The 58513-nt window shown below is 42.9% G+C and overlaps 1 long non-coding RNA gene and 2 gene segments (V, D, J or C), besides 3 other annotated features; all 3 read right to left on the bottom strand.

Moving 5' to 3' along the window:
• Positions 1 to 19403: 19403 nt before the first annotated feature.
• LOC308114190 lies at positions 19404 to 26876 on the bottom strand. The gene is made up of 3 exons (XR_013935599.1): positions 25591 to 26876; positions 25077 to 25428; positions 19404 to 20456 (listed from the first exon to the last, which is right to left on the bottom strand). It is a non-coding gene; the product is annotated as an uncharacterized lncRNA (long non-coding RNA).
• A 1704-nt stretch (positions 26877 to 28580) lies between these two features.
• Positions 28581 to 28668: a sequence feature (RNA overlapping with rRNA (AC0HYP_008103) was converted to a misc_feature.).
• Positions 28669 to 28786: 118 nt separating this feature from the next.
• Positions 28787 to 28915: a sequence feature (RNA overlapping with rRNA (AC0HYP_008103) was converted to a misc_feature.).
• Positions 28916 to 32853: 3938 nt separating this feature from the next.
• Positions 32854 to 35465: a sequence feature (RNA overlapping with rRNA (AC0HYP_008103) was converted to a misc_feature.).
• Positions 35466 to 42019: 6554 nt separating this feature from the next.
• On the bottom strand, positions 42020 to 43661 carry LOC308115087 (Ig kappa-b4 chain C region-like). The segment is given in 2 exons: positions 43649 to 43661; positions 42020 to 43371 (listed from the first exon to the last, which is right to left on the bottom strand).
• Positions 43662 to 51758: 8097 nt separating this feature from the next.
• Positions 51759 to 53431, bottom strand: LOC308114021 (Ig kappa-b4 chain C region-like). The segment is given in 2 exons: positions 53299 to 53431; positions 51759 to 52263 (listed from the first exon to the last, which is right to left on the bottom strand).
• Between the last annotated feature and the right edge of the window lie 5082 nt (positions 53432 to 58513).

Genomic DNA, 58513 nt, shown 5'->3' on the forward strand with positions numbered 1-58513 from the left:
ATGAGCAGGTTATGAGCAGGTTATGAGCAGGCCATGAACAGGTTATGAGCGGTTATGAGCAGGACATGAGCAGGTTATGAGCAGGTTATGAGCAGGACATGAGCGTGTTATGAGCAGGTCATGAGCAGGACATGAGCAGGTTATGAGCAGGACATGAGCAGGTTATGAGCAGGTTATGAGCAGGACATGAGCAGACCATGAGCAGGTTATGAGCAGGCCATGAACAGGTTTAGAGCAGGTTATGAGCAGGACATGAGCAGGTTATGAGCAGGTCATGAGCAGGACATGAGCAGGTTATGAGCAGGACTTGAGCAGACCATGAGCAGGTTATGAGTAGGTTATGAGCAGGTTATGAGCAGGCCATGAGCAGGTTATGAGCAGGTTATGAGCAGGACATGAGCAGGCCATGAGCAGGTTATGAGCAGGACACGAGCAGACCATGAGCAAGTTATGAGCATGTCATGAGCAGGTTATGAGCAGGTTATGAGCAGGTTATGAGCAGGCCATGAGCAGGTTACGAGCAGGTTATGAGCAGGACATGAGCAGGACATGAGCAGGTTATGAGCAGGTTATGAGCAGGTTATGAGCAGGCCATGAACAGGCCATGAGCAGACCATGAGCAGGCCATGAGCAGGTTATGATCAAGTTATGAGCAGGTTATGAGCAGGTCATGAGCAGGTCATGAGCAGGTTATGAGCAGGTTATGAGCAGGTCATGAGCAGATCATGAGCAGGTTATGAGCATGTCATGAGCAGGTTATGAGCAGGTCATGAGCAGGTTATGAGCAGGCCATGAGCAGGTTATGAGCAGGTTATGAGCAGGTCATGAGCAGATCATGAGCAGGTTATGAGCAAGTTATGAGCAGGTTATGAGCAGGTCATGAGCAGGTCATGAGCAGGTTATGAGCAGGTTATGAGCAGGCCACGAACAGGCCATGAGCAGACCATGAGCAGGCCATGAGCAGGTTATGAGCAAGTTATGAGCAAGTTATGAGCAGGTTATGAGCAGGTTATGAGCAGGTTATGAGCAGGTTATGAGCAGGTTATGAGCAGGTTATGAGCAGGTCATGAGCAGGCCCGGCCATCAAGGTGAAGAAAGGGACACTGAGACCTGAGATCTGATTTTTGACATTTCACTGTATTTTGCACCAGAAGGTTTAATTAAAATTGGCTTTATGGTGAGAATGTTGCCATTTCCAGAAATAATTGTGTAATTGCTGTAATTTCTTCAGTTGGACCTGAAAGAATTTCTGCACTTTAGTTCAGTTTGTTTGCACATCATCAACATGACTCACTGGTTCTAGCTCAGATAAGTGTCGACAATAGTCTGAGCTCAGCTTTGAGTTTGCTTTTATATTCTTATGCATTGTATAACTACATGGGCTCCTGTTCTGGTAAAAATGCTTTTATAAAGTTAACACAAGAGTCTGAATCACCCACAGCCCACTGATTCAGAATTATTCAGTTAATTTACATTCTGTAAAGCTGTACTTTCATTATTCCTGCAACCAGAAAAGATCATTACAAAGCATTCCATGTTTTAGTTATTGTGAAAATGTTCTCAGACTAATTTAATTCTGATTTAATGTTTGTCCGTATTAAGTAATGCATCAGGAGCAAAGGTAACGGTATCGGTCATGTTTTGTTCTAAAAATATCGGTTGCATCCTGACTAAATACCAGTAGGAAACCTTATGATCTAATGTATTTTACCTCATCAACAGTAGTTTGAAGCATGTTTACGACAGTAAATGGTGACCTTCTCCTGGTGTGACCTCATTAGCCAATCAGCATTGAGCTGGTGGTGTGTGCTCGCCATTCGGCCGTGACGGTCACATCCAAACCTTCAAAGCGCTCACAGTGAAATAAACTAATCATACGTTATCAATCCCCTGGAGAACATTTGTTGTTTTCCACTCCACTGCCCCTAAACTGCTGCACATTGCTCCTCTCCAGCTTCGTGTTAATGTGGAGGAAAGGAGGCAGTTTTTTTTCTTAGGGTACAAACCTTCCCGTGAAGGTCTCTCTCTCTTTTTAGAAACGGAAAACACACCCGGAACAGAAGGACCAGGTCAGAAGCTGCATGATGCGGTCATCTGCACCTAACGGTGGGTGGATACAAAAACAAACACGGGACACAGAATGAACAAACAAACAAACAACAACGACCAACAAGTCAGTTTGGGGTCAATCAGCGAAGCACGGGCAGAGATCTGCTGGATTTGTTCCTATTTTGTATGGATATTGGCAATTTAAACAACAGCTTGTGTGCAATCTGCCTGAAATATCATAAAGATCAGCTCATAAATGTCCAAGTTAAATCCTGACATGAACTGATTTCAGAGAATTGATTGTCCTGAGCTTTTGGTCTTAATTATGTGTTTCTTGTTTCATTAGTTTGGACTCTTTTTTTTTCTATTTTTGAGAGGACTTCGTGGAAGCACAAAACTAACACCACCTGATGAGTAACGCTGGAAAATGGAGTGAACTCCGACAAAGGCGAGACGTCCAATATTCATCCAACTGGATTCTGTTCTTCTTTATCCGGTCCGGAGAGACTTCAGCGAATCCCCGCCTGTGATGGCTGACGTCACGAGACGATCACAGTCACACCGGACAGCTCAGGGGAAACATACGGGAAAAGGTTGTGTCTTGAGTGTTTGTTTATACGACTACACTGCTCAGAGCCACTGAAAAAGCAGCGTTTTGAAAACAGCTCACGCTCCGACTCCGTCTCCATGGGAACGGAAAAGTGCAGGATTTTCAAAATGGTCTGTCTCTGTGAAATCGGGGCAAAATGCAAATTTTCGAAAGTGCTGCTACGTGTACTCCCCATTAGTAATGTTTATACTGTATTGACTCTGTGCACGTGTGTGTGTGGCTTCATTCCAAAAACAAACACCAACTCGTGGCCCAACATGGTAACTACATTGTTGTCTGTGTTTTTGCCGTTTCCATGGAAACAGACATCATTTTCAAAACATTGCCATGTAAACGGAAATCTTTATGAAACAAAAAATGCAAAAACGACACGTTGTCACTTGAACACTGTTGTGTAAACAACCTAAAGCAGCCAAGTCCCGCCCCGACGTCATTTTGTCCGGCAGGACCTCACACTGCCCAACTTTCTTCTTGCCCTCATGGAGCATGACTTGGGCTTTACTCGCCGATGCCTCAAGTCTTGTTCGGACTATTTTATTCTGTAGTGCTTTTTATTTTGCACTTCCAACTGCAAAACAACATCTGTCTGTTCAAGGATAATGAATATCTATTCTTAAGTATCTAACAAGGTAAGAGCACAACCAATCAATGGGGAAAGGTTTTCTTACAGCTCGTATTTATTTTTACATCCGAACCATCTGAATCCGCGGAACACTCCAAAATACTCCGTCAACGTGGAAATGGTTTGTCCTCTCAGCTTGAACAGATTGTGTCCCACATGCTCATGAATATACAATCAATTCCAAAACTGTTGGAACAGTAAGTAAAATGTAAACAACAGCAGAAGAAAATGGGTTAAACGCTCACAAACAGAGATTCCGTTCACAGTAAAACACAGACAGCTGAGGCGAGGTTGAAAGTGAGACTCACTGAGGAGAGGAACTGAAGATGACCACCATCAGATTCTGGCGAGGGACGGGGTTTTGCCATGAGAGCCGGGGCTTGTGGGTGACGATGTTAAGCCGTTTATTGGTGGAGGGGAAACAATCTGCCTGGATAAATCCTCACTGCTTAATGTTTTTTGTTTGGGTGTATGTTCTTCTTTTTGAACATGTAACACACATATTTTAAAGTTGGAGTGTGTGTCACGTGAACTCTGTACGACTCATTTGGATGATTGTCTCTTTTTTGTTTGTCGTGTATCTTTTTCCTTTTATTACATGTTTGGAAATAAAAGAAAAAAACTAAATACATAAACCTGACGATCCTCTCCCCAGGACGGAAGCTAATATCATCAAATCAACCTCAAATTGTGCAGTCGACCTTTTCTAAACCTTCGATTTGTTTCATCCGCAGTTCTCTGGTGTACAGGAGTTAGTTAATATTCATAATTAGGTACTTTTTATGGCTAGGTTTAAGAACTTTCTATTTAATAAAGCTTACAGTTAGGCATGGTTCGGGCCACTCTGGACCATGTTCCAGTGAAGCTGCTGGAGGTTTAGACTGCGGCAGGACCTACACTCAGCTTCTTTCCTTTGTTACTCTCCATGTTTCATTATTACATTTCACTGACGTTCTCTCTGTGTCTGTTCCTTCCTGCAGGATCTCTGACAGTAGAACTAGAACTTCCTGATATGAGCTTCCTACCTCCATCACATCGGCTGCGAGTGGATTGGAATGGGAAGTCTCCTCGTCTGAGTCGGGTTCTGCAGATTGTCTCCACCTCTTGGGCTCTGTCACGAAGCCAAAACCATCTTTTTTCTCCCCGTCGTTGTTAAGAATATAACTGTCCACACGTCAGATGAACGAAAATGATGTAGTACATAAGCCTGGCCCTTAGGTGATGCTGTAACTCTGCCACATAAATACACCAGAAACAGAGAAGAAGACACAGAAAATACTCCTGCTCCTCCTCATATTCCAGAAATCCAACATATCACCTTAATGAACCGACCAGCATGAGGAGCTTCTGCAGCTCCACCTGCAGCTCCACCTGGAGCATGTCGTTGTTGTTAGGCGACGTCGTGGGGTCACAGGTCGAGAGGCGGGGCAGTGACATCATCGTTTTCAGCTCATGTGTGTGTTGCCCATCCACACGTCAAAGCCAAGGGAGTGTTCGAAACTTTCTCCACTCTGGAAGCCTTTGAATAAATAAATAAATAAATAAATAAATAAATAAATAAATAAATAAATAAATAAATAAATAAATAAATAAACAAACCCGCATTCTGGCTCCTAAAGCTCCGCGCCGTGTGGATGATCTTTAACGATGCAGTTACATAAAATGGCGTTCTCGTGAGGACAAGGCCGGAGTCTGTTTCTACAGAAATTGTCCTCCTCTGAGCCTGGTTCTTCAGAAATTCTCGTTTCCACTGTTGCTCATGTTTGCTCATGTAAAACCATCGGGTTTTGTTTTTTTTCCGGTAAAATTGCCTTGAAATGACTGTGTTGTGTTTGTCGCTATAGAAATCGAATTAGTTGAATTGAATTATTAAATGTCACGATCAATAACTGAAACAGACAACAGCTATGTTTACTTCCAGCTCGCCACAGGAGTTCAGAAAGAGTTCAGAAATAAATTGGTGAAATGTACGTTTCTAAACGAGCCTATAATTAAAATTACACACGTTGCTGTATAGATTTCACATACTCTTCCCTGCTACCCTCACATCCTCCTTTCTTCTCAAAGCGTCACACTGTCACTCCTCCAGTCACAAGTTGGCTTCTTTAACCTCTCCTGCGGCAAACAGGAAACTATAAGTTATTCACAGAGGAAACCATAAAGAAAAACTGACACACATCTTTGCATCACGAGGCGTTTAGAAGCTTTTAGAGGCTTGATGGGCGTCGCACGGCCAACCCGCCACAAGTTCAACGCATTACGGAGGTTACAATCGACCCCGATTGTGTGAGTGCACAATATTCTGCAGGACGTACGGCTGGCAGGCTGAAGCAAAGTGCAACGCAAGTACAATATCTTGTTTGAGGCTGGGAAAATCAAAGTGGCAGGTGCATCAATACTGGAAGGTGGCAAAGCACATTAAGCATGCTCGGTGAGCAGTGCACGACGGGCGCGGCGCCGCAACCAGAACGAGTGACGTGATCTGGCAAAGCAACGACTTGATGGGCGACTCGGCTCCTCGTGTTCCATGTTTGTGTATGTGGATCGGTTGAAATGTCCTATATGAGTAAAGTCTGTCTGCCGTCGAAGCGGGACTCTTGCGGCTGTAAGTCAAAGAGGAAGCCAGTGGCCTGGCATGTTCCAGGACACTTCACACTGGAGGCCATACCAATGAGGCATGTACCATACGTCCACGCTCGGAGTGTGACCTGGCATACATCCTGTGGGAAAATCATGACGTACATACGGAGCGCTGAATGAGCTACTTGTCAGCCACTTGTTGAATGAACACTATGTGTAGACTTCGCCAGACTTGGCCTCACAAAAGGTTTTCATGGACATGCGAAAATAGTCGGCCTGAAGCTTCTTCTTTTTTTTTGTTGAACAATTGAGGATTTCATCAGCAGCAATCATTACTTCTCTGTGTATGAGGTCCTTGGAAGCAATGAATGACTTCCAAATATACTTTTTTTTAAATGCTGCAATGATGTTCGAGGCTGGAGAAATTAGAATAGCAGATGCATCAATACGAGAAGGTATCAAACCTAGAAGGTGCTGAACCTTGATGTAGGGTTCAGTATGTCCACAAATCCGTCATCCACTAAAAATCACATCTCATTTTTCTGTTAATTTGGTGTTGTGTTTGTTTTTATATATTCCTTTTAAGCAGAATGTACATTTGTGGACGGAAGGAGAACACAGCTGAAGCGAGGTACGGGTCTGGATGAGTACTGGACACTGTGAATTCTGGATAATAACAAAGGACCTATGAAAAGAGGAAGGAAAGATGGTTTTTACCTTGCTGAAGTGTTTCTCAGAGTGTCATGTGACGTGTGATGATGACGTGATGATCGTTTTATTTATCTGTCTTTACTCTTTTCTCCCTTATAAAGCAACACAATCCTAGAGGAGCAATGTGTTCAATCGTAAATCACGGCTTTCAACCAGTGCCTTCAATCACGTATCCTGCTGGAGCATGTCAGCGGCTTCAAGCGCCGCATTAGCCTCTACATTACTGCACACTGGCACGTGATATAGTTTCAGGTTTCCTTTATCGCACTAAACACAATTCCAGATTTCACTCGTCAAAAAAAACTATAGTTAAGTATAAGAATCAAAGATAAAAGATGATAAAACATTTAATTGAATAGTGGTTGAATGTAGTCGCTCTAAAAACCTCAAAATTCAATAATATAGTCAATTTAATTGCTATTTCATTAATATATGAATAGTTTCCTCACAATATACAAAGATTGTTTCAGAAAGAGGAAAAGTGGACATGATTAAAGTGTTATTTGTGTATTTATAACACAGTGAAAGAGTATATCTGTGTATGAATAGAATAGAATACAATAGAATAGAATAGAATAGAATAGAATAGAACTACTGAATCAATCAATGAGGGAAATCTTTCAAATCTGTGGAAGAATAAGCGAAACTCTAGAAACACGTCAAACATCAAAGTTCAAACTGATTTATAGAAATAACAGCTGAGACGGATAAACTGGAATAACTGCATTAGTCTCAGTGTTTCCGTTTAATTTAACACTGCGATTGCTGCACATGTATGTAAATGTGTGCGTGTACTGGATATTATATATACAGTATATATAATATATTTTAATGTATTCATATAGCGCTAAAAACAACACACGTCTGCACAATAGTGACATGAGTGTGAGGAATATATTTAACATGTTTGTATAAAATCATATCATGTACTAAATAATAGTTGTAATTATATTTACATTTAACATAGTTACATTTAGATAGGTATTTTGTATTAATTTGTTTCTTAAACTGACATTTAAAAAGCAATTTCAATATTCCTGTTTGTTCAACTCTAACTTTCAGCATTTCACTTTTGTCTGGACTTTTTTTTTTTTTAAATAGTTGTAAGAAAACTCTTGAGACTCCTTTAATAAAATAAACTGCACAGAGCGGCTTTTTTCATCAGTCTCATCGGCACTTCTGAAAACTCAGTTTCATTTTCTTTCTTTATGTTTACATTTGTGCTATTTTCTCAGCTGAAAATGAAGAAAACATTGCATCCCAGTACGTGCATCAATTTAATCAAAATGTGCAATATGCATATCTCATAGTACTGACTGAACTTGGATGAATTGTACCTCCCTGCACTGTTCACACACGCTCTGCAAATTCAAAACCACATCATTTAAATGTGAAAGGAAGGCGTTATAAATGGTGATTCATTTGTAAAAATTTGGTGATTAAAACATTTTAATGAATTGGCAGCACTAATTGTTTTGTACACGGCTGCCAGATAAGTCAATTGCTAATTATATTGTTGTCACACTACTCCACAGTATTATTGCATATTTCAAGTTGATTCTCGTTTGCATCCAATACAATCTTATTTCTTAAATGCATATTTACAGTGAGTGTTTAAAAGTTACGGCTCGTTTACACGACAATGTTTTTCAAGTGAAAACAGAAAACTTTCAGTGTGAAACGTGATACCGGATCCCAAAGGATGACCTGTAAACAGGGATAAATGCAACTTTTGTGAAATGCTGCTTCTGCGCATGCGCACCACCGCATGTAAATAGTTCTTCTGCACATGCTCAGTAGGTAGAGGATATTAATATTTCCTCCAGAGTGTCATGACTCCCAGTCCATAATCTCCTTGGTAGTTTTATAGTGAAGAGTCACCGGAATAACAATCCAACCTGGTCGTCTCTCCAAACCAGCGGTCGGCAACTTTCAACACACAAAGAGCCATTTGGACCCGTTTCCCACTGAACAGAAACTCTGGGAGCCAGAAAACCCTCTGGACATGAAAATGAAGAGAACACTGCGTATATTGACTTTAACCTCTGTGCCTCATAAAAATATGGAGAAATGGCGGATCAATAATAAAAAAGAATAAACTAAACCGTGTATTTAAAATGAACAGAACATATCTAAATAAATTAATGTGCCGACAGGGACGAAAACCCAGGTCTCCCTACACGGCAGGTAAGAGTCACAACGGCTGCTCTACGGTGGCTGCACAGGTGAAGCAAGCTTCATTCAAAGATTTAAACCCCGCGTCGCTCACTTCAATCTTTCGAATAAAGTTTTGTGCACCGATTAAATTTTTCCCTTTACAAAAAACACAACATAAGTGAAGAGGGAGAGCGAGAGAAGCAGCGGCGGCGGCGGCGGCGGCTCGTTTCCAACCCAGGAGATTGTGACCCACCAGGAATAGACCAGCAGCCTCTCTGTTACCAGTTGACCACCACAATACTATTATTCATGCAGTGCCTATATGTGGGAGTTCCTGAGTTTGAGAACCATGAGTGTGAGCGGTGTGACTGACAATCTTTATAACCTTTATTTAACCAGGAAAATAAAACCCATTGAGATCAAGATCTCTTTTACAAGGGTGACCTGGCCAAGAGGGCCGCAGCACACATCACGTCATTAGATTTAAAACATAAACTGATCTAACAGAATACAATAGTTAAAGTGACATAATGCAGATTTCCAAAGACAACATTTTAAAGATAAAATGCAGATTTAAAGGCAAATTACAATAAAGTGCAATAATCATTTTAAGACGTATTCATTAACAGTAAAAACTTTTAAAACACTGATCCTCGCTCTTTGAGGACTAATAAAGAACTGAAATGATTTCAGGACACCTCTTTGGACATTTTAGTTTCTGTCTGAAGGTCGCTCCGGGCAGAGGGGGCAGACAAACCAAAAGCTCGCTTTCCCAGCTCAGTCCGAAGACGGGCAAAATGTAGATGTCATTAAGTTGTTGTGTAGATTATTTAACTTTAAGTGAATGATGATCAGTGTCTGCGGCAGTCAGGTGAAGAAGTGAAGGACCTTCATCATCGTCGTTCCTCCACACAGCTCAGGGAGCGGCGGCAGAGCGACCAGACAGTCACATGCAGCTCTGGAGCTGCAGGTTGTCGACCCCTGGGCCATACGAATATCTGTGTTCTACTATTGTCAATGTTTATATAGAATTGTTCTCATTTGTTTCATTACAAAAACAACCAACAGCGCCACCCCGTGGTCGGGCATGCTCACTACATAGTTTCGGACATCGTTTTCAAAAGGTTGCCATGTAAACGCGAAGCCTCTCCGAAACATAACCCCAAAAACGATGCGTTTCCACTTGAAACATCATGTGAATGGAGCCTTGATGAAATGTGAACAAGTTCTTTTCAAGTGTTTTCACTGGAAATGTAAATCTCACCGAGAGACAGGAGAGTTTCTCTACGGCGCTGAGTTGCTCTGCCGTTTCCAGCTCGCAATGCCCACAGCACTTCAAAGGCCACGGACATGGCGAGAGCAAAGAAAACAGTGCTGACGAAGCAGCACTGGGCTCGAGCAATAGGTGTGCAGCTTATACGTGTGAATGCCATCCTTCCAGGGAGTGACACAGATGAAGAGCGGAGCCTTTTCCCCTGGAGTAGATTTTCTTTCAAGGCGCATGACGAAAACCTGGTTCAGAAGAAAAATATGGCGAAATACCCAGAACATTCTCCACCTCAAATACACACAATACACACTTTCGCTCAACCTCACTGCTTCCTATTCCACGAAGAGCGTCTTTACATAAAGGACGCAGCGGAGGCGAGGCCAACACAAGGTGCCATAACAAAGTAGATTGTCGTCACTGTTACAGTCCCTCGGTCACCTGGAAGACAGACTCAGACAGAGAAAAACTATGATACTCTAAAAGCTGAAATCACAGTGGAGTATTCTCCAGCGTCTCGGTAATCACCTCCTTTTGTGTGCCTTTTCTTTTCAGTTTCCGCCCTCACATGCCATCTTCATTGTCCAGCCGTCCTTTCTCTGGTTTTACCACCAACCAGCCTCTTTCTGTGCTTTCTAATCATCCCACTCCTCTGGCAGTCTGGCTGCTTTCCAGCGTAACTTCCTTGTGTTAGTCTATATATTTCTTCATTTGGCTTTGTCCTCTAGACTTTTGGGTTTCTGCCCACTTTCTGGGCCTGTTCCAGACTGATGCCCTTGTGGAAAAGCCTTGCTTTCCAGGTAAGAATGGCATTTTGAATTTCACCCATCGCCCCGACTGTCTAATCGTCCAGCAACCTTCTGCTTTCATTTAACCACCGAGATGCTCTCCGAGGAGAAACAGATCCTAAATGATGCAATCGTAATTAAGATGGCATGTATGACGACAGACACAGCAAGACGTGAGATCATCAGCATATAACGGGGCTGCAGCATCATGTCTGAGTTAACAGCGCCGTGGAGGAAGCACATAATGATTCCCACGTCGGATTACATTGTGGTAACGGTCTCCACATGTCTGCTTGTGAGTATTGGAGTGTGTAAGCAGGAGGATGGGGCCTCTCGTTTTTAGGAACTGCAATTAGGAAATGAAATTAAGACTAATATTAAAAACGATGAGACATCAAGGAAGCCAGTTCGATTCTTCATAAGATAACTTCTCTTTTTAAATGCGCTGCATATTTAATAGGAGTCACTGAGTGCATGTCATTTGTTGTGAAGTGCTTGGAGCTGTATTTAATGTATGAAAGTGAGATATAAATAAAGCTTGTTATGATCATTATCCGTTGGTGTAACCCAGGGTGTGACAAACACTTTTTTATTTCAGGGGCCACATTCATTCATATACATTTATTCAGACCAATTTCATCCTGAGTGGGCTGGGCTGGTAAAATAATGACAATAATAACCTTTGAATTTGAACTTTAAAGTTTTTCTTTGCTGTGGTGCAGAGTATACATGGTGAAGGGGTCTATATTTTCACCAAACCAATCAGTTATGATGGAAAAGTACAACAATCTCAACATAAAGCCAATTTTAATGAAACCTTCTGACGCAATATACAGTGAAATGTTAAAAAAACCCAAAAAAAACTCCTGTGTTGCATTATGGGTGTTTCATGGCATAATCACTGATATCTCAGCTCGTCTCAGTGTAGTGTTGTGTCCGCTACTCTTAGGAAATCTGTTAAGAAAATCTACATTTCCTGATAAAATGTAAAAGGTATGTAAAAAAAAAACAGTAAATGATTTAAATGTTATTGGGTTCAAAAGAAACACCATAAAATACAATTGACGAATGACTTTTAAAAAGGTCGATTTTTAGTTTTTGTTTAAACACATCTGCAGGGAGCGAATGCTGTCACGCTGTAGAACACATCAACACACATCACAGCTAATCCACACGCTCAGTTACAAACTTCACCAATACAGATGATTCTTGATCTTCTTGGAACATTTATTGGAGCCAAAAAGATGTTCCAGGAATATCAGGAATGTCAGGCTCATTTGAGAACTATCTTCAGATGCATTAGGTCACATTAAGAATGTCAGGAATGTGGCAGGAATGAAAGGAAGGAAAACGATATTGGGAACTAATCATGCTGATGTGTAACCGCACCTTAAAGCAGGTTTCGCTGTCGGTTAATACTGCGACAAGAAGAGAGGAGGATTTAGCGGAGGAGTGTTCTTCACCTCTGATCGGTGACTTAAAGAGACAGAATCCAGAAACAGACTTTGTGATTCACATCTTGGCCTCAGGATTGAGACGACAGGATACATCAGAGGGATTTCCTCATCCCATCACTTTTCTCACTGATTGGTCAGTGAATTCATTCGTTTTTGTTTATTTGGCCTCAAACTGCGGTATTATAACAACGATTACCACAACAATAGTACTAATGAGTTCATTTACATAGCAGTTTTTATACTTTTATACAAATACAAGAGACCACAATTAAAAACAACGAATAGATGAAATGAGAACAGAAACAAAAGCAGCATTGAAACAACAATTGTGGTATTTAAAAAGCAACAAACTGTAAATGTCTCGCTGTATTTCTGTCTCTGTCTCTCTCAGTGTGTAAATAACTAGATAGTTGGTTTTGCTCTTCCTGTTTTGGTTTTACACACTGAGTGTTTTTTTTATGTGACCCTCAACACAAGTTCTGAAAATCCCAGGATTAAATTATTACTACAACCACCTTGGCTACTATTACTAAACATAATAAAGATGATAACAACAATGATAATAGTAATAATGGTAACATTAGCTAAAACATCTGCAATTAAAACAACAACAGCATGCCAAACCTGCGGCTGCTCCGGCCCTTGGTTTGGCATGCTGGTCTGGTTTTAGGGGAAATAATTGAGGACCCCCGGTTTAGGGGATGGACGGAGAGACAAGGAAAGGACAGGCAGACACATTGTGGGGAGGGATTCAAACCGTGTTTCTGGTAAGGAGCGAGACGTTTTGTTAAGAATGAGGTGTCATGTGTATCAAAATCAAACAAACTGTTATTATGCGTATGATTAAAATGAACTGATCCAAGGTATAAAATAAAATACTTTTAACTCAATCACACACTTATGTTAAACAAAATGTGAAACGGAGGCAAGAATAAATAAACGGGAGGAAGAGTGGAAATGTCGCCGCTCACAGAAATATAGGGAGTTTGGATGGAAAAAGCTGATAAGATATCTGATTGCATCCTCCCAGAAATGTCACCATGCTGGTTCTCTACCCAGCCTGCTGGACAAACTGGGAATAATAAAGCAAACCATCACTATATTTTCTGGAACTGTCAGGATATTAATCCCTTCTGGAAACAGGAGATGTTTAGATGTCACCTGCCTCTGCACAGCTCAAGCCTTTCAGACAAATGTTTGTTGAACATTTTGTTGGTCGGAGTCTCTGGGAGCTTTCGCGGGGGAGCTGTACTGTAAACACTTGGAAGAACATTACACCAACATGTTTGAGATGGAGGAGATAGAGCAAATGTCAACTGGAAAGAAGGATTTGTTTGCATCGTGCTGTGGGAGATGAATCAATTATTTAATGCCACACAAGCCTGGGATAAACGCTGCGGTGCGTGTGCACATAAATATGAAAATGAACACTCCCTATGTATTCATGTTCTCTTCTTCATTTCTCTCCCTCTCTTTCTCCCACAGTATTTGTCTTTCCCGGAAGAGAATAAAAAGGTAATTCAGTCGGGCCTGCTGAGTTCAAAAGCAAAGGACATGAAGGTTCATGCTTGTTTTCGTCAATAGAATGTACATTGAGGAGGCTGCCGGCTGACCAATGTGCTCACAAGTCTGCTGGACATGAACGCAGTGATCAGACAGACGTAAGGTTGGAAGCTTCAGCTGCGCCAAGAAGTCCTGCAGGCGACACGAGATGAACCCATGCAGGACTGACAAAGCCCCAGCAGCTCCTCACAGACCGGCCGTATCCTCCACGCCGACAGATTGCTGGTTACTACGGAGACGGTGGGTTAAGACTGGACTATGGTGGCCTGCTCTCTGTGTGCAGCACTACTGTTACAGCTTTTCTGCTTCTTCCCACTAAAACCTGCTCCTGCATGTTCGAAGGCTCTTTCACATTGGGATAGTCCGGGACTCGGTTCACTTGGGGGGGTTCGAGAATTTTCACACCGTCATGTGGTTCGGGTGGCGTTCACAGTCACATTAGAGACCGGATCAAACCGCCTGGAAAATGTCACGCAATTACAACAGCTGCTGGATTGGGGGCGCTGTCGCCCCAAACAAACACTGACCAGAGGAAGCAAAGAAGAAACACGGCTCAATGATTGGTCCACTGCTTTTAGCCTGTGGTGGCTAGGCTAGTTAGCTCGTGGCTAATGGGTCACCACAAACAACCACGATATAAAGTCTTCAGAACAGATATCAATGAGTCTTCCTCACTACTTCTTCCTCACTACTCCACGTCTGCCCGCAAGATATTGTCCAACTTTTTTTGTATGCCTGCTTCTTCTGCGAATGCATTGCGCTCTACGTCACCTCCTTAACACTCAACCTTTCAACCCACCCACTAGAAAGACGGTTTGTAAATGAACGGAGGCCAGGCGTCCAAGGGGACCAGAGATCGCTGGTTCGCTCCGGTTCAGAGTTGGTGGGAGATTTCACGTCGCCCAAACAAAACAGTTTTTCCCTGAAGAGAACGGCGGTCCGGATCAAACAGGGGAATGTGAACACGCCCTTAGCTTCAACACACCTCAGTGTAATAATGATGTCATCATCAAGTTCACAAGGAAGCCCTACAAGGAGTCTGTCAATGCATTGAGGAGTCCGCCAACAGTAAAAGACCTAAAACATACAAAACAGGCACATGAGACCACCGCACAGTGGACTTTATACGGAGTATAAAGTCGGCATAGGATTGTGACACATCAGCATAAAAACAAAGAAAATAAATGACAACAAAAAAACATTACTGAACATCTGAATCAACAACTTCAATATATGAGAACACAGTTTAATGCAGCCCTCGGATGGAGGTTGAAACACCATCACACTGAGCTGCTTAAAGACCTTCATTCTACCTTTGTGTATCTGAAGCCATGAATCTCCAGCAGCAGGAACTCTCCTCATGCAAAGACTCAATGAAAACCCTGACAGGAGTTTAACACAGTAAAATGTAGTACCTTTGGGCCCGCTCGTGTTCAAACCAATCAAAAAGCAGAACCTGTACTTCAACCAACGACTACATTCCACCGCACACCCTGATTTACCAGAGATCAACTTTGGGTCACCTGGAGGATCCACCATTCAAGTGGAACCAAGAAGCAGGTTCACGGGCACGTGTCCCCGGGACATCTACTCCACTCTCCCTCCAGGACATCTACTCCACCCTCCTTCTGGGACATCTACTCCACCCTCCCTCTGGGACATCTACTCCACTCTCCCTCCAGGACATCTACTCCACCCTCCTTCTGGGATATCTACTCCACCCTACCTCTGAGACATCCACTCCACCCTCCTTCTGGGACATCTACTCCACCCTACCTCTGAGACATCTACTCCACCCTACCTTTGGGACATCTACTCCACCCTCCCTCCAGGACATCTACTCCACCACCTCACACACAAAAGCACCAGTGCTGAGGGCGATCCTATCCACCCCTCACACACCTTCTTCAGTCTGCTGCCATCATGGAAGAGACTCCAGAGTCTGAGGACCAGCAGTCTGAGGACCATCAGTATGAGGACCATCAGTCCGAGGACCAGGGCTGGGACCAGCACTCTGAAGAATAGTAAGTACTAAGTAAAGTTTATTTATAAAGTGCTTTTCACAGATAAAAATCAAAGTGCTATGCATAAAATGAGTGCAATACATACAAAACATAAACATTTTATAAAATACAATAAAAGTCAGAAATTTATTTAGCCAAGAGCTTTCTTAAATAAAAATGTCTTCAAGTGCTTTTTAAAAGAATCGAGTGTGCGGAGGGACAGGGCCAAGTGGTTCCATAGTCTGGAGGCGACATCCTGAAGGGACAGGTCCTCCCGGGTTTTATAGCAGGTCTTTGGGACCTTCAAGAGACTCTGGCCTGAGGATCGGAGGGTCGTCCTGAGGTGTCGGGGCACAGCATGTCAGCAATGTACTGAGAGGCCTGACCATGCAACGCCCGGAACGTGAGAATTACAATTTTAAAGTCAATTCAAAACTTGACATAGCTTCATCCACCAGGCTGTCAGGAAGCTGAAGTCCTCACCAGCTATACCTCTCCACACCCCCACCAACCCCAGTCATCCCAGTTTTACTTCAATTTTACTTCATTTTTTACTCCTAAATTATTATATTGTAATTTTAGCCTAATCATTTTTTTTAATCTGTATATTTTAGCGTGTGGAATTTCCATTTTTAAAATGTCGTGCGAGAGAGAAATGCCATTTCAGTTCTCAATATGTGAAAATGTGTAGTACAACCGAGGAATAAAGGAACTTTTAAACTAATGAACACAGTTCATGTTCGTTCAGTTCTATCGCTGCTCTCTGGGATGTTGGTTTATGTCTCTCTTCATTGTAAATGTATATTCAAATAATTGATGAGGTGACTGTCTGTTGTGTTTGATGTATCCAAAGATAGATGAAACACAGCTGAATATTAAAGAGTGACACATTCTGAGTTACATATTTTTCACATTTAAAAGCAAACATGAGTTTTGTTTGGGGTCCAAACCAGGAATACATCTAATTACAACATTTGTCAACCGCCTAATAGGAAACTCTGGTGATGCGTCTGTTTGTACTGTTGCCAGGCGGCGGTTAAACTGCAGCTCTGCAACACAAACTGCATGAATTATTAGCCCGTGTAGTAAGAGGCTGATAAATAACTCATGAGCATGTTGGTCTCTTCATAGACGGATAAAGAAGTGTGGGACGAAGGCCGACTCATTGAAACTTTAGCTGAGGGGCTTTTGAAACCCGCCACACGTCTTCACGCTCGCTGCCATTGCGGCTTTAAAGCCGGCAGTGAGCGAACACAACATGCCGCCTGCTGCGTTTGCTCCCGTTTTCTTTCTCACTTTTTGCTTTATTTTAACTTTTTCTTTCATCGCTCTGGTTTCCTGTTCCAGGAGTGCTGGTGAGCTTTTCTCCGCTCCACCCAAAATGTTTTGTTTTTTTATTGGACGTGACGGCGACTGGACTTCACTTTTAACTTTCTTTACTTTCCGACGTCATCAACGAAAGACCTCCGAACCTCCCGGACTGTTCGGACCTCCCCGAGGCAGCTCGGATGAAGACACACAGAGGATGCAGTCTAGGAAAAAGACAGATGGATCGCAACATCCGAGCCAACGGCAACTGGAGGAGAAGAGGAGTTTCAAGCTGTGTCATAGGGAATGTGAGATCGCTGGCGAATACGATGGAGGAGCTGACAGCGCTGGCCGGGAGTCAGAGGGAATACTGGGAGTGTGGTTTAATGTGCTTCACCGAGACATGGCTGCACTCTGATATTCCTGAGGACAACGCCCCCATCACCGGGTTTCAGACAGTCTGGGGGAGCAGCAAGAAGAAGGCGGGCAGCTCGCTGTGCTGGTGAATCACCACTGCTGTAATCCTGCTCATATTGCCATCAAAAAGAACGTGTCTGCAGCCCGGACACTGACCGGGACGCTGTTGGTCTCAGGCCGTAGTATTTCCTACAAGAGGCCCTTCGAGGCAGGTGACAATGAGGAGGTGAGAAGAATCCCAGAAGAGCTGAACAGAAGGTTCAGAGAGGTGAAGGAGTGATACAGGAGGAAGATGGAAAGGACGCTCCAGCAGAACAATATGACGGAGGTCTGGAGTGGCAACAGAAGCATCACAGGATGAACACAGAGCACCGGCAGAGGGGAGGATAGATCTGTGGACAGAGCTGGTACACTCCCTCTGTTTTTTAATATATTTGACACTGTGAGGCCTCTGCAGCTCAACGTGACAAAGACCAAAGAGCTGGTGGTGGATCTGAGGAGGAACAAGGTGACTGGGTCCCCCGTCTCCATCCAGGGGGCCAGGGTCGACGTTGTGGAGGACGACAGATATTTGGTGGTGTTTATAGACGATAAACTGGACTGGACACAAGAAGGTACCAAAGCCGCCTCTATTTTGGCGAGCGCTATCCTCCATGCTGGGGCTGCAGGCTGCATGCTGAGGGCGGCCGACACCAACAGGCTGAAGGAAGTCATTAGAGAGAACAGTGACGTAGTGGAGGTGGAGCTGGACTCTGTACAGGTGGTCTCAGAGGAGGAGAATCTGGCCCAAACAGGTCAATCCTGAACAATTGTTCTTCTCACCCTCCATGATGTCTTGGTCAGCATCGTTCCTTCCGGTGGCCATAAGACTCTTGTAAATAGTGTTTGTTATAGTTTTTTATGTAAATTTCATTCTTCTATTCTTATACTGCTTAGCCCCGTATATATTAATATCCATCCATCCATCTTCTCCCACTTATCCGTTTCACGGGGGTGGCAGTCTGAACACTGTCACTCAGATCACATTACACCGATTAAGAACGTTTCCAGCGGAGATTGTGAGTCTCATGCTCTACCAACTGAGCTAGCCGGGGGCGTATATATTGGTATTTTATATTTAACTTCATTCTGTTGTATTGATGTTTTAACTTTAATGCTATTTATTCTGTCTTCCTTCTGTGTGGAGCGAGGCGACTAGAATTTCCCTCTGGGATTAATCAGGTATTTCTGTTCTATTCAAATCTTCAAGAAAACAACATGGATTATATATTATCACATCTCTCCGACATATAGATTTTTTATACCAGAGCAGCTTTCAGAAAGTCTGATTCTCACACCAGATCCACCCACAACAAACATCCATGAGGTTGACACGTGTGGCAGGACTGACGCCACTCGACCTTATTGCGGATTAGCTCGTCGGTAGACGATTGGAGGGCCGAGTCGGTGACTCACAAAGCAGAGCTGAGGCCGAGTCCCCGGTGTACACATGGCTCGGTGGCAGAGCTGTTACTTGTGGAGATGCACACACACTCACACACACACACCTGTCGCTGCCAGGACGCTTAGCAGGGAGAAACTCTCCAGCTGGAGGGCTCGGAGTAAACTCCTCCGTCAACAAGTTGCCCGTCTGCACAGTGTCCAAAAACAAAATCCTACTTATCCAGACTGAAATGCTTTACAGTGGAAAATGTCAAGCCTGAGCACTTTTTGAAGGCTTCAGTTTCACTCTACACTTTTGAAAAGGATCATAAATTAGCACCACTAAGTGCCATTCATGTAAACAACAAAAAGTTGAGAAAAGTGTTTTTAATGTTTATGTCCTGGAGTCATCACCGGTCATTGTTAGATTGGAAGATAGAAGAAAGACGGCAGTTACTGATGCAAGTTTATTATTAGACATATTGTCACATTGAAGATTTAACTGTTAAATTTCCTAAAAAAAACAAGTATAAAGTATTTTATTACATCTAACAAATAATATGCGCTTCTGTAATCAATGTTAAAGTGTTTTTTTTTAGCACAACATGACCAGATGCTGAGTTCAGGCTATGTCAGGGGCCTGTGGGCCAAAACCGGCCCTCAAGAGGATCCAATCCGGCCAAACAACGAAGCAAATGGAAAACAGAGCAAAGAAAACATTGATTTTTTGACACACATTTCTTAAGAGTAGTGGGCACAACACAACACAACACAACACAACACAACACAACACTGACCCCTGAGCTGACATTTCAGTGATGCTGCCATGAGTACCTCGTTGTTATCAAGCTATTCTCAAAGCCATACTGTCAGAGTGAGTTTGTAAAAACACCCAGAATGCAACAGCTGTAAGAGACGTTTTTGGGACATTTCACTGTATTGTGAACAAGAAAGTTTATATTAAAATAGGCTTTATGTTGAGATTGTAGTCATTTTTGGTCATAAGTGTTTGGTTTTGTAAAAATATAGAAATGTTTATCACGCAGACTCTATGCCACAACAAAGTTAAAGTTTAAAGTTTAAATGTAAAGGTTATTGTGTCATTATATTATAAGTTTGGCGCGATCACGATGAAATTGAGCTGAATGTGGAAGTTGAGTTTAACACCCTGAGCTGCGGTTTAATTCCAATAACAAGAACACACCGCCCTCTGCTGGTCATAGTTTATATTACAAATTGTGAAACCTATTCCCCGATGAATGCGATGTCTTTTACTATGGAAATCAAATAGTTATTTTATTTGGATTAATTTAATTTAAATTTAATTTAGCCGCCACAGCAACTAGTAAGTGAGCGCTCACAGGTTTGATCGGCGGACACACAGTAGAAGCAGCTGTACTCAGTGGTTGGTTGTCTTGCAGTGATGTCGTCCAGGGAGCTGATGAGGATCTGTCCTGGTTGGAGCAGCAGACAGACAGCAGCCCACTCGAACACTTCTCCACCTAAGAAAAGACGTCGGGACAGAGAGGACGAATCAGAGTGCCAACAGGTATTTATTTGAACTTTCTCTTTGTGCTCATTATTCACCTTTTAAAACAAACCAAATGACAAACTATTTTCTGCTTGTTTCTTAAAGCTGGGCACCAAAAAAGAAGAAGAAGATGGCAAAGACCACCAACTTCTGCAGCTCTTCAGAGCAGGCGAGGAGCCCTCCACCTTCTGAGGGCCGCCAGAGGAAGAGGAAGAGGAAGAAGGAGGAAGCTGAGCCTGAGACAGAACCCAGCCCAGCAAAACAACAGAGGCAGCTGATTTGGTCACCCAGCGGCTTTTCCACTTCTGCTGCTGCTTCCTGCACTGCTTCACCCAGCGGCTGTTCCACCTCTGCTGCTGCCTCCTGCCCATTTCCTGCTCCACCCAGCGGCTTTCCACCTCTTCTGCCATCTCCTCTGCTCTTCCACCTCTGCTCCTGCCTCCTGCCCATGGCCTGCTCCACCCAGCGGCTGATCCACCTCTGCTGCCGCTGCTTCTGGTCATGCTCCACCCAGTGGCTGTTCCACCTTTGCTGCTGCTTCCTGCCCTGCTCCAACCAGCGGCTGTTCCACCTCTGCTGCTGCCTCTGGTCTTGCTCCAAACAGCGGCTGTTCCACCTCTGCTGCTATGTCCTGCCCGGCTCCACCAAATGCCTGCTCCACCTCTGCTGCTGCCTACTGCTCTGCTTCAACCAGCGGCTGTCCCATTTCTGCTTCAGCTGCTTCCTGTCCCGTTCCACCCAGCGGCTGTTCCACATCTGCTGCTTCCTCCTGCTCGTCTCCAACCAGCGGCTGTTCCACCTTTGCTGCTGCTTCCTGCCCTGCTCCCCCCAGCCGATGTTCCACCTCTGCTGTCGCTGTTTCTGGTCATGCTCCACTCAGTGGCTGCTCCACCTCTGCTGCTGCCTCCTGCTCTGCTCCACCCAGCGGCTTTTCCAGCTCTGCTGCTGCCTCCTGCTCTGCTCCACCCAGCGGCTGTTGCACCTCTGCTGCTGCCTCCTGCCCATTGCCTGCTCCACCCTTCGGCTTTCCACTTCTTCTGCCATCTACTGTTCTCTTCCACCTCTGCTCCTGCCTCCTGCCCATGGCTTGCTCCACCCAGCCACTGTCCCACCTCTGCTGCTGCTTCCTGCCCCGCTCCACCAAATGCCTGCTCCACCTCTGCTTCTGCCTACTGCTCTGCTTCAACCAGCGGCTGTCCCATCTCTGCTTCGGCTGTTTCCTGTCCCGTTCCACCCAGCGGCTGTTCCACCTCTGCTGCTTCCTCCTGCTTGTCTCCACCCAGCGGCTGTTCCACCTCTGCTGCTGCCTCCTGCTCTGCTCCACCCAGCCGATGTTCCACCTCTGCTGTCGCTGCTTCTGGTCATGCTCCACCCAGTGGCTTTTCCACCTATGCTGCTGCTTCCCTACCTGCTCCACCCAGCGGCTATTCTACCTCTGCTGCTTCCTCCTGCTCGTCTCCACCCAGCGGCTGTTCCACCTCTGCTGCTGCTTCCTGCCCTGCTCCAGCAGCTTTTCCACCTCTGCTGCTGTCTCTGGTCGTGCTCCACCCAGCGGTTGTTCCACCTCTGCTGCTTTTACTTGCCCTGCTCCACCCAGTGGCTGTTCCACCTCTGCTGCTGCCTCCTTCTCTGCTCCACGCAGCGGCTGTTCCACCTCTGGTGTCGCTGTTTCTGGTCATGCTCCACTCAGTGGCTGCTCCACCTCTGCTGCTGCCTACTGCTCTGCTCCACCCAGCCGCTGTTCCACCTCTGCTATCGCTGCTTCTGGTCAATCTCCACCCAGCGGCTGTTCCACCTCTACTGCTGCCTCTGGTCTTGCTCCCCGCAGCGGCTGTTCCACCTCTGCTGCTTTTCCTGCCCTGCTTCACCCAGCGGCTGTTCCACCTCTGCTGCTGCCTCCTGCCCATTGCCTGCTCCACCCATCAGCTTTCCATCTCTTCTGCCATCTCCTCTGCTCTTCCACCTCTGCTCCTGCCAATGGCCTGCTCCACCCAGGAGGCTAATCCTCCTCTGCTGCTTCCTCCTGCTCTTCTCCACCCAGTGGCTCTTCCACCTTTGCTGCTGCTTCGTGCCCTGCTCCAACCACCGGCTGTTCCACCTTTGCTGCTGCCTCCTGCTCTGCTCCACCCAGCCGCTGTTCCATCTCCTCTGCTCTTCCACCTCTGCTCCTGCCTCCAGCCAATGGCCTGCTCCACCCATCGGCAGATACACCTCTGCTGTCGCTGCCCAAGGCCTGCTCCACCCAGCGGTTGTTCCATCTCTGCTGTTAATGACTCTGGTCCTGCTCCACCCAATGGCTGTTCCACCTCTGCTGCTGCCTCCTTCCCACGGCCTGCTCCACCTATTGGCTGTTCCAAATCTGCTGTTGCTGCCTCCTTTCCTGCCCCACCCAGCGGCTGTTCCACCTCTGCTGCTGCCTCCTGCCTATTCCATGCTCCACCCAGCGGCTTTCCACCTCTTCTGCCATCTCCTTTGTAGCTCCACCTCTGCTCCTGCCTCCTGCCCATGGTCTGCTCCACCCAGCGGCTGCTCCACCTCTGCTGCTGCTCCCTGCCCTGCTTCACCCACCGGCTGTTTCACCTCTGCTCCACCGCTTCTCCTGCCTCCTGCCCATGGCCTGCTCCACCCAGCGCCTGATCCACCTTTGCTGTCGCTGCTTCTGGTCATGCTCCACCCAGCGGCTGTTCCACCTCTGCTGTCGCTGCTTCTGGTCATGCTCCACCCACCGGCGGTTCCACCTCTGCTGCTTCCTGCCCTGCTTCCTGCCCTGCTTCACCCAGCGGCTGTTCCACCTCTTCTGCCATCTTCTGTGCTCTTCCACCTCTGCTCCTGCCTCCTGCCAATGGCCTGCTCCACCCATCGGCTGGTCCACCTCTGTTGTCGCTGCTTCTGCTCGTCTCCACCCAGTGGCTGTTCCACCTCTGCTGCTCCCTCCTGCTCTGCTCCAACCAGCTGCTGTTCCACCTCTGCTGTCGATGTTTCTGGTCATGCTCCACCCAGGGGCTGTTCCACCTCTGCTGCTGCTTCCCGACCTGCCCCACCCAGCGGCTGTTCCACCTCTGCTGCTGCTTCCTGGCCTGCTTCACCCAGCGGCTTTTCCACCTCTGCTTTCTCCTGCCCATTGCCTGCTCCGCCCAGTGGCTTTCCACCTCTTCTGCCATCTCCTGTGCGGCTCCACCTCTGCTCCTGCGTCCTGCCCATGGCGTGCTCCACCCAATGGCTGTTCCTCCTCTGCTGCTGCCTCCTGCCCATGGCCTTCTCCACCCAGTGGCTGTTCCACCTCTTCTACTGCTTCCTGCCCTACTTCACCCACCGGCTGTTTCACCTCTGCTCCACCTCTTCTCCTGCCTCCTGCCAATAGCCTTCTCCACCCAGCAGCTGTTCCACCTCTGCTCCTGCCTCTAGTCCTGCTCTACCTAGCGGCTGTTTCCCCTCTGCTGCTGCCTCCTGCTCGTCTCCACCCAGCAGCTCTTCCACCTCTGCTGCTTCCTGCCCTGCTTCCTGCCCTGCTTCACCCAGCGGCTGTTCCACCTCTTCTGCCATCTCCTGTGCGGCTCCACCTCTGCTCCTGCCTCCTGCCCATGGCGTGCTCCACCCAATGGCTGTTCCTCCTCTGCTGCTGCCTCCTGCCCATGGCCTTCTCCACCCAGTGGCTGTTCCACCTCTTCTACTGCTTCCTGCCCTGCTTCACCCACCGGCTGTTTCACCTCTGCTCCACCTCTTCTCCTGCCTCCTGCCAATAGCCTTCTCCACCCAGCAGCTGTTCCACCTCTGCTCCTGCCTCTAGTCCTGCTCTACCTAGCGGCTGTTTCCCCTCTGCTGCTTTCTCCTGCACTGTTCCACTTCTGCTGTTGCCTCCTTCTCTTCTCCACACAGCAGCTTTTCCATCTCTGCTACTACCTCTGGTCCTGTTCCACCTCTGCTGCTGCCTCCTGCTCTGCTCCACCAAGCAGCTGTTCCACCTCTGCTGCTGCTTCCTGCCCTGCTCCACCCAGCGGCTGTTCCACCTCTGCTGCTGCTTCCTGCCCTGCTTCACCCACCGGCTGTTTCACCTCTGCTCCACCTTTGCTGTCGCTGCTTCAGGTCATACTCCACCCAGCAGCTCTTCCACCTCTGCTGCCTCCTGCTCTGCTCCACCCAGCGGCTGTTCCACCTCTGCTGCTGCCTCCTGCCCATGGCCTGCTCCACCCAGTGGCTGTTCCACCTCTGCTGCTGCCTCATTCCCATGGCCTGCTCCACCCAGTGGCTGTTCCACCTCCTGCTGCTTCCTGCCCTGCTTCACCCACCGTCTGTTTCACCTCTGCTCCTGCCTCCTGCCAATGGCCTGCTCCACCCAGCAGCTGTTCCACCTCTGCTGCTGCTTCTTACCCTGCTCCACCCAGCGGATTTTCCACTTCTGCTGTTGCCTCCTTCTCTTCTCCACACAGCAGCTTTTCCATCTCTGCTACTACCTCTGGTCCTGTTCCACCTCTGCTGCTGCCTCCTGCTCTGCTCCACCAAGCAGCTGTTCCACCTCTGCTGCTGCTTCCTGCCCTGCTCCACCCAGCGGCTGTTCCACCTCTGCTGCTGCTTCCTGCCCTGCTTCACCCACCGGCTGTTTCACCTCTGCTCCACCTTTGCTGTCGCTGCTTCCGGTCATGCTCCACCCAGCGGCTGTTCCACCTCTGCTGTCGCTGCTTCTGGTCATGCTCCACCCAGCAGCTCTTCCACCTCTGCTGCTTCCTGCCCTGCTTCACCCAGCGGCTGTTCCACCTCTGCTGCTGCCTCCTGCCCATTGCCTGCTCCACCCAGTGGCTTTTTTTGGGTGCTTTCAATTCGCACCACAAGTCCTTTTGTTGCCAGTCTAACTAAAGAAAGACAGGACGGGGCAGCGGCTGTGGTGGACCCTGCTGCTGGTTCATTTGTTTGGATTTTGCTTTTTCAGACGACAGTCGCTTCGCCTCCTGTAATTGTAAAGACAACAATTTGTTTGTTTTGTTAGCAGTATTCGCTTTCTTTTGTGCCTCTTTAGTCAACATTTTTTTCATGTGGAACAGGAAATGAGTCTGCCAATCCGTCTCAGAAGCAGTTTGGAGGGTTGGTGAGTCAGTCATCATGTCCTGTACCAGTTCAGGGCATCCTTTCAGCAATGCCGCCCTAAAAAGTGACAGCATCACTTCCGATGTCCCAGGTTGTTGTCCAGTCGTGTCCGTCCAAGCTCGCTTAGCATCCTGCAAATATTTCAATGGTTCAATTTCAGGTGAATAGGTAAAAGTCATTTGGCTCAACACACCAAGAGGAGGGGAAAAAATGGTTCTCATTGCTGCGCCCACGGCTGTAGCTCGTGGACCAAATGGGGCTGCATCAGTTTGTCTGGCGGTACCTGCTTGTCTTTCTATTTCCATAAGTGTGTGGTGATTAACAAGCCGGCCCATGATCGCTCTCCAATCTCCGAGGGCGACGGTCTGGCCTGCGGTTAAATCAGTAAAACGCTGCATAAAAATGGCACCTCCTTCAAATGGATTGGGTAACTTTGGTAACCAGGCACTGAATGTCTCCCAACGAGAAAGGTACATAATGTTGTACTCCAGTAGTGGGCTCTGTTCTAAGGGGCATTGAAAAGCTAATCACATTATTTTCTTTGTTCGATCTCAGATTATAATGTGGTGTTGATGTTGTTACCCGATTTGGCGTTGTTTCCTCATCGTCATTCGGCCCTGGCAGCACTTCCCAAACGTCACCACCAGGAGGAGCATTTTCTCCACTCACAGACTCCTCCTGTGTGCCACCCATCCGAAAGCTTTTCTCCGCCCACTTCCTCATGGGTGTCTCCCTCACTTTTGATGCTTCCTCTTTTAATTTCCTCAATTTTGATGTTTCCTCTCTTAGTTCTCTAAATTTTTCTGACAACCTCTGCTGCTTATCTCTTGCCTGATCCTGCTCCAGATGTATGTCTCTTAACACTTCTGATAATGCTGGCTGGCACTGTCCTCCTTTCTGAGCACTCTTACAACTGCTATCAGCCCTTTCCACTCTAGCCCTTACTTCTCTAACCTTCCATTCATCATCATACGTGTGTACAGCCTTACCTTGGGGTAGATGCTTGGTGTCAGGAGGTATTGTCGGGTAAAGAGTGTTACCTGGCTGTGTCTCCATCAACTGCACACTGCCTGGGCATTGAAGTGGAAGCCCAGGCTCTTCCTCTTCCTCTTTGATCATGAAACCTCCGTCTATGTCCATTTTACCTGAAATCTGTAACACTGGGGCTTGGAAGAACGGATTAGTGGAAGAGTAGGGTGGAGGCATTTTGTGCTCCAGCTCAGACCATTGGGGACCCTTGAATGGTTTTCTAGTCCTGTCGGTTTTGTTCTTGGTCCAGTCATTTTTTCTGTCAGCAATAACTTTTGTCTGCATCGTCGCAGCCTACGCTAACCGCAGACAGATGCCCAGTCCGACTTTCAACACTTCCTTCTGCTTTCGTGCTTTTCTCTTAGTCAACAGTCGTCCTTTCTCAATGTCTTGGTCCAAATCTTTTATTCGCGCGTTTGAAAAAGCAATCAATTGTTTTAATGCGGCAACAACATCCATCCGAAATTTATCATTTGGAAACTTTCCTTTTTTCTGCAGTCTGCCAATTAAATTTTTTGCCACTGTCAAACTCTTCTCTTTCTCTGTCCGTGCCAATTACTGCACTCCTGTAAAATGGCCATATTCTCTGCAATTAAGATAAGATAAGATATCCCTTTATTTATCTCGCATGTGGAGAAATTTGCATTGGTACAGCAGGATAGTACAGAGAAATGAAGCACCCATAGCAGGAACTAAAAAAAGCAGATAAAAATACAATATGATAAAAGAATACGCACACGGTGCCTATAAGTGTGGACATGTACAGAATATGGGGATGGGTGTATTTTACATCGTAAATACGTTCTTATAGATTATTTTTGTTATAGCACCACTTCTTGTCCAGTTGGAGTGGAGTGATATTGTCCGGTTGTGGTGTGCAGTGGTCTACTGGGAGCAGGCTTGGTTGAAGAGTCTGACTGCAGCAGGGAGGAAGGACCGGCGGTATCTCTCCTTCAGACACCGCGGGTGGCGAAGCCTGTCACTGAAGGAGCTGCCCAGTGATGTGACGGTACCATGTAGGGGGTTGCGCTCCAACCGGTTCAATATCGTCATTACCATCATCGTAGATATCCAAATGATACTCCTCAATTTCCCGTTCAAATTCACCTTCCATCTTCAGCGGTCTATCGCTGACCCACTTTTATCACTTAACAAAATCCTTCAAAAAACTTCCAAAAATTCTTTCTCAACACGCCACAATTATTTCAACACAACAGTTTTAAGACAACAGTTTTAACAAAATTATTTCAACACAACAGTTTTAACTGATATATAGATATAGATATAGATATAGATATATATCTATATATATCTATATATATCTATATATATATATATATATATATATATATATATATAGATAGATAGATAATAAACCCGATTTTAAAAATTATATTATTATATACACTACCGTTCAAAGGTTTGGGGTGACCCAGACAATTTTGTGTTTTCTATGAAAAGTCACACTTTTACTTACCACACGACTTGTAAAATATATAGAAAATATAGTCAAGACAAGGTTAGAAATAATGATATTTATTTGAAATAATAATTTTTTTTGGCAGCGCCAGTCAATGAGGCGTCTCCATATTATGTTTATGGTACTGCCTTTTTTTTGTTAATAAAGACTTAAAAAAACAGATAACAAACAGACAAACAAACATTTTTGAATTACCAAAATATATAAACAGGAAAATTGAATTAGAGGGTTTTTACGCAAGACAAACAAATGTTCATAATAACAGGTAGTTATGACACAGAATGCTTGGATAAGCATTGGGTCCAATAAAAACATGGAATTTCAGACAAAAACATTCATAGTATCACAACTTAAAAACACATTTCTTCTCATGTAATTAAAACATTTTTCTCTCTGAAAAAGAAATGGGTTAAGGACATGCAGGGACATGCAGGGCTCTGAGCGATCACGTGATGTCAGACCGGAAACAGGAAAAGGAAAGGCGGAGCGAGCCTGAGTGAAGTGACAGGAGCGTGCAGAGCCACGAAGAAGAGAAGAGACCTGAAACTTTACAATCCATCTTAACGCGCAAGTATTGATCAACACTAATACCAAGGTTGGTTTTTACACGTGGATATTTTAGATGGCCCCGCCCTCCACTACTGTTTGGTGCTTGTTGGACTCTCTCGGCTGTGTTGTCGTGTCTCACAGAGGAAACATTTCATCTCCTGCAGCAACAATGAGTTCAGTTCAGGCTTTGGGAGAGTTTGAACAAACTATCGTCCAGCACGAGGAGGAGGTTGATCGTCAGCACAGACTTCTAGAAACCATCAGGAACCCTCAAATCAAGTTCCACAGAACAGGTATGGAAAAGTGTGAATGAACACATGAATGTGACTGGTGCAGGATCTCCATTGTTCTGACTGGGTTTGGTTTATCCACCGCACACAGAAGCAGGATTTGTGTCTCTGGAGGGAAACTTGGATTGAGTTATTAAACATTTCTATAGATCTTTTTCCCTTTTCATAATATTAGCTCATGAGTCATGACAATATAAAGATATTTTTCCTGTCGTCTTGGTTGAGGTCCTTAATGATCGCAAAGTGTGTGTGTGTGTGTGTGTGTGTGTGTGTGTGTGTGTGTGTGTGTGTGTGTGTGTGTGTGTGTGTGTGTGTGTGTGTGTGTGTGTGTGTGTGTGTGTGTGTGTGTGTGTGTGTGTGTGTGTGTGTGTGTGTGTATATACACAGTAGAACATCTGACAAGCGGACCCTGTAAGAGCAGACACCCTGTACTGGACGGACACGTCACAGTGCACGCACACATATTTAACTGTTAACACACCTTAAATGTGTTGAAGGGACCAAACCAGGGACGTGCAGAGGCCTTTGGAGGGGCGGGTGTATGGTGTCAATTTAGTGCCAAATACACAAGCGTATATAAACTGTAATTGAGCACAGTTAGACCACTTTCTACATGCTCACGGTGCCTTTCCAGCGCTCGCTGTCTCTATCTGTGCGCTTGCTGTGTCACCTGTGATCTCTCCGGGTGGTAATGTTGAGGTTTGGCACTGTGAGGGCGGGTGTTGCATAGACAGCCTCCTAACCCCTCCTCCTTTCTGATTGGCCACTTTAAACGTCACTGTTTCCGGGTCAGAGGGCTGTCAAGGCTGAGCAAGTAAAGGCCCCTGCAGAATCCCATAAGAACAAGAAGAAAAGTTCAGCAGTGACGTCAACAAGCTGCCGGAAAAAAAACAAAGATCCCGGAGAGCTGAACTTTCTTCTTGTTCCTATGGAGGATGAATCGGCCTTTAGTCTTACATAGTTATCTCTCAGATTTCATTACATTTTATAATTGTTTCACATAACATCTTTGTCATTTGGCATTCATATAACATTTGTATAAATGTACCTGTTGTTTTCACATCTCCAAAACATTTCCGATTCCCTCAGTTTGAGTTCAGCCATCTTACAGGGAGTCCAATAGCTTCTATGAATAATCTTGTAGATTATCAGTCTTGTCTGCGCCTCCCGTGATGTCTTACACCAGGACCTGCATCTTCCTCCTACAGTGGCTCCTCTGCTTTTCTCAGTTATTGGCGAAGTCACCTGTCACGTTGGAGCTTTTATTATGCTCTCGAAGAGGTGAAGTCCTCCACCTCCCGTGGCGTAGCAAAGGTGTGTCTGATGTTGTCGGCTGTGACTCTCAGCACAGCCGGGTACGTCATACTCTACCGCAGCCCCTCCTCCTGCAGCCTCTTCTTTACTCCATCAAACGTCTTGCGCCTCTGAATGATGTCCTGGGAGAGCTCTTGAAAGAGAGACAGCTGCTTTCCTTGCCACTCCACTCCATCTTTATTCCTGGCCACCCGTAGCACCGCTTCCCTCGCTCCAAACCTCAGGAACCGCATCAGGATGTGGCGGTCTCTGGCGCCTCGCTGGCCGGTTCTGTTGGATCTCAAAATCCTGGGTCATCTGGATGTCTGATGTTTCAGAGCAGAGTCTCTGTACAAAGTCCTTTACGTCTCGTCCTTCAGCGCCCTCCACCACTCCTACTATTCAGACATTGTTCTGACGACCCGCATCTTCCAGACAGATGATCTTCTCCTGGAGCTGCTTCATGGTCGCCGTCGCCGCCACGTCCACCGTTTTTCCCGTGGTTCGGGCGTGATCCTCCAGCGGAGATATTCTGGTCTCAGCTTCGGTCATCTGAATCTCTAACTTCTCTACCGCCGTCTGGACGGCTTCTGTGCCAGTTTTTAGAGCGCTCATATCAGATGCAATACTTTGCAGCAGCATTTTAATGTCTGCTAATTCTCCAGTCGTGTCTGACGGCGACTCTGAAGTTACCATAGCCGCCATGCTAGCCTCGTCGTCGGGTGTTGGTCCGGTTGTTTTACTTCTCAAGCCGTACTGTGGAAGGGTTTTCTGAACTGTCTGCATGAGGTTTCAGTAGCGTTAAGTTGTCATAGCCCCGTTTTGAGCGTTTATATAATTTAAATAGTTGATAAGACCGGGGTAAGGCGAGTGACTCGTCGGAGAATTCCCACATGCGGCCATCTTGGGTGTTCGCTCCAGCCTAATTTTCATTAATCTGGTTTGTTCACAAAAACGTAAATTAGTTTTTTTCAAGTAACATTAAAACCGTATTAATTCTAGAGATAGTCTGTCAATTATATGACCAGGAAACAGTGACGTTTAAAGCAGCCAATCAGAAAGGAGGGGGGATTACAAGGCCGTCTATGCAATGCCCGCCCCCAAAGTGCCATAACTCAACATCACTGCACGCGGACAGATCACAGTAGTAACAGCGAGGACACAGACAGAGATGGCGAGCGTGCAGAAAGTAGTCTAAATGTTCGCGATTACAGTTTGTATGCGCTTTTGTTTTTGGCACTAAATTGACGCCATACAGGTGCTTCATTTAAAGAAAAGGGTACATACTACCAGGTGTATAACGGGGTGTTGGCCAGTGTCAATTTAATAAATATAACAGAAGTGGCAGGTATGGAAACCAAAAGCAGTTTTCATGGAAGACAATATATCAAACAAACACATTCAGCAAATATTTTTAGCAAAATGTTTTAATTCGGTACGAATTGAAAGGAGCTCCTTTGATTAGAAGGTCATTCATGGTTTCACATGTGACTGCTGCTTGGCTGAGGAGGGATTAGGGAGAGATTGGGAATACAAACATTGAGCCTGTGGAACAAACACACAAGTTGACGCTCATGGCAGAAGTCAAACCATCACAAAAGGAACTGAGGTGTCTTGAACGCACCATGAAGCTCCTGTCGGCTTCATGCACGGTTCACTGCGCATAATTGTACAAAGCCGTCTACCGAGTTAGTTCAAACTAACTTATTTATCAGCTCTTCAACTCCCCACAACAACATTACAGTTGTTGAATTAGGAAACAAAAGCGACCTGAGCTCTCCACTGTGTCTTCAGCAGGCTGCCTGGCTCTGAGCTGTGACTCTCAAGGGGAGGGGGAGGGGGAGGGGCTCCTACAGCTGGTCACTGAGGTCATGTGACAGCACGCTCAAAACATATGATGCTGTTTATTTCAAAATATAGTTTTCATATCGATCATTGCATATGAGGAGCAAAGAAGAGAACAGAAAATACATTTTTCAAAAAAATATAGAAAAAAACATCATGGTTTCGAGGTGTGGACGGTCAAAGACTCACATCTGTGGAAAACGATGATGTCATCCCCCCGCTGCGGCCCGTGATGTCACTTAATAACCACAACAATGGCGGACTACTTGCTCCAGGTCGAGCTGCAGAAGCTACTGTTACCAGCAGGTTTAATAAGGTGATGTGTTGGATTTCTCGAGGAGCAGGAATCTACTTCTGTAATTCTATATTCTCCCTGTCTTCTTCTGCATTTTTGGTGTATTTGGTGAGTCACTGCGCCCCTAAAGGCCTGGCATTAGTACTACATGCACTCGGGGATGGTGTTGATCCATGTTCATAGTGACGTGTGGACGGAATTTAAAAGCAGGATGTCTCATTATCACTCCATCTCAGGTAGCATGGTAAACTGTCGACACAATCTTATGATAATATGAGAGAAGATGAGTGAATTTACCTTTTAGAAAAAGTTCATCCTAAACAGTCCTTGTTAATCCAGCAGCTGTTCAGCAGCTAAAGATTCACATTGAGCAATAACAGAACGACTGTCGGATGTTTATGACATTTGAATGGAAGTTTTCAGTTTCACTGCTTGAGTCCAGGAGTTTTCTAAAGCTAGAACTGTAGAAGTAATGTAACTTTTATTTTGTACTCTTTTGTCCCTCCAGAGCTCAAACTGCACCGTGACTGTAGGGAGGAGCAGCTCTACAAACCGGAAACAAACTCCAGTCTAGAACAGGAAGAACCAGAACCTCTACAGATCAAAGAAGAACCGGAACGTCCACAGATCAAAGAGGAACCTGGAGAACCGGAACCTCATCAGATCAAAGAGGAACCAGAACCTCCACAGATCAAAGAGGAACCAGGAGAACCGGAACCTCAACAGATCAAAGAGGAACCAGGAGAACCGGAACCTCAACAGATCAAAGAGGAACCAGAACCTCCACAGATCAAAGAGGAACCAGAAGAACCAGAACCCCCACAGAGTGAGGAGCACCTGGCTGGTACCAAGTTCCTACTCGTTACCAGCCAGGAGGGAGAGCGGCTTTTACTGACGTTAACAACTCTCAATGATAAGAAGAAAAGTGGTGAAACCTTTGTTAAGCGTTACACCGGACAGGATGGTTTGTTGGTGCATAAGAGAACTCACACGGGTGAGAGGCCATATTCTTGTGAAACATGTGGGAAACGTTTCAGTGGACAGAGACATTTGATTTGTCACAAGAGAACTCACACAGGTGAGAAGCCGTATTCTTGTGAAACATGTGGTAAATGTTTCGTTTGTCATAGTAATTTGACAAAACACAAGAAAACTCACACAAGTGAGAAGCCATATTCGTGTGAAACATGTGGGAAATGTTTCTATTCACAAAGTAATTTGCTGCGCCACTTGAGGACTCACACAGGTGAGAAGCCATATTCTTGTGAAACATGTGAGAAATGTTTCTATTCACAAAGTAATTTACTGCGCCACTTAAGGACTCACACAGGTGAGAAGCCATATTCTTGTGAAACGTGTGGGAAAAGTTTTATTCAACATAATGATTTGATGTGTCACAATAGAACTCACACAGGTGAGAAGCCGTATTCTTGTGAAACATGTGGTAAATGTTTCATTTCTCACAGTAATTTGACGAAACACAAGAAAACTCACACAGGTGAGAAGCCGTATTCTTGTGAAACATGTGGTAAATGTTTCATTCGACGCCGTGATTTGATGTGCCACAACAGAACTCACACAGGTGAGAAGCCATATTCGTGTGAAACATGTGAGAAATGTTTTTATTCACAAAGTGATTTGCTGCGCCACTTGAGGACTCACACAGGTGAGAAGCCATATTCTTGTGAAACATGTGGTAAACGTTTCATTCGACGCCGTGATTTGATGAGCCACAACGGAACTCACGCAGGTGAGAAGCCATATTCGTGTGAAACATGTGAGAAATGTTTTTATGCACAAAGTCATTTGCTGCGCCACTTGAGGACTCACACAGGTGAGAAGCCATATTCTTGTGAAACATGTGGGAAATGTTTCTTTTCACAAAGTAATTTGCTGCGCCACTTAAGGACTCACACAGGTGAGAAGCCGTATTCTTGTGAAACATGTGGGAAAAGTTTCTATTCACAAAGTAATTTGCTGCGCCACTTGAGGACTCACACAGGTGAGAAGCCGTATTCTTGTGAAACATGTGGGGAAAGTTTCAGTCGACATAATGATTTGATGTGTCACAACAGAACTCACCCAGGTGAGAAGCCGTATTCTTGTGAAACATGTGGGACACGTTTCAGTGCTCGTACTTCATTGCGGCGGCACATGAAAACTCACAAAGAGATGAAATCATGAAAGACTCTACGGGACGTTTGGCACTCCAGCGTTTTGCCAAACAAAATGATGTCATGTTCTTCAGCCAGCTCCCTCTGGCCAAAGACATTTTGTTCAGCAGTACCAACCGTCCGGACTGAACTCTCCCTGTGCCGCTCTGCTGTGTGCTGCTCATGCACTTTCCAGCTTGCTAGTATGAGCAGTTTGGGGTTCAGTGTCTTGCTCATGGACACTTGGACATGTGGACAGGTGGAGATGGGAATGGAGCTACAACAGATCTGGTTCAGGAAGTCCAGCTGGAGCCCAAAATCACAAGGTATCATCCAGTTAGAAGTCAACATTGCTGATTGAAACACTGTTGAGACGCTTCAGGAAATCATTTAGTTTCTGGTTTGTCACTAAAATGAGAAGATTTCAATAAGTTTGGTTTCCATTTGTGTTGAACTGCTCAGAGGCTGACAAAAGGTCCCTGCTTGATAATGAATCTTAAAGAAGCACATTTCATTATTATTTCTAACAATGCTGCTTTTTGTGTTTTGAAAAATGTGAGGTTAAAAATCTTGTATTAGCAGATGTGAACTTTGAAGAAATGGAAGCAAAATGTTGACATGAATCCAATGGCTTTTGTTATTCACTGTTTTTATTTTAACATGAATGAGACGTAATTTCATTTTTTACTCTTTTTACACCAAGTAGGAAAAACTACTGTTTGTTTACCTGCAACATGTGCTGAACTACATATCATGAAAGTAAAACTCTTCAGTGGAAACATGCAATGATTTCCTCATCTCAAATAATTATTCAATTATAATGTATTATTAATTTACTATTGCAACATCACATCATCAGTAGTGTAAAACTAACCTGTCTCACGACGGTCTAAATCCAGCTCACGTTCCCTATTAGTGGGTGAACAATCCAACGCTTGGTGAATTCTGCTTTACAATGATAGGAAGAGCCGACATCGCTATGAACGCTTGGTTGCCACAAGCCAGTTCTCCCTGTGGGAACTTTTCTGACACCTTCTGCTTAAAACCCAAAAAGTCAGAAGGATGCAATAGAAATACTGACATGCAGTTCCTCTTCAGTCCAGTAGGGGTCAGTATGAAGCAGCATTGGAGACATGGGGAGCAGGTGAAGGGGAAAGTATGGATAGTATGGAGCCCCATAGGAAAGGAGTGTTTGAAGTACAGAGCCAGTATTGCAGATACTTTGTACTTAGAAAAGCAGATCATCTACTTTAATGTAGGGGAGAGCAATGTGTCATTATTTATGAAGCGAATCTGAATGAAAATAAAAATACAGCATAATAAAGTACATCAAGGTGAGGTGAAAATAATTAACTATAAAATGCATGTAACCTAAATAAGGAAAATTCAAAGTGAACTATACACCATAAACCCATAAAAAGGCCATAAAATCATAAAAAGGCCATTAAACAGGGTCAAAAATCTTAAATTCTGACATATGATAAACCCCTAATTGTATTCTATAAAACACATGTAACCTAAATATAAGAACAGTAATGTTACTTTGACAGTGAACACAAAAGGGTTTTTCTATGAAGCCATATTTATATTTAAGGTAAAAATCTTTATATAGGTAATTATCTTTCAGTTCCAGTAAAATAATTCATTTGGAATTATTTCAACTGACTGAATATATTGCGTCTCTCTGAATAGTCTATAGTTAATCAGTCTACTGTAATTATGAAGACGATGACCGATTACATTAAGAAGAACAACATGAACTAATGCTGGAGATGATTAAATCTAACTTTCCTTCTATAAATCAGCTCCCTGGATATTGCTGCCTTGCTCAAAGGCCTCTGGCAGTGACTGCTGTCTCGGTGCCGGGGTCCAGTAGTGGTTTGGGGATTCCCCTCCTCCTCCCTCCGTTTGCTTTACAGCTCAGAGTTTTCTTTTGGCTGTTTTTAAGTGTTTAAATAAATGTGTGGTGTTTCCTCAGGAACTATTTTCTTCTTCAGACATCGTAGCTTGAAGTGTTTTGGTCTGCAGCTGTGAAATAAGTCCACACATTTTTCATATGGAGAAACAAAAAGCATAAAAAAAACAGTAAGAATGAACTCAGATGATAAGGGTGGCCTTAACCTTTTAGACTTTTCCACCTTAAATAATACTTTCAAAATAAATTGGCTAAAATAATTAATCATGAATCCCTCTTCAGTTTAGAATTTAATTCCAAAATTTATTTTCTCAAAGTTGCATACTTCTGGTTCTTCAGATGTTTAACTCGGATGGATCATTAATAAATGATCAAGAATTTATTCCAAAATATAGAATTGCATTTCCTATAAACAAATTTAATAATGTTATAAAAGCTATACCCACTGGAGTAATTATGTTATTTAAAAGTACTGCAGGACAGAATCCAACACTTTTACACTTCGATCCAACTAAACTAGATATACGTCAAATTTGTTTCTCATCAACACGTAATAATATTCTGCTCATTATTTCAAAAAGATGTTGTCTCAATTCCATATGTGGAATCTTATTGGAACGACTTCATTAGTGACCTTGACTGGAAAAAAATGGTGAATTTGCCGGCGAGATATATGATAAACAATAAAGTAAAAGAAGTATCTTTTAAAATAATCCTCAGTTTTCATGTTTTCTTGCAAGGTTTTAAAAAAGACATAGATATAAATTGCTCTTTCTGTAAAGAACTCCCTGAAAATATATTTCATCTGTTTTTGTCTTGCCCCTTTTCTAACAAGTTATGAGAAGATATTTGCGCCTTGACCTCTACTTGTATTGAACCATCTTACAGTCAATGAGATTTACTATATACTAATATTTTACTTGTCTGTGATTATCCTATTTCTGATATTTTCTTTTATGTATTTGTGAATGTTTTTTATGGACTTCTGTCTCTGCAATAAAGATAAAGATGATGATGATGATATGCAATTTTATTTGATTGTAAAGGAAAAAAAATCCTCATTCCAAACTAGTTCTGTGTGCTACAAATGTTTATCCACAAATAAATGTTAACTATGACCTACAGCAACAACAAAAGTTGAGCAGGATGGCTGAGCGGGAGTTCAGAGTGACGGCTCCTCCACTATCTAATTGGCCATGTTTAAAACCTGTGGTTTATGAGAGTGTTGACGGCAAGCTTCTAGTTGAGGATGAGTTTCTCCTGGTCAAAATGAGAACAATGAGACAGGACCATCTTGTTCTAACAGCTTCCAACACGTTCCACTTGAAATGGATTGAATCCTCAAGAACGACGCTGTTTGAACTCTGTCCTGACACCAAACAAAGATGTGTGGCTTTTAAAGGTGATCAGAAAAACATCAACAATAAAAGTTGCTTCAAGGTTTTGAATGAGTGTGGAGAAAACTTCCCTTGGTTCGTAAATCACAGAATCTCGAAATCACGCCAGAGAACAGACCACCCGGGACAGGCAGCGCACAAAAGAGACGCCTACAGCAAGGCCCAAGACCGCTGTTGGCACGGGTGTGCATGGAAATATCAAAGTGATTCAGATGAAATTGGTGACTGCTTTTGTCACTAAATTCACTCCTGATCTTGATGCAGAGACTCTGTCAACACATTTAAAGTATAGACTTGGCCGTGATGTAACTTGTCAGCGTATTGACACTACAAGCAACAGGTACAGCTCATTTAGACCAGGATACAAAATAGAGCAGTCAAACCTCAGTTGATAACCTGAAGCCACTCCACACACTGTGTAGTCAGTGTTAATATCAGACAGAAGAGAGTATTTCAAGATCAATTCTAACTCTGCAGACCTGAGATCATATCAAACCAACTGGCATCAATTAAAAATGTATGATAAACAGAAGAGAGGTTGACATGCAGGAAATAAAAATCAGTTTTTTTGTTGATATTTTAGTCTAATTATGACAAAATGAAGGCAGCATGTAAAGGAGATGGATGAAATGTATATATAGAATATTCTCCTAGTTTGAGGCACATCACAACGTCCTGGTCTTTTTGTGAGTTGCCAAATTGCCTGTATATTTATCCTCTTTCATTTTGATAACTTTTTCTGAACGATACACCAAAGATAAAGTCATGATCGTGTTTTCGATTGAGTTTATAGTACTGTGCTAATATTTAGTATGCGGAACAATATATTTAATGAACTAGACCTTTCATGACTGGACAAAGAACCAGCCAGTGTCATGATCTTGCTCAGTCATGAATTCTTGCATCAATGCTACAATGGGAATCCCTAACCAGCCGAATAGTTTTGGGAATAGAGGACAAAACTCATCTTCCATATCATGAGTCCTGGTCAACTGTAGAGTGGAGATTCTAAAAATTAAAGGGGTTCGATCAACTAACCTCATTTCTTGGGTGCCTGATGTTGAACAGTATAGTTCTGTACTTGTTGGTGTATTTGTTGTCGGTATATGTAAAAATGTCCCACATCTCCGTCTCAATGCTTGCGACAAGTTTGGCAGCTTCACTCTCTAACATCTTCAAATCCTCACACTCACACACCCTTAAATGAAAAGAGTTAGTGAACAAATAGTGACATCAGCACTCAACCTTTGACTGCTGCTCACATTTAACTGCCAAGAGTTTCATGTGACTATTGTAAAATAAAAAATGTTGAAAGTCAAATATTTTTGCAAATGTGGATCAGGAAACTCCGATAATCATACATATTATGAAATTATAACTTAAATTTGACTGGTGACTGGAATTGAGGGTCATGAATTTCAAATACATCTCATGTACTGTTGTATATTATCCAATCCAATATATTTATAAAGCACTATTAAAAACAACTCAGTTGACCAAAGTGCTGTACAACAATATAAAAATACAATTATAAATACAACAATACAGTGGCAGCACAGAATACACTTAGAGCAGTAAAAGTCAACTTCAACACTGGTTAAAAGCCAAAGAGAACATGCGTGTTTTGAGATGTGATTTAAAAACATGAGGGGAGTCAGCCTGTCTAATGAACAGAGGAAGCTCATTCCACAGTTTGGGACCAACCACAGAAAACGCTCGGTCTCCTCTTAGTTTGCGATGCGTCTGGGGGACCGAAAGCAACGCTTGGTCAGCTGACCTGAGTGAACGTGCTGGGGAGTACGATTCGAGCAGGTCGGACAGGTAACGAGGGGCAAGGTCATTAAGACATTTAAAAACAAATAACAGAATTTTAAAATCAATTCTAAATTGTACTGGGAGCCAGTGCAGAGAAGAGAGAATAGATGAAACGCAGGATTTTAAAATGATGTTTTGAAAGTGAGGATTTTATTATGACTTGATTGTAAAATTCTATTGTGTGTATGCCAATATCTTTTTGGAAGAAACACCTTAAATTACACTATGTAGATAATCAAAAGGTAACAGGCTGTGGGTTACATACAAGTGTGTAAAGTTTTTCTCACCTTTCAAACAGGATGTGTGTGAGGGAGCGCTGGATGCTCTGCCTGAGCAGGTGATTAGGCTGACAGGGCCTGGAGGAGGGCGGGCTGGGTGCTGGTGATGCAGGCAGATACTGAGTTCCATTCGATGTTAAAGCTGAGGAAGGCTTCTGGGATGATGTTGAGACTGCAGGATGGCCAAAAGGAGACTCCATTTTCTTTGCCGTGCAGTCTTAAGAGAGGCGGCTCAAGAGGTGCGAAGTCTCGTGATCGGCGTTAATGGCACTTGTAGTCTATTGACAGAAAAGACACAAGACAGAGTTCTTTTGTGGATTATGGTTTGTCAACACGTCCCCAATACATTTTGAGGTCGGTCAAACATTGAGCAAGGAGCCTCTCCTTTGATCTCCTTTGCTCTCCTTTGATGTCCTTTGATACAATTTTCTCTCCTTTGCTCTCCTATGATCTCCTATGATCTCCTTTGATTTCTGAGTGCTCTATAACTCAAAAATACCTTTGTTAATGCCACTTGCGTTTGCAAAACTGAGCTAGGAGGATATTTTGTGTATTGAAGCACAAGAAAAGTTCTCCCTGCTTGGACTCAACATATTAATTGACTTAACTGTGAGAACAGAAGTCAGCAGCACCAATATCATGACTCGAAGAGGTAAGTAACATTGTGTCCAGGACTCTGCGGTCTCATTATGTCACCTAATTTGCTCCATGCTTGACAGTCACAATAGTGGTTCAACCCAGACCTACGTGTGCGCGTTCACGTGAAAGGGGCGGAGTTTTCAACGTCTGACCAATCACACACAGAGAAATCCTGCAGCACAGTTTACAGATTACTGAAGTAGTGATTATTCTGAGAGAATATGAAGAATAAAAACACATCCAGCAGCTAAAAGCAACACTGCTGCTGCAGCCAAAGCCAGAACATTCCTGACTTGTTAATGCGTGACTTTGTGAGATTATACCAGATTATTTATCAGCGATATAAACGGACAGCACCTCGGCTGATCAATCAATTTCACTTTATTACAGCAGAAACGTGTCGGGAAACTTCCTCACTGATCTTCTAGTTTAGATTTGCCATCCAGTTTTTTTGAGGCTGAATTTCTCTTGTTTGTTTTGTATTGGAATATTAATTCTTCACCGCGAAGGCACGACTAGTTCTGGTTCCATAAATTCATGTTCCTGCAGTTCTGTCAGGTGTGATCATTAACCTCATTATTCCAGATCAACCCTCGTGGAGATAAACAGACTTGGAACTAGTCAAGAACAAAAACATCCTTCAAAGCCTCAGTGACCAGGATTTATTTTATTATGTCAAAAAGATTGTTCTGAATTACTTTCTCATCTCTCCGCTGCAGCGCAGCGCTCAACCTGTGCACCAATCACCATCATTGAAGAATGGGCGGGTCATTTTCCAAGAGATCTGATTGGTCAGGAGGCGGGGCTTTGATCTCTTATCTAGAACATATCAGGCTCCGGTGCAGGTTAGACTTTCAGCGTCAGTTACCGGGGTGATTCATCCCGGTGAGAAGTGAGCGAGCGTCGTAGTACAGAAAACCAGAGTTAATCCTTGAAGTTGTCTCCATAAAAGAAAATCCAGCTTCGTAGTGCAGGACACACAACAGTTTTATTTGTTTTATTTATTTGTTTGTGTTCATGTTACTTAGTGTTTTAATGTGTTCTTTAAATTCAACATAGAATTTAACAAAGTTTGGGTTTACTTTTACTAATCTCAATTGGTGAATGTGAATTTTTCCAAATAGAATTATTAAATTAACTATAAATTCTATTGTAATCATAATATACAATTACACTTTTACAATCAATTTGAACATTATTTTATTGTTTTACATAGTATATAATTCTCACTTTTAGATCATAGGATAGTTGAATGAGAACAGTAAAAAAATAAATGACTTAATGATTCGATTTCGCTGTTATAAAGGGTGCATTTATTTTCAATTTCTACACATTTGGATAAGTATACATTTGTTCTATATATGTTGTGCAAAACATTAATATGTACTTACTTAATTTTATTGATAATACAAAATTTGCATCGTAATAACTATGGATGTCCCGATCACACTTTTTTGCCCCCGATACCGATCCGATTTTTCAGAAATGAGTATCGGCCGATACCGATACTTTCCAGATCCAACACTTATATTAATACTTCCACAAAGTTAAGCTCAGCAGTGATGACGTGGCAGAGCTGAGTGAGCTAAACAAGCAACACAACACACATTATGTACAAGGAGAAGTTCTAAGAGTATCAGAGACTTATTGAAAAAAAACCTGTAGATGTGAAAGCGGAGAACATGAGAAACTCCTCAGAAGAAAGACCCAGCCTTATATTTATCATGTCATGTCGTGTCATGTCATAATGCAGTTTTGCTAAATGTCCCTCAATGGACATTGACTTTCTTTCTTTCTGAATGATAACAGACTCAGTTCTTATTAGTTAAATTCTAATTCAACAAAATCTTCACAGACTAAAATAAAACATCTTTGAAAGATGAATTTTGATCAGTTTCACATGGAAATATGTTGTAGAAAGATGTACAACTTAAAGATTTCTATTGAATTAAATTTTTAACTGAAAAAACGTTTTAACGTTTCCTACAAAAAAACATTTATAAAATCAGCCTGTATGCTGATGATGTTGTTTTGTATCTTAAAAAATCACTCACTCTTCTAACTAAAGTCAAATCACCATTTTGAGTCTTGATCACACTTCATATATAAAATATAAACTGTCAAAATAATGTGAATGTGTATTTAACCACATTTGTAGATGAATGAAGGGCACAGCTTCCTCAGACTGACTGTGTGTTTTGATTCTGTTTCATATGAAAGTAATTCAGCAACAAGAGGTGGAAAACTGAGAATATTTATCAAGTGACATTTCTGCTTGTTGTTCTAATTTTATTGCTGTAAAAAAGTATTGAAAGACCAAAGACTTGAGGTGAAAAAAGCTTTTATTTTGTCAAAGCTTGAAGAAAATGATGATGAAAGAAGAAGAATCTTGATGAAGTCAGTTTGGTTTGATGAGAGAAGAAAGTGAAAGAGAGTGAATGACAGAGGTGAGATCAGTGTGAGAGTAAAAGCAATGTGAGAGTCCCAGTGAGTCCGGTCAGGACTGGGAACACTGGTCTGTCCTCAGTGTCTCTCTGAGGGGAGTCTGGGAGCCCCGGGTGGCCTCACAGGTCACAGAGCCCACCTTCCTCCACTGGTCTGCAGGGAGCCTCAGGGTGCTGCTCCAGCTGTAGAGGCCGTCCTTCTGCAGCACCGCGGGGCTCCTGCTCTCCTCCCAGCTGCTGCTGCTGCTGCTGCTGTCCTCCACCTTCCAGCTCAGACTCCAGTCTGAGGGGAAGCCCTTGTTGGCCAGGCACATGAGCGTGGCCTTCTCCTGCTGCAGCTCCTCTCTGGAGGGGGGCAGCACCGTCAGGGTGGGGCGGGTATCACCTAGGAGACACCAATCAAATTAGAGGACAGGGAGCACCCAGCGCTCTATCAAACAGCACACACCTGGACAGCTTTAGTGGGAGACAGCTGATTCTGTCCTGGAAGAAGTTGCTGTCAGAGGCTTTTTCTGCTCCAGCAGTCACTCACACACACATTGTTTCACTTCCCTTTAAGAAGCCTCTCATGCACATCAGCACAGAGAGAATCATCCAACACTTTGACCTGAAATACCTCAAACTACACAGGAAGGAACACAAGCAGATGTCTCAACCTTTACTCTTGATTTGCATCGTAATCAGAAAGTTTTACACTTTAGAACTTATGAGTGGAAACTTTAACAACATGAGCTTCAAATCACTGTTCATCTTTCATATTATTTAGAGCAAAATGTGAAAATAACGGTCAATAAAGATATATTAGGAGGTTTTGATCATTTTCCAACATATTTATCATCAGTGTTTCTACTTTCATGTCAAATATATTTCAATGAATAAGAGAAAGAGAATTGAGAAACATTGTATAGCACCAAGAATAAATCCAGCTTTGATGAAGAGACACTCAGTAAAACAAGAAGAATAAAGCCTGCACACATTGCAACACAAACACATTTCAAACAGTGGACATGTCAACTAAAACTCAGCCCAAAGACAGACCAGAGCACCAAGAGTGTCAATAAATACACAGGTCAGTGTAAAAACACCTTCAACATGAGACTGGTAGAGTTAAAACAGTGTGTTACACAGCCATCAGGCTCTGACTGAGCACATTTAAAGACTGACAAGATATTTATTTGGTCATTTAATCCTCATGAGAATATAATCTGGTGTAAATTAAAACCTAATAACTTTTCTCTGTGATGAAATTAAAGTGAAACCGAGCTGAGCTAAACTACATGAAATCAGTGGAGATTAAAACTTGATCAGGACAATAATTATAAAGAACAAACCTCTTTCTCTTCTCAATTCATTCAAAACAAGGTTTAATGTATGAATTTGAAATATGTAGCTGTCAGTATTAAAAGTAGAATGAACTTACTTCCAACATCCAGTCTGGTTCCTCCACCGAACGTGTACCACAGTGATACAACTCATTGAGCCGCTGTACAAAAACCTCTGACTGTAGAGAGACGCCACTCTCTGACTGTGAAACAACCAAACTCACCAAAACTGCTTCTACCACCTGATCCTACCGGAACACAATAGAACCTTTCTTTCATCTACAATGTTACTTTTATATATATATTTATAGAGATGTTTTAAAGATTATTTTCTTTTCTTTTTTTTCAATTTTGTCTATTGGAATTTATTCCTGAAGGGATTTGACTGCACAATTAGAAATACAATGATAATTTAAAAAAAAACTTAAAAAATACAGACATATCTTCATATACTTTCCTTAATATTCTAATCAAAGTTTTGCTGCAGAGTGAAAGTGAGAGATGAAAGTGATCCAGGTCCCTGTTGGAGTCAGTCTGAACATTTCCATAGAGCCACTTTGCATCAGCAGCACCATGCTCCAGTGCTCTGGGAGAGTTTATAGTCCTGACAGATGAAGACTGGATGACTGACCGCCGTCCTTCATGACAACAGAAGACAGAGACATCCTCCTCATCAGAAACATGAGTGTGATCTGCGTCCTCATCTGGACTCTCCTCTGCTGCTGCTTCACAGGTAAAGTCCAGAGAATCAAACTCGTCTCCTCTGTGAACATCCGTCCCTCTGAAATGAAGCGCCCACAAAACCATGAGGCTGCTTGATGTTTCTGTCTGTGTTTCCTCAGAGTCCAGAGGCCAGGTCACAGTGACTCAGCCTGCAGCAGTCAGCTCTGCTCCGGGAGCCTCCGTCACCATCACATGTAGGACCAGTCAGACAGCTTGGAGCTGTGGCAGTGCTAATTGTTTAGCCTGGTACCAACAGAGAGATGGACAACCTCCTAAATTGCTCATTTACAACACCAACACTCGTGCATCAGGGACTCCAGATCGTTTTACAGGCAGTGGATCAAACTCTGACTTCACTCTGACCATCAGTGGAGTTCAAGCTGAAGATGCTGCAGTTTACTACTGTCAGAGTGGTCACATTATCAACAGTCAGTGGGTGTTCACACAGTGAAAAACCGTCGTACAAAAACCTCCTTCAGTCAGACTGAACTGAAACTGAACTGACTGCTGCACACTGACACACTTCACTGAACACACACATCAGATGTTTCTGCACCAGAACTCATAATAATCACAATTCACCTTAAGAAAATTAACATTCTTCAAACTTTGATGAACTGACAGTGATGGAGAAAGAGATGAATTCATTCTTGGGTTTTGAAGACTTGAACTAAAGTGGAAGAAACAGATTTGGCTTTAGTTTTCCAATAATAATTTAGAATTCACTCTATGCAGATGATATCGTTTGTAATCCTGGAAGTATTTGATGTTATTTCTAATCAGATCTCATCATTTTTATTTTCAGGTTAGAGAAGTACAAAAAACACCAAATCAAAGTAATCTCATTCAGTACAACTGCTTTCATAAAGTGATTTATTAATATTTACAGAGGCTGGTCAAGTTTGACATCATTATCAAATGAACACAATAATTGATGAGGTTCTTTATTGCACGTTCCCACTTTTCTTTTTTTATGCCCTGTTGTTCATTGGCTCTGAACACATGTACAGACTGAAGCCATGAGACCCAGAAGTGATGGTTCTCATCACTACAGTACTGCCAGAGATCTGAGATCCTGGGGTCCGGGTTTGTACCTCTTTATTTGGATTCAAGTTGACATGTTTGTTCTGGGCTCTGATTCTCCTCTAAGGCTTCGTTCACACTGCAGCTCTTGATGCTCAATCCAGATTTCTTTGTTTGAATATTCACATTACATTTCAAATGCAGCCTCTATCAGACTGCTATGTGAACTTGATAGATAGATAGATAGATAGATAGATAGATAGATAGATAGATAGATGGATGGATGGATGGATGGATGGATGGATGGATGGATGGATGGATGGATGGATAGATAGATAGATAGATAGATAGATAGATAGATAGATAGATAGATAGATAGATAGATAGATAGATAGATAGATAGATAGATAGATAGATAGATAGATAGATAGATTCCTTGGGGGAATTTCTTTGACATGGCTCCACACAGAATGAAATTAATTTAGTACAGTTAAACGATAAATATTAAGTCAAGTTCAATAAGAAATATGACATGAACTGCCCATATATACACAGTTCTACAAAGTTCAGCTCAGCAGTGATGGCGTGGCAGAGCAGAGTGAGCTTAACAAGCAACACAACACACATTATGTACAAGGAGACGTTCTAAGAGTATCAGAGACTTATTGCCACAGGACTGAAGGATCTCCTGTGATTCTATTTGGCACTTTGGTGGAATGAGTCTGTTGCTGAAGGAGCTTCTGCTGCTGACCAGGACTTCATGGAAGCTGAGAACAATTGTTCAGGATTGAGCTCAGTTTGGACCAGATCCTCCTCTGAGGTCCATCCTGAACAATTATTCTCATTTTTAACATGAATCTTTGCTGTGGTCTGGGACCATTTTAGACCAAATATAAAGGCAAAAACATCAACGTCGAAAAATAAATCTATCATCATCCCCTGAATTTCCGTTCAGGGATTAATAAAGTGCACTCTATATTCTATCAGCATACAGATAGGTATTCTTTAATCATTCTGTATAAGATCAACATTAGTCATGTATTTTGGATGTTTAATATATATAGAGTGACATCTTTAGACAAGTATTTTTTTTAATGACAACTTTTTTTACACTTAATTTAGTGGTTTAAAACTTTTTCAAAAAGTCTACCTTTGTAGCTATCGTCAATATTTTAATCAGAAAAAATCTAAAAAATATTTGTAATGAAAAATGTGTTTGTTAATATCATCAAAACTGTGACACAGCTCTACATTAGATGTGTACACTTTTTAAAATTCAAATTTGTTACGTTTTGTTCATTATTTTCACTCTCTTACTTGACTAAAGATATTTAAAACATCAACCACAGATTATTCTTCTGATATATTAAAAGCAAACAGGGATTCCTTGCCATTTGACACCATAAATGTCATAATGTCACATCATATAAAGCTTCATCAATATGGCCACAATATTCATCTTCAGTCTTGGATTCCACTCATTTTATTGTTTCACCTGCTTGAGATTTGAGATGCAGACTAAATGTCAACACACACATCACCAGTCTTTACAGCAGTGAGTGAATTCTGGTAGCTGCTAATTATTGTTCCTTCTGTAGGAAGTAGTGAGGCCAGGCAAGTTTATTTATCTCACACATTGTATTTACGGGGCCATTCAAAGCCCTTTACACAGAAAAAACCCAGAATACAACAAGTAAAAATGCAGAATTTAATAGGTTATGTTGAGGAAATTTGCTTGACGCTCAAAAAACAAAGAAAACATTGAGAGGGTTTTGAAACAGTTTAATCAACCAGATTGATCCACTGATGAAGTTCAAAGGTCAGCCAGCAGAGCTTCCTGGAGCTCAGAGGTCAACATCACACACATCATTCTATAAATATGCGCTCAAGATCCAGGATATAAAATCCAGGCGCTGTCACCATTGTCAAATACTTACTAAGTATGGAATTCTGAATTTTATAAACCTAATATTTCTCACTAATGTTTGCCTACTTTTTGAAATTATTTATGGTGTCGCGCTACCTCCTCTGAGAAAATTCATAACTTTATGCATTGATAGAATGGCTCGAACTACTCGATCTACTTCTAGAGGAGAATACAGCATCCCAAAATGTAAAACTGCTTTTGCTGAATCAGCCTTCTCTGTAATCCCAATGGGTCAGTGGAACACACTGCCAACAGAGATTATTGCATGTACTACAGTCAAAGCATTTACACATTTAACTAAAAAATGGCTTCTAGAAAATCAAACTTGCACTCATGATCGGTCGCGATGTCATGGGGGAGTGGCCGTTCACCTGAAGAAAGGATTGATGAAAAATGTTATAATGTTTAAAACTTGTTTAAATTAAATGTATGTTAATGATTATGTCAACATGTATAAACCTATGGTCACATGTTCATCTCCATTTAAAATCAGCTTTAGTTTTTGTACTGGAACATCAACCTGCCCAGGGACTAAGGAGGGAATTAGGATTCTTGCTATAACCAGGTACAATGTATCTTTCCTTCTGGTCAATGTTACATTGGACATTGTCCCTGTCCCAATAAAAACCATACCATACCTACCACACCTACCATACCATCACAGAAGCTTGAGCTCATCAGCGAGAAGGTTGTGGGTTCAACTATGACCCGGGGTTTTTCTGTGTGGAGTTTGCATGTTCTCCCCGTGTGTGCATGGGTTCCCTCCCGGTTCTCTGGCTTCCTCCCACGGTCCAAAAACAAGCATGTGAGGTTAATCGTGATACTAAATTGCCCCGAGGTGTGAATGTGAGTGTGTTTGGTTGTTTGTCTATGTGTGTTTGCCCTGTGACAGACTGGTGACCTGTCCAGGGTGTATCCTGTCCTTCCCTACAGTAGGCTGGGATCGGCTCCAGCAGCCCGAAACCCTGAGCTGGATGGGTGGATGGATGGATGGATGATGGGTGGATGAATGGATGCATGGATGGATGGATGGATGGATGGATTTGTCCATTACAAATTACAGGCACAGCTCATTTGCACAGGATTAAGTTCACAGACATCCTCCGCAGTTATTACAAATTACCATTGGTCCCCAGGCAACGCTAATCCCGTGGAATAGAGCTTTAGTCATTTCCAGTTCAGATTGCAGACTGAATTGCTTGTGCTTTACCAGTAAATGTACACTAAGTCTTTGTCGCCTGCTACTGCTCTTCTCCACTCACTGGGTGGGCGGATCGATCCAAATACTGATGATATCAAAACCTACGTTGGAATGGAGATCGAATGATACCAGTGCAATAAGATCGATACTCAGTTTTAGTTTGTCGCCCATTCTCTTCTGTGTTAGATGATTAGCCTGTCACTTTAAATAACAAGTGCATTGTGGGAAGCTGAGTCGGAGCATGTTTTGAATTTGGGAAGTGTAGCTTTTGTTGTCCCGCTGTGCTCCGGTGTTAAACTGCTGGTGTGTGTGAAATGACCGTGTTATTCCGGCGCATGTTAAAAAGAGGAATAAACGGCCACAATTCTCCAACCACTGGCGTCTTCCCTCCTCCCTCCACCCAACTCCACATCAGAATCAGCTGACTGACAGGTTTTGTTACCAGCAGACAGGAGCCACAAGTGAGTGATTAAAACTACGTAAACAAAACAAAAACAGGCTTCCTGGCTACGGTTGGGCTGATCACCTGGAGGAAGGAAACACCAGTTTGCTGCTCCATCCCAAACACTCCACCTGAAATAATATTTTGTTCTAGTTTGTTCTGGAGCGATAGCTTGGTACACTTTGTTTATTTAAGAAAAAAAATTCAGACGTTACAATGAATGGGAGAAAATAGTTTTCTGACTGTGGTCTGAACAAAATTATTATTATTTATAACTTATAATAATGTATTTTCTGTTTACCGATAAACTTTTCCCAAATTCTGTTCTAGGTTCAACTGATTAATAAACCAAAGGAAAAATCATAAAAACACTTAAAGATCATGAAAATCCATCCAGATTTACCACTTTGATGATGCATTAACCTTGAATATTAAGTACCGGTATTGGCGATACTGGCCCTGTATTTACTTGGTATCGGATCGATACCAGTTCTTGGAGCATTGCACACCACTACCACTGACAGGATCAAGGCTCCTGCAAACTCCCATAAGAACCCATAAGAACCCATAAGAACAAAAGACAGGTTTGGCTGTGACATCAGCCAGCTGCTGAAAAACACAGATCAAAACAGCTCAGCTAAACATTGTGGTGACGGCGCACCAGGCAGAGACAAAAACAAACATCCCTTTAAAATGTTTTTTTTTTCTTTTTTTCACACCTTCAAAAAAATTGTACACACAATGCGTACAGGATTCCGGCTGACGGGGCCACTGGTTATTAGTAGTACTAGTAAGATAAAAACATGCCCTCTTAGTACCACTAGTGGACATTTTAGCACTCACTACTAATACTGGTGAGATGAAAAGCGCCTTACTAATGCTACGAATGGGCATTTTAGCGCTACTCGTTGGACCTAGGAGGCTACTAGTGAGTGACACATGCCTACTAGTTGGGCCTAGTAGTGTTACTAGCTACTCCACAGACTACTCCACAGTCTGGAGGAGCAACTAGACTCACTGACTCACTTTGTCCTGGACATCGGAGCTGCTGCAACACAAACGGAGGAGACACACTTAGAAATCAATTAAAATCTTAACACACCTTTGTGTGTGTGTGTGTGTGTGTGTGTGTGTGTGTGTGTGTGTGTGTGTGTGTGTGTGTGTGTGTGTGTGTGTGTGCGCGTGTGTGTGTGTGTGTGTGTGTATGTGTTTTCTCTGTGGACTCTATTGTCCTTAACAAAAAGAACCTGTAGATGTGAAATCGGAGAACAATAGAAACTCCTCAGAAGAAAGACCCAGCCTTATATTTATTATATCAGATCATATCAGATCATGTCAAGTCATGTCATGTCATGTCATGTCATGTCATAATGCAGTTTTTCTAAATGTCCCTCAATGGACATTGACTTTCTTTCTTTCTGAATGATAACAGACTCTGTTCTTATTAGTTAAATTCTAATTCAACAAAATCTTCAACAACTAAAATAAAACTTCTTTGAAAGATGAATTTTGATCAGTTTCACATGGAAATATGTTGTAGAAAGATCTACAGCTTAAAGATTTCTATTGAATTTAATTTTTAACTGAAAAAACGTTTTAAAGTTTCTTACAAATGCAAAGTACCTGAAATATCACTCTACATTCAATCTGATTTACTCTGCATCTGTGTCTCATAATATCTTTTGTAGTAAACAAAGAGTTGAAATGTTTAATCAGTGTGGATGTGCACTGGAATTCATCAGAGTGTTTATTAACCTGACATCAACAGGAAGAGACTGAAGCTCCAAAACCGCTCATAAACTGCAAAAAAACATTTATAAAATCAGCCTGTATGCTGATGATGTTGTTTTGTATCTTAAAAAATCACTCACTTTTCTAACCAAAGTCAAATCACCATTGTGAGTCTTGATCACACTTCATATATAAAATATAAACTATCAAAATAATGTGAACAAACCACTTTTGTAGATGAATGAAGGGCACAGCTTCCTCAGACTGACTGTGTGTTTTGATTCTGTTTCATATGAAAGTAATTCAGCAACAAGAGGTGGAATACTGAGAATATTTATCAAATGACATTTCTGCTTGTTGTTCTAATTTTATTGCTGTAAAAAAGTCATGAAAGACCAAAGACTTGAGGTGAAAACAACCTTTATTTTGTCAAAGCTTGAAGAAAATGATGATGAAAGAAGAAGAATCTTGATGAAGTCAGTTTGGTTTGATGAGAGAAGAAAGTGAAAGAGAGTGAATGACAGAGGTGAGATCAGTGTGAGAGTAAAAGCAGTGTGAGAGTCCCAGTGAGTCCGGTCAGGACTGGGAACACTGGTCTCTCCTCAGTGTCTCTCTGAGGGGAGTCTGGGAGCCCCGGGTGGCCTCACAGGTCACAGAGCCCACCTTCCTCCACTGGTCTGCAGGGAGCCTCAGGGTGCTGCTCCAGCTGTAGAGGCCGTCCTTCTGCAGCACCGCGGGGCTCCTGCTCTCCTCCCAGCTGCTGCTGCTGCTGCTGCTGTCCTCCACCTTCCAGCTCAGACTCCAGTCTGAGGGGAAGCCCTTGTTGGCCAGGCACATGAGCGTGGCCTTCTCCTGCTGCAGCTCCTCTCTGGAGGGGGGCAGCACCGTCAGGGTGGGGCGGGTATCACCTAGGAGACAGCAATCAAATTAGAGGACAGGGAGCACCCAGCGCTCAATCAAACAGCACACACCTGGACAGCTTTAGTGGGAGACAGCTGATTCTGTCCTGGAAGAAGTTGCTGTCAGAGGCTTTTTCTGCTCCAGCAGTCACTCACACACACATTGTTTCACTTCCCTTTAAGAAGCCTCTCATGCACATCAGCACAGAGAGAATCATCCAACACTTTGACCTGAAATACCTCAAACTACACAGGAAGGAACACAAGCAGATGTCTCAACCTTTACTCTTGATTTGCATCGTCATCAGAAAGTTTTACACTTTAGAACTTATGAGTGGAAACTTCAACAACATGAGCTTCAAATCACTGTTCATCTTTCATATTATTTAGAGCAAAATGTGAAAATAACAGTCAATAAAGATATATTAGGAGGTTTTGATCATTTTCCAACATATTTATCATCAGTGTTTCTACTTTCATGTCAAATAAATTTCAATGAATAAGAGAAAGAGAATTGAGAAACATTGTATAGCACCAAGAATAAATCCAGCTTTGATGAAGAGACACTCAGTAAAACAAGAAGAAGAAAGCCTGCATACATTGCAACACAAACACATTTCAAACAGTGGACATGTCAACTAAAACTCAGCCCAAAGACAGACCAGAGCACCAAGAGTGTCAATAAATACACAGGTCAGTGTAAAAACACCTTCAACATGAGACTGGTAGAGTTAAAACAGTGTGTTACACAGCCATCAGGCTCTGACTGAGCACATTTAAAGACTGACAAGATCTTTATTTGGTCATTTAAACCTCATGAGATTATAATCTGGTGTAAATTTAAAACAAATAACTTTTCTCTGTGATGAAATTAAAGTGAAACCGAGCTGAGCTAAACTACATGAAATCAGTGGAGATTAAAACTTGATCAGGACAATAATTATAAAGAAAAATCATCTTTCTCTTCTCAATTCATTCAAAACAAGGTTTAATGTATGAATTTGAAATATGTAGCTGTCAGTATTAAAAGTAGAATGAACTTACTTCCAACATCCAGTCTGGTTCCTCCACCGAACGTGTACCACAGTGATACAAACTCATTGAGCCGCTGTACAAAAACCTCTGACTGTAGAGAGACGCCACTCTCTGACTGTGAAACAAACAAACTCACCAAAACTGCTTCTACCACCTGATCCTACCGGAACACAATAGAACCTTTCTTTCATCTACAATGTCTACTTTTATATATATATTTATTGAGATGTTTTAAAGATTATTTTCAATTTTTTCAATTTTGTCTATTGGAATTTATTCCTGAAGGGATCTGACAGCACAATTAGAAATACAATGATAATTTTAAAAAAAACTTAAAAAATACAGACATATCTTCATATACTTTCCTTAATATTCTAATCAAAGTTTTGCTGCAGAGTGAAAGTGAGAGATGAAAGTGATCCAGGTCCCTGTTGGAGTCAGTCAGAACATTTCCATAGAGCCACTTTGCATCAGCAGCACCATGCTCCAGTGCTCTGGGAGAGTTTATAGTCCTGACAGTTGAAGACTGGATGACTGACAGCCGTCCTTCATGACAACAGAAGACAGAGACATCCTCCTCATCAGAAACATGAGCGTGATCTGCGTCCTCATCTGGACTCTCCTCTGCTGCTGCTTCACAGGTAAAGTCCAGAGAATCAAACTCGTCTCCTCTGTGAACATCCATCCCTCTGAAATGAAGCCCACAAAACCATGAGGCTGCTTGATGTTTCTGTCTGTGTTTCCTCAGAGTCCAGAGGCCAGGTCACAGTGACTCAGCCTGCAGCAGTCAGCTCTGCTCCGGGAGCCTCCGTCACCATCACATGTAGGACCAGTCAGAAAGCTGGAAGCTGTAGCAGTGCTAATTGTTTAGCCTGGTACCAACAGAGAGATGGACAACCTCCTAAATTGCTCATTTACAACACCAACACTCGAGCATCAGGGACTCCAGATCGTTTTACAGGCAGTGGATCAAACTCTGACTTCACTCTGACCATCAGTGGAGTTCAAGCTGAAGATGCTGCAGATTATTACTGTCAGAGTCTTCATTCCATCAACAGTCAATTGGTGTTCACACAGTGAAAAACCGTCGTACAAAAACCTCCTTCAGTCAGACTGAACTGAAACTGAACTGACTGCTGCACACTGACACACTTCACTGAACACACACATCAGATGTTTCTGCACCAGAACTCATAATAATCACAATTCACCTTAAGAAAATTAACATTCTTCCAACTTTGATGAACTGACAGTGATGGAGAAAGAGATGAATTCATTCTTGGGTTTTGAAGACTTGAACTAAAGTGGAAGAAACAGATTTGGCTTTAGTTTTCCAATAATAATTTAGAATTCACTCTATGCAGATGATATCGTTTGTAATCCTAGAAGTATTTGATGTTATTTCTAATCAGATCTCATCATTTTTATTTTCAGGTTAGAGAAGTACAACATACACCAAAACAAAGTAATCTCATTCAGTACAACTGCTTTCATAAAGTGATTTATTAATATTTACAGAGGCTGGTCAAGTTTGACATCATTATCAAATGAACACAATAATTGATGAGGTTCTTTATTGCACGTTCCCACTTTTCTTTTTTTATGCCCTGTGGTTCATTGGCTCTGAACACATGTACAGACTGAAGCCATGAGACCCAGAAGTGATGGTTCTCATCACTACAGTACTGTCAAGAGATCTGAGATCCTGGGGTCCAGGTTTGTACCTCTTTATTTGGATTCAAGTTGACATGTTTGTTCTGGGCTCTGATTCTCCTCTAAGGCTTCGTTCACACTGCAGCTCTTGATGCTCAATCCAGATTTCTTTGTGTGAATATTCACATTACATTTCAAACCCAGCCTCTATCAGACTGCTCTGTGAACATGAGCGATAGATAGATAGATAGATAGATAGATAGATAGATAGATAGATAGATAGATAGATAGATAGATAGATAGATAGATAGATAGATAGATAGATAGATAGATAGATAGATAGATAGATAGATAGATAGATAGATAGATAGATACATACATAGATAGATAGATAGATAGATAGATAGATAGATAGATAGATAGATAGATAGATAGATAGATAGATAGATAGATAGATAGATAGATAGATAGATAGATAGATAGATAGATAGATAGATAGATAGATAGATAGATAGATAGATAGATAGATAGATAGATCGATCGATCGATCGATCGATCGATAGATAGATAGATAGATTCCTTGGGGGAATTTCTTTGACATGGCTCCACACAGAATGAAATTAATTTAGTACAGTTAAACGATAAATATGAAGTCAAGTTCAATAAGAAATATTACATGAACTGCCCATATATACACAGTTCTACAAAGTTCAGCTCAGCAGTGATGGCGTGGCAGAGCAGAGTGAGCTTAACAAGCAACACAACACACATTATGTACAAGGAGAAGTTCTAAGAGTATCAGAGACTTATTGCCACAGGACTGAAGGATCTCCTGTGATTCTATTTGGCACTTTGGTGGAATGAGTCTGTTGCTGAAGGAGCTTCTGCTGCTGACCAGGACTTCATGGAAGCTGAGAACAATTGTTCAGGATTGAGCTCAGTTTGGACCAGATCCTCCTCTGAGGTCCATCCTGAACAATTATTCTCATTTTTAACATGAATCTTTGCTGTGGTCTGGGACCATTTTAGACCAAATATAAAGGCAAAAACATCAACGTCTAAAAATATATCTATCATCATCCCCTGAATCTCCCTTCGGGGATTAATAAAGTACACTCTATATTCTATCAGCATACAGATAGGTATTCTTTAATCATTCTGTATAAGATCAACATTAGTCATGTATTTTGGATGTTTAATTTATATAGAGTGACATCTTTAGACAAGTATTTTTTTTAATGTCAACTTTTTTTACACGTAATTTAGTGGTTTAAAACTTTTTCAAAAATTCTACCTTTGTAGCTATCGTCAATATTTTCATCAGAAAAAATCAGAAAAATATTTGTCATGAAAAATGTGTTTGTTAATATCATCAAAACTGTGACACATCTCTACATTAGATGTGTACACTCTTTAAAATTCTAATTTGTTACGTTTTGTTCATTATTTTCACTCTCTTACTTGACTAAAGATATTTAAAACATCAACCACAGATTATTCTTCTGATATATTAAAAGCAAACAGGGATTTGTGGCCATTTGACACCATAAATGTCAAAATGTCACATCATATAAAGCTTCATCAATATGGCCACAATATTCATCTTCAGTCTTGGATTCCACTCCTTTTATTGTTTCACCTGCTTGAGATTTGAGATTCAGACTAAATGTCACTTTCACACATCACCGGTCTTTACAGCAGTGAGTGAATTCTGGTAGCTGCTAATTATTGTTCCTTCTGTAGGAAGTAGTGAGGCCAGGCAAGTTTATTTATATCACACATTGTATTTACGGGGCCATTCAAAGCCCTTTACACAGAAAAAACTCAGAATACAACAAGTATAAATGCAGAATTTAATAGGTTATCCATCCATCCATCCATCTATTTTCTTCCGCTTATCCGGGGCCGGGTCACGGGGGCAGCAGTCTAAGCAAGGAAGCCCAGACTTCCCTCGCCCCAGACACTTCTTCCAGCTCTGTCGTCCGGGGGGCATCCGGAACAGATGCCCGAGCCACCTCAGCTGGTTCCTCTCGATGTGGAGGAGCAGCGGCTCTACTCTGAGCTCCTCCCTGGTGACTGAGCTCCTCACCCTATCTCTAAGGGTGCGCCCAGCCACCCTACGGGGGAAACTCATTTCAGCCACTTGTAACCGGGATCTCGTTCTTTCGGTCATGACCCAAAGTTCACGACCATAGGTGAGGGTAGGAACGAAGATCGACTGGTAAATCCAGAGCCTCACCTTTTGGCTTCGCTCCTTCTTCACCACGACGGACCGATACAGCGACCGCATAACTGCAGACGCTGCACCGATCCGCCTGTCGATCTCACGCTACATCTTCCCCCGACTCGTGAACAAGACCCCGAGATACTTGAACTCCTCCACTTGGGACAAGGGCTCTCCACCGACCTGAAGGGGGCAAGCCACCTTTTTCCGGTCGAGAACCATGGCCTCGGATTCAGGGGTGCTGATCCTCATCCCAGTTGTGTCACACTCGGCTGCGAACCGCGCCAGTGCACGCTGAAGGCCCAGGTTTGATGAAGCCACCAGGACCACATCGTCTGCAAAAAGCAGAGACGAGATCCTGTGGTCCCCAAACCGGACCCCCTCCGGTCCCTGGCTGTGCCGAGAAAGCTCAGTTCAGATAGCAGCCTGAATTGCTTGTTCTTTATTCATTCTGTCCTGTTAGATGCTCAGCCTGTCACTTTAAATAACAAGTGCATTCTGGGAAGTTGAGTCAGAGCATGTTTTGATTTTGGGAAGTGTAGCTTTTGTTGTCCCGCTGTGCTCCGGTGTTAAACTGCTGGTGTGTGTGAAATGACCGTATTATTCCGGCGCATGTTACAAAGAGGAATAAACCGCCACAATTCTCCAACCACTGGCGTCTTCCCCCCTCCCTCCACCCAACTCCACATCAGAATCAGCTGACTGACAGGTTTTGTTACCAGCAGACAGGAGCCACAAGTGAGTGATTAAAACTACATAAAAAACAAAAACAGGCTTCCTGGCTACGGTTGGGCTGATCACCTGGAGGAAGGAAACACCAGTTTGCTGCTCCATCCCAAACACTCCACCTGAAATAATATTTTGTTCTAGTTTGTTCTGGAGCGATAGTTTCATACACTTTGCTTATTTAAGAAAAAAATCCAGACGTTACAATGAATGGGAGAAAATAGTTTTCTTACTGTGGTCTGAACAAAATTATTATTATTTATAACTTATAATAATGTATTTTCTGTTTACCGATAAACTTTTCCCAAATTCTGTTCTAGGTTCAACTGATTAATAAACCAAAGGAAAAATCATAAAAACACTTAAAGATCATGAAAATCCATCCAGATTTACCACTTTGATGATGCATTAACCTTGAATATTAAGTACCGGTATTGGCGATACTGGCCCTGTAGTTACTTGTTATCGGATCTATAACAGTTCCTGGAGCATTGCACATCACTACCACTGACAGGATCAAGGCTCCTGCAAACTCCCATAAGAACCCATAAGAACCCATAAGAACCCATAAGAACAAAAAACAGGTTTGGCTGTGACGTCAGCCAGCTGCTGAAAAACACA

This window comes from Lipophrys pholis, assembly GCF_963383615.2.
Source record: "Lipophrys pholis genome assembly, chromosome: 9".
Classification (NCBI taxonomy): domain Eukaryota; kingdom Metazoa; phylum Chordata; class Actinopteri; order Blenniiformes; family Blenniidae; genus Lipophrys; species Lipophrys pholis.